The 64,767-nt window shown below is 60.2% G+C and overlaps 6 protein-coding genes across 14 annotated transcripts in view; 4 read left to right on the top strand and 2 right to left on the bottom strand.

The window, feature by feature from the left end:
* Positions 1-5,691, bottom strand: part of HMG20B (high mobility group 20B) — an 8,379-nt gene extending 2,688 nt beyond the window's left edge. For 2 of the 6 annotated variants that reach the window (XR_012584459.1, XM_074565558.1), the window contains exons 1-7: positions 5,215-5,352; positions 3,754-4,010; positions 3,130-3,193; positions 952-1,057; positions 475-678; positions 126-246; positions 1-28 (exon numbers count right to left, since the gene is read on the bottom strand). The exon at positions 1-28 is cut by the window's left edge and continues 25 nt beyond it. Coding sequence is in view for 5 of the 6 variants with exons in the window: in XM_074565558.1 (XP_074421659.1) it covers positions 1-28; positions 126-246; positions 475-678; positions 952-1,057; positions 3,130-3,167 (497 nt within the window). In the remaining variant the exon portion in view is untranslated. The other 4 variants (XM_074565561.1, XM_074565559.1, XM_074565560.1 and 1 more) reach the window with 4 other exon arrangements.
* Positions 5,308-17,521, top strand: MFSD12 (major facilitator superfamily domain containing 12). 2 transcript variants are annotated; one of them, XM_074565556.1, is made up of 10 exons: positions 5,418-5,742; positions 10,997-11,207; positions 12,174-12,297; positions 13,177-13,374; positions 13,611-13,703; positions 13,807-13,899; positions 15,233-15,403; positions 15,661-15,755; positions 16,117-16,247; positions 16,906-17,519. In XM_074565556.1, the coding sequence occupies exons 1-10, from the start codon at positions 5,445-5,447 to the stop codon at positions 16,998-17,000; spliced, it is 1,509 nt and encodes a 502-aa protein (XP_074421657.1). In that variant the 5' UTR covers positions 5,418-5,444; the 3' UTR covers positions 17,001-17,519. The 2 variants fall into 2 exon arrangements, with proteins under 2 accessions (XP_074421658.1, XP_074421657.1); XM_074565557.1 differs by lacking the exon at positions 13,807-13,899 and having other exon boundaries at positions 5,308-5,742; positions 16,906-17,521.
* A 1,759-nt stretch (positions 17,522-19,280) lies between these two features.
* Positions 19,281-24,021, top strand: LOC141734174 (GRAM domain-containing protein 2A-like). 2 transcript variants are annotated; one of them, XM_074565552.1, is made up of 10 exons: positions 19,281-20,949; positions 21,106-21,187; positions 21,398-21,571; positions 21,679-21,777; positions 21,913-21,984; positions 22,098-22,157; positions 22,532-22,595; positions 22,905-23,012; positions 23,121-23,178; positions 23,394-24,021. In XM_074565552.1, the coding sequence occupies exons 1-10, from the start codon at positions 20,837-20,839 to the stop codon at positions 23,503-23,505; spliced, it is 942 nt and encodes a 313-aa protein (XP_074421653.1). In that variant the 5' UTR covers positions 19,281-20,836; the 3' UTR covers positions 23,506-24,021. The 2 variants fall into 2 exon arrangements, with proteins under 2 accessions (XP_074421653.1, XP_074421651.1); XM_074565550.1 differs by having other exon boundaries at positions 21,106-21,295; positions 23,394-23,651.
* Positions 24,022-25,547: 1,526 nt separating this feature from the next.
* FZR1 (fizzy and cell division cycle 20 related 1) lies at positions 25,548-49,223 on the bottom strand. Its single transcript, XM_074565635.1, has 14 exons — positions 49,112-49,223; positions 40,050-40,195; positions 38,876-39,001; positions 38,568-38,631; positions 38,033-38,160; positions 37,492-37,574; positions 36,886-37,069; positions 36,611-36,676; positions 32,746-32,848; positions 31,910-32,094; positions 30,794-31,027; positions 30,608-30,712; positions 29,688-29,780; positions 25,548-28,869 (listed from the first exon to the last, which is right to left on the bottom strand). Exons 2-14 carry the CDS (start codon positions 40,116-40,118, stop codon positions 28,828-28,830), a joined length of 1,482 nt encoding a protein of 493 aa, XP_074421736.1. The 5' UTR covers positions 40,119-40,195; positions 49,112-49,223; the 3' UTR covers positions 25,548-28,827.
* A 138-nt stretch (positions 49,224-49,361) lies between these two features.
* LOC141734280 (uncharacterized) lies at positions 49,362-53,183 on the top strand. Of its 2 annotated transcripts, none has more exons than XM_074565827.1 (2): positions 49,362-49,466; positions 51,658-53,020. In XM_074565827.1, the coding sequence occupies exon 2, from the start codon at positions 51,793-51,795 to the stop codon at positions 52,774-52,776; it is 984 nt and encodes a 327-aa protein (XP_074421928.1). In that variant the 5' UTR covers positions 49,362-49,466; positions 51,658-51,792; the 3' UTR covers positions 52,777-53,020. The 2 variants fall into 2 exon arrangements, with proteins under 2 accessions (XP_074421928.1, XP_074421927.1); XM_074565826.1 differs by lacking the exon at positions 49,362-49,466 and adding an exon at positions 49,814-49,916 and having other exon boundaries at positions 51,658-53,183.
* Positions 53,184-54,107: 924 nt separating this feature from the next.
* DOHH (deoxyhypusine hydroxylase) lies at positions 54,108-57,185 on the top strand. Its single transcript, XM_074565831.1, has 5 exons — positions 54,108-54,234; positions 54,488-54,826; positions 55,198-55,274; positions 55,494-55,731; positions 56,705-57,185. The coding sequence occupies exons 2-5, from the start codon at positions 54,553-54,555 to the stop codon at positions 57,019-57,021; spliced, it is 906 nt and encodes a 301-aa protein (XP_074421932.1). The 5' UTR covers positions 54,108-54,234; positions 54,488-54,552; the 3' UTR covers positions 57,022-57,185.
* The last annotated feature ends 7,582 nt before the right edge of the window (positions 57,186-64,767 follow it).

The following is a 64,767-nucleotide window of genomic DNA, read 5'->3' as shown; positions in this document are numbered from 1 at the left end:
GTGTTCACTGCCGCAGAGCCCGCATCCTCTGGAAAGGAGGAAGGAGGTTACCCCCAGGAGCCAGCCCAGCATCCCCCCCAGAGGCTCTGGCAGCGACGCCGGCAGCCGCTGCTCCCACAACCCACCTTTTTTGATCTTTTTCTCCTGGATCTTCTCTGTGCACATCTTGTAGGCCTCTGACTGCTGGTATTCCCGCAGCTCCTTCATGTACTGCTGTTTCTCTCGCTCCGCTTCGTCCAGGTACCGCTACGGTCACAGAGGGTCCTCAGCCCGGCCCGGCCCCAGGCTCCCCGGGGGGGCTGCTGACCCCTCCCCACTATTCGAGGCCCAGCTCCTGCTCACCAGCCCACCACTAGTGGGATAAGCTCCCTCTGTGGAGCTGCAGCCAGGCAGCGAGCAAAGGGGTTTGGGGCGCAGGGTCCGGAGGGCGCTGCCCAGCCCTGATGGGGGTGGGTCTCTCCTGGGGGCCGGTACCTGCTTCTCCGAAAGCTGCAGCTTGCTCCACTCAGCCCCCAGCATCTTGGTGATCTCTGGGAAGGGCAGGTCAGGATGCTGCGTGCGGATCTGCTCGCGCCGCTCATTCAGAAAACGCACGTAGCCCGTCACAGGGGCTTTGGGGCCGTTGGGAAGGATCTTCTTCCTCTTCTTGCCCTTGGGCCAGCCCCTCTTCTTCACCGGCTGGCACCCAGCGAAGGGAAAGGGACAACCCGTCACGGATCAGAGCGCCTGACGCCATCGCGCTGGCAGGACACAGGAGCAGCCTGGACCCGCCTGGGCCTCCTGTCCCTCGAGGGAAGGTCTGGGCCTTTCCTCAGGTCACGGCCGCAGCCACGGGCTCTCCTGGCTGCGCCTGGGCTGCTGGAGGGTGAGTGGAGGGACAGCCCCAGGCTGGGCAACACAGACCCTGCTCCCGGGGACTGTGTGGGGAAGGATGCAGGCACCGGAGCTCACCTCCTCCTCGCCGTGCGGCTTCTCACCGCTTGTCCGTGCCGACTCTCCCTTCTCCTGCTTGATGGCCACCAGGAAGTTTCCATGCTGAGCTTTGCCCGTGGCATGTCTGCAGCCAGAGAGTACCCGTCAGAAAGGGCTGGGAAACCACTGGGATCAACGGCAACACATTCCCCAGCAGCACAACCTCACGCTCGCCAGATCCCCCAGCTCCCGCCCACCCAAACAGCCCCAAACTCGCTACCAGTCCCAGAGCTCCTGTTCCTCTGTGAGGGGAGGTCACAGGTGAGTGACGGGGCTCAAGCAGAGCCCAGCACCGGGTGAGCAGGGCAGTCCTGGGCACACAAAAGCTGCCCCAAGGTCCACTTACAACCCTGGGACCTTTCAGTGGCATTTGGAAGGGGGCTGGGAACCACTGGTGCTGCTCTTGGGGGCAGGTAACAGTGCCGGTCACACTCCTGTGTGCCACCAGGGCTTGCGTGCACACCTCGGTGAGGAGTCCCAAGCAGCACGAACCAGCTGATCCTCCTCTGCAAGGGAGGAGGAGCCGCGGCGGTTTGGATCCTGGCTCCAGGGGCACCGCCTGGAAGCATCACTCACACCCAGCACGAGTGCTGCCAGGGATAAGGAGAACCCTCAAGGCAGAGGATGAGGGCAGGGCGCCGGCGCCGGCTCGACCCGCTCCAGCCACAACCGCTCCATCAGGTTCCTGCTGCCACCAAGATGCACCGAGCCACCTCCGAGACGCACCGAGCGGCTCTAACGCAGGGCTGGCAGCCCCAGCTCCCCCTCTCCAACTCGGTGGGGATCAGCATCATTCAGCAGGGGACGCAGGTCCAGCACCCGGGTTGGCAGAGCCTCCTTGCCCCGGCTGAGCACACACAGCCCCACCGCAGGGACCCTCCCCAGCCCCTTCTCCAGCCAGCTCCATCCCATCGCCTGTCCCGCTCGCACCCTTTGGACCCTGACGCGGCTCCTGCTCCGTCGGAGCGTGTCCACTGGCAAAGCGTGGTCAGATCCCCTCTTGAGGGGAGCCACAAAGGGCTCGAGAGTTGCAGCAAATGGTGCCCACTTGGGTTCCATCCGAGTCACCGGACACCGTAACCAGCCCAGGGCCAAGCACAAGCCCCAACAAAGAAAATGCCGCTGTGCACCAAAAGCCAGACAGATCCCCACCCAGGATGCACCCCAGAGCTTCTCCCGCCCGTTTGTCACATCACATACCTGGTGCGAACCCAAATTCCGCTAGAGACCCCAACATACCACTACCAGGTTATCACCCGTACGAGCCACCTTTGTGATTAATTTGATGGGGGCCCTTTCTGTAAGCCCCCAGGGACGCCCTCTGTAACCACGCTGCTCCTTGAGGATGGAGCGGGTACCCAGCACAAGATCCATTGGGATCTGAGCCCAACCAGCTGCCCTGCACCCCCACGCTCACACGAGAGCCTACGGGACAGTGTGAGACCACTTCTTCTTCCATCTTCTGGGAGAAAAAACCACCCCCGAGGTTCCTCACAGGAGCAGCCAGCCTTAGGCTTTCTTTATCAGCTCTAACAGAAATATTCCCGGTGATGCCTGTACAGTATCACCGCGCTCAGCCGCCACGGCCGGGAACACACTAACGCCCTGCACCACCAGACACCAGAGCTCTGCCTCCCCCCCGCCGTCCAGATTCCTCGCGTGCCTAAGGATGCTTTAAAAAGTAAAGTTATTTCAGGCAAGATTCCTCCTCTTATCTGAACCTCCCTTGGCTGGTTGGCGCTGGCATGCGCCACCCTCCAGCCCGGAGTCGCCGCGGCCCCCGCACCGCGGCCCCCGCACTCTCGGCTCTGTGCCGGGAGGGCCGGCGGTCGACGCTGGTGTGGGACAGCACGCGGTTCGCCGTGTGCGGGTGTGGACGAAGACCTCGCTGGTCTGAATTTCACGAGATGCTTCTCCGACACCAGGGCTCCCTGCGCTAATCAGCACAGCCAGGTGGAAGCTAACGAAGCAGGTGATAAGGGGAGTGGGAGACGGGGGTCCCCAAAACACGCAGAAGACCCCCAAGGCCCGCACGGCAAGACCGGCCACCCTTTGGCAAGGGACGCAGGGCCGGGGCCTAGTATGGGACAGGGTGACATGGGGCGGCTGGTAGCCACAGGACAGGGGGGCCCGGAGCACGGTGCGGCGGGCACTTACAGCATGGCGGCAGGCGGCTGCTTGGCGCTGTGGGCCATGGGTCCGGGGGCTACTGGGTCAGCGCCTGCAGGACAGGGACGGAGCTGGCACCACACCCTCCGGGGGCTGCGGGGCTCCAAGGGGGGAGCCCGGGGGTGTCCGTCCCCCCCCGACCCCTGTTCCTCCCGCGGGGGTCCCTCCTGTTCCCCTGTCCTCCCCCCCCCCCCGCAAGACCCCCCAAAGCTCTGCCCCATGGGGACACCCCATCCCCCTCCCCAACCCTCTGCCTTTGGCCTCTCCACCCCCACAGGCCTCCCCCCCGCCCCGCGATCCCACCGCTGCCCCCCAACAGGCTCCCCCACGCACCCCGCTCTGTCCCCCCCCGGGGTCACCCTCCGCCCCCTAACCTGCCCCCCCCGCCCAACCCCTGGGAGCTCCGCCCCGTGAGGACACCCCAGCCCCCCCCCGCCCCCAAACGGCGCCTCCTCCCCAGCCAACCCCCGCCTTTGGCCTCCCCCCCGCCCAGGGGCTCGGGCCCCCCCCGACCCCCGTCCCGCGGGGTCCCACCGCTACCCCCCGGCGGGGTCCCCACACACCCCCGCGGGACCCCCCACCTCCCCGCTCCCCTCCGCCGCTCTTCCTTACCTGGCCACGCCCCTCTATTATTATGCAAAGTAGGAGCCCGCCTCGGCGCTCCCGATTGGCCGCTCGCGCCGAGCCGTGGAGGGAGCCGCCGAGCGCGGATTGGCCGGAAGGGTTCACGTCAGAGGTGAGCGGCGGAGGGAGGGGCGGGGCCGGCCGGCGCGGCGTTTGCGCGCACGTTGAGTTCGGCGCGCGCGGCGCGCCGCCCGCCAATCAGCGATCGGCGTGGGGACGGAGCAGTATTGTCGGGATGGCGGCGCCTTAAAGGGGCAACGACACGGATGGGGCCCACCGCAGCCGACCCACGGCGGGTGCCCCCAGCGCCCACCCCGGCGTCCAGGATGGCGAGCCCCGAGAGGGGCCTCGGGGGGGGCCCAGTGGCCCCAGTGTACCCTCGCCGCTCCCAGCGCCCCCAGTCCCACCGGTATCATCCCATTGCTCCCAGTAACCCCAGTGCCCACCTCGGGGCGGTCCCAGCGACCCCAGTTACCCTCCCCCACCGCTCCCAGCAACCCCAGTACGCCACGGGGTTGGGCTCCCAGTGGTCCCAACGCCCACCCTGGGGGTCCCAATGGCCCTGACACATCCCCCCCGCACTGCTCCCAGCGACCCCAGTGCTGCCCATACTGCTCCCAGTGACCCCAGTGCTGCCCATACTGGTCCCATCGCCCCAGTATGAGATGGTCAGGATGACCCCAGGATGGTCCCCCCATGATGCCAGTAGTCACCGCAGAGTCCCAGTGACCCCAGTACTCCCCTCTCCACTACTCCCAGCGACTCCATTACTGCCTGTATTGGTCCCAGTCACCCCGGTACCCCCTTACTGCTCCCTAGTACCTACCCAAGCAGGGGGGTCCCCACAACCCCAGTAGCCACCACAGAGTCCCAGTGACCCCCAGGACTCTCCCCGAACTGCTCCCAATGACCCCAGCATGTGCCCAAGTGGAGGGTCCCCATGACCCCAGTAGTCACCCCAGAATCCCAGTGACCCCAGTACACCCCTCAAGAGGGGTTCCAGTGACCCCTGTACTGCTCATGCTGGTTCCAGTCACCCAGTACCTACTCAAGAGGAGGTCCCGGTCACCCCAGTCCCTCCATACTGACCCCAGTTCGCCCCCCCTGCAGTCGGAGTGACCCCAGTACTGCTCCTACCTGTCCCAGTCACCCAATACCTACTGAAGAGGAGGTCCCAGTCACCCCAGTACCCCCATACTGGCCACTGGTGACTCCAGTATGCACCCAAATGGGAGGTCCCCATGGTGCCACACCTCAGCATCCCAGTGACCCCAGTACTCCCTCCACACTGCTCCCAGTATCCCCAGCATGCGTCCAAGCGGGGGCCCCCCGTGACCCCAGCAGTCACCCCAGCGTCCCTCCCAGCGGCCCCAGTACCCTCACACGCTGTTTCCAGCGCCCACCGCCAGGAGCACCGGCGCTCCCCCCCCCCCCGCCCCGCGCCCTCACCCCGTTACCCCGACGCTCCTCAGCACCCCCCGGCGCTCGGAGCATCCTCCCCCGGGGGCGGGAGGCGGGGCAGTGCCGGCCAAGGTGGGGGGAGCCCCGGCCGAGGCGGGGGAGCCCCGGAGCGGCGGGGCCGGGCCCCGGCGCAGCCCCGCCCCGTCCCGTCCCGTCCCGTCCCGTCCGGTGCCGGCGCTGTCGCTGTCGCTGTCGCTGCGGGCCGGCGGCGGCGCGGTATGGCGGAGCCGCTGGCGGGAGCGGGGGCGGCGGCGGCGGCGGCGGCGGGGCTGTCGCTGCCGGGGCGGCTGAGCTTCGCGGCCGGGCACTTTCTGAACGACCTGTGCGCTTCGCTGTGGTTCACCTATCTGCTGCTCTACCTGCACGCCGTGCTGGGCTACGGGCACCGCCTGGCCGGCGCCCTGCTGCTGGCCGGGCAGGCGGCCGACGGGCTCTGCACCCCGCTCCTGGGCTACGAGGCCGACCGCTCCGCCGGCTGCGGCCGCTACGGGCGGAGGAAGTCCTGGCACCTCGCCGGTGGGTGCTGGGGGGGACGCGGGAGGGGAGTGGGCCTGGGGCGAGGGGGGTGTGTGGTTTGTGGGGGTGCTCTGGGGTGGGGGGCAGCGCTGGGGTGTCCTGGGTGGAGATGGGTGGCCCCGGGGGAGGCTTTCTGGGGCGCCGGATCAGCCCGGGATTCCTTTCTGGGGTGCCCCGGGTGTAAAGGGGGAGTGAGGGGGGCTCAGCCCCGGGAGTGACTTTCTGGGATGTCCGGGGTGGAGAGGGATGGCCCCAGGGGAGTCTTTCTGGGGTGCAGGACCAGCCCGGGGTTCCTTTCTGGGGTATGGGCTCAGCTCTGGGCGTGCCTTTCTGGAGTGCTCTGAGTGACGGGGGTCAGCCCCGGCGGAAACTTTCTGGGGTGGCATTCCTTTCTGGGATGCCCTGGATGGGAGGGGGCAACCAGGGAGCCTTGCCGGGATGTCCCGAGTGGAGAGGGATGGCCCCAGGGGAGTCTTTCTGGGGTGCAGGATCAGCCCAGGGTTCCTTTCTGGGATATGGGCTCAGCTCTGGGGGTGCCTTTCTGGAGTGCTCTGAGTGATGGGGGTCAGCCCCGGGGGCAGCTTTCTGGGGTGGGGTTCAGCCCTGGGGATGCCCTGGATGGGAGGGGGGAACGGGGGACCCTTGCTGGGGTGCCCTGGGTGGAGATGGGTGGCCCCAGAGGAGCCTTTCTGGGATGCAGTATCGGCCCGGCGTTCCTTTTTGGGGTGTCCTGGGGGAGGAACGGGGCCAAGGGTGCCTTTTTGGGGTACCCTGAGTGAGGGGGGTCAGCCTTGTGGGCGACTTTCTGGGGTGGGGGGTGAGTCCTGGGGATGAGGGGGGAACCAGGGTGCCCTGCCTGGAGGGAAGCCTCCCTGAAGATGGGTGGCCCTGAGGGAGCTTTTCTGGGGTGGGGGTCACCCCAAGGAAGCCTTCCTGGAGCCCCCTGCCTGCGACAACCCCCATGGCAGTGAGGTGGGGACTGGCACCCCCCCCAGATGGAGAGGGACAGCCCCAGGGGTGAGCAGAATTGGGGCCCTGGGGTGGAAGGGAGCAGCCCCCCCTGTGGAAGGGGGGCTGCCCTGGGGGGGCTCTCTTGGGTGCCCTGTACGGAGGGTGAAGCCCTAGGTAGGATCAGGGCTGGGACGGTGGTGCCCTGGGCGGGGGGAGATGAGCTCAGGGTGCCCTGTGTGGAGGGGGGCAGACCAGGAGGGGCCTTTCTGGGGTGCCCCATATGGAGGGGCAGCATCCCCCATGGCGGTGAAGGGGTGCCCCATGTGTAGGGGACTGCGGGGTGCTCTGGGATCCCCCAGGCATGGATGGCTGAACCTGGATGGGGAACGGGCACCACGGTGTCTCCGTCCTGCCTCGGCACTGTCCCCCTCCCGGCGGCCTGTGCCGCAGCGGCGGGTGCTGCCTGGGCGCTCACAGCCCGGGGGTCCCCGCTGTCCCTCGGGCCATCCCCGTGCAGTGGCGGGGGGGTTGTAGGGTGTCCCTGCATCCCCCTGCGTGGGGGTGGCATTGAGTTGGGGTGACAACCGTGTGCTCGGCTGCTCTATGCCTACAGCAAAAACGAGACCGACAAAAAAATCTGGGCTTTCCCGAGAGCCCGGGGGTTTACCCGGGACTTGCCTGTGGCTGGGCAGCTCTCGGTTGTTCCCATGGGTGGCCACGGGGCCCTTGCCCGCCCCGTGTGCTGCGTTTGCAGGCAGCGCTGCCCAGACGCGGCAGGGGAAGGCAGCGGCGCCTGGTGAGTGAGGAACCCGTGGGGATGCAGAGGAGGCACCATCCCGGCATGACTTATTGCCAGGCGCTCATCTTGCGTCGTGCCCTGGGGTCAAAAAATGCGAGGAAGTGCAGGGGCTGGTGGGGACTCCTGTGTCGAGGTCCCTGTCTGAGGGGACAGCGTGACCTGGAGAAGGGTCCTCAGTGCCACAACCGGTGCAGGAGCTTGTCCTGTCCCTGCTGACCTGGCGAGGGGGAATGGAGCAGTTAGCGTGAAGAAACGTCAACCAACAGCCAGAGATAAAGACCCTCCATGCTTCCTCCCAGTAACGCCCGAGTGGCAGCTCTCCTGGAGTGGACCTGGGCGGAGGGAGGACGGTTGTAGCGTGGGTGCTCTTATCTTGATCCTGAATTTATCTCAGCCAACCACTTCATGCAACCGATGGCCTGATATGGCGGCTGCTCTCCCTGCTGTTTTGTTTGGCACGCCAGGGAGCTGTTGGGGGTGCAAGGGGCAGCTTCACCCCCAGCTGCACTGTCAGCTAGATCTGCGCCCTAGATTTAGGGAAGTGGCCGTGTGCTTCCCCCCCCCTCCCCGGGCAGGTCTGCTCCAGCTGCATGCACTGAAGGGGAAGTCCTGAATCACGGCTTGCACAGGGGCTGCACTGCTCCAGGCAGCTCCGCTCCCTGCGGCGGGGAGCAAAGCTCCCTGCCTGGTGGCGGCTGGAGGCACGGAAGAAGGCTGCGTTTTCCCGGCTGGAGTGTGGGTTCTTCCTGTGTTGACCATGGTGCGACCAAGCGGGGCCAGCAAACCCGTTGGAACCGGCTGTGCCGGTACCGCTCTGGGCTCACTCGGTCACGCTGCGGTGAGATGCTTCGTGTGGGAACGGGGTGGCTCGTCTGGTGGCAACTCGTGCTCAGATCAGAGGAAACGTTGTGAAACCGCAGTCTCAGGGCGGTGGGGGAGAGATACCACGAGTTGCTATCGGTGGCATCTCCCCACCGCGGCGCTGGGCTGCCAGTGCCGGCGGTCCTGGGTGGCTCACCTCTCAGGCCAGCCTGCTGCTCACCGGCTTTTACTGGGGGGGCATTCCTGCCGCAGTGGGGTGGGCAGAGTGAGCAGCTCTTTGCTGCCGGTCTGAGCCAGTCTGGCAGCACCGTCCCAAATTCCCTGCCCGGGGCGTGTGTCCCGGCAGCCTGACGTTCCCTTGATCCTGCCCCGCAGGGCTGGGAGATGAAAGCCTGGACCTCTGCTGCCTGCCCAGGGGTGCTGCGGGGATGGGCAGGGTGGTCTTGGGGGGCACCCGCTTGGGAGAGCAAGGGGTCCCCAGGACCCCTCTGACTCACAGTGAAGCCGCATTTGCTTGGGCAGACCCGGGGACACGGCGGGTGTCAGGATGCAGCTCGCAGCCCCGGTCCAGAGGAGCACGGGTCCATGGGGGTGGCCCTGGTGGGGGGCACTGCCTGTCCCTGGGGGCCATAAGGAGGAGGAGGGAGAGACAGGAGTCTACTGGGTGTGTGATGGTGGCAATGGCTCGTGGGTGGGTGTGTGGGCGGATGTGGGGGCTGCAGCAGCCTGAGGCCCAGAGCTCCTGCCTCAGCTCCCCTGGGGACCCGGGCCAGTCCCTCGCAGCCCTTAGGGGGCTGCCGAGCCCGACACTGGGGAGGGGGCAGAGCCTCCCTGATCCTCCAGACAGGGCTCGGTTAAAACCAACAGCCCTGTAACAGGGAACAAAGGAGGTCTGGTCTGGTTTGAACTTTCCTGGACCCTTCCCCTCCAGGTGGCTTGTCTGGGCCAGAGACACCACGATGTGCCCAAGTCACAGAATCATAAACTGGATTAGGTTGTAAGGGACCTTAAAGCCCACCCAGTGGCACCCCCTGCCCTGGGCAGGGACACCTCCCACCAGCCCAGGTTGCTCCAAGCCCCGTCCAACCTGGCCTTGAACCCCTCCAGGGATGGGGCAGCCACAGCTTCTCTGGGCAACCTGGGCCAGGGGCTCACCCCCCTCACAGCAAACAATTTCTGCCTCACATCTCATCTCAATCCCCCCTCTTCCAGTTTCAAACCCTTCCCCCTCGTCCCATGGCTCCCCTCCCTGCTCCAGAGTCCCTCCCCAGCTTTCCTGGAGCCCCTTTAGGGACTGGCAGGGGCTGGAAGGTCTCCCCGGAGCCTTCTCTTCTCCAGGCTGAACCCCCCCAGCTCTCTCAGCCTGTCCTCCCAGCAGAGGGGCTCCAGCCCTCCCAGCATCTCCGGGGCCTCCTCTGGCCCCGCTCCAACAGTCCCCTGTCCTTGGAGAGCTCCCGGGGCACCAGAGCTGGCTGCGAGCCGGTGCAGGGCAGCACCCAGCACCCTGCCGAGGTCCTTGCTCGGGATGGATCTGAGCCGGGCTGGGATTGTCGCTACCTGCCCTTGGCCCAGGGAGAACTGCTTTGCCCAGGCCCCCCAGCAGCTGGGGTGTCTGTGCCCTGTGGAAGAGACAGGGAGGAGGAATTGCCATCCACAAGTGACAGGAGGAGAAATCGCTCATGAGAAGGAGGATCTTGCAAAGTCCCATGGAGAGAGGTCCTTGGGGACCTGGCAAAGTGTCTGCGGGTTCCCCTCAGTTGTAGGAACAGATTCCTGTGGCTCTTTGGCAGCGCCCGGTGGAGCTGGGGACGCGCAGGCCAGGGCACCGGCTGTCTCGTGTTGGCGCCTGGGCCTCGGGAGCATCTCAGATTTGCTCCGTAACCTTGTGAGAGGGGAGGGAGAAGTCCGCCTGTCCCTGCCTGCTCCATGCCGGCGTCCCCACGCCAGCGTCCCCGCTGTCACGCTGCGACAGAGGGAGGAGCCTGGCTCTGCTGTCCCTGACTCAGCCGGGACCTTCCCATGGCTCAGAGCCTGGCGTGGGGGGCAGATCTGCTCCTGTCCCCCCGCATCGCACTGGGGGTGTCCCTGGCCATCAGTCTGCAGGTGACTTCTGCAAGCGTGGAGGGAGCGTGGGTCCCTCTGCCAGCCCCACGGGAGATGGGACAAGGGGGCAGATGGGCTGTCCCTGTGCCTGTGGGACAGCCCGGAGCCCTCCTGGCCCTTGGGGTGCCTTATCGCCCTCGGCAGGCGGCAGAGTGGCGTGTGTCCTTGGGGCTGGTTATCTGCAGGCTGGAGATGGGAGAGAAGCCCTTGGTGGCTGTGTGTTGTGGCTGCATTAAGGCCTGTCCTGTGGCGTTTTGAGGAGGACGGAGCAGGTGTGAGATGGACTTTGAGGGGTGAACTTGACTGGGCAAAAGTCTGCTGACAAGTGTCTGTCTCGCTGCTGGGTGCAAGAGTGAAGGGCATCACCCTGTGCAGGACGAGGTGAGGGGGGGGTCTGGAGCTCCATGTGTCTCACCTGGCTGAGGGAAGGGGTCCACCTCCTTCCCCAGCCCTGTGGGGTGGGACCTGTCCTAGCAGAGGGCTGACTGTGTCTGTTCGTCCCTGTCTGAGCTGGCTGGGACCGTTGGGGTCGCAGGGAAACAGGCCGTGCAGCCCCTCACCACTCCGCTCTCTTCCCAGGCACCACCTGTGTCCTTGTGTCCTTCCCCTTCATCTTCAACCCCTGCCTGGGTTGCAAGGAGAACACGCCGCAGTGGGCAGCCTTCATCTACTACCTCCCCTTCATCATCATCTTCCAATTCGGCTGGGCAGCCACACAGATCTCCCACCTGTCCCTCATCCCCGAGCTGGTGACCAGTGACCATGAGAAGGTTGAGCTCACAGCTTTCAGGTGAGCACGGCTGGACCTGGGTGTCCCCTGAACCCAGGGGAGCAGCCCTGCCTGTGCCGGGTCCCATCGCTTGTGTGACGAGAGGTCCCTGGGTGCCACAGGTCTTATGTCCCCTGCATGCCATGGCACACGTGAGCCCTCAGTACGGCAGGACCAGGACTGGGCCGTGTGGGTGTCCTGCAGGATGTGTTTAAGTGACACTGGTCTTCTGGGTTGGTGGCCCAAACCCTTTGGTACCAGGAGGGAATGTTCTGATGCCAGGGATGTTGGTGACACAGCCTGTGGGGCACTTCCCTGAGCTGGGGGCGCTTCTCCTTTCAGGGCTGGAAGGCGATGCTCACAGGGGAGGAATGGAATCCTCTCCCTGGATGTCCCCGGGAGAGCTGGGCATGGCCCTGTGCGGGCTGTCCCATTGGTAGGGATGGCCCCAAGGCCAGGCTGGGCAGCACGTGCAGCTCCATGCGCAGAGCCCGGCTCAGCGCCGCGTATCTGGCAGGATCAGGCTGTGGGAAGGAGTGTCCGTCAGGTGGAGCAGGGCTTGGTTATCTGCCCTGGTGGGAGGAAATTCCCCTTCCAGCAGGCGAGCAGGGACCATAGCATGGCCGGGCAGGGAGGGTGTGGGGCAGTGCTGGGGCCAAGGGGTCTGGCTCTGGGAGCACCGGGCCGGGCAGCTCGGGGCATCCTTGGGGTGATGTGACTATGGACAGGCTGACATGGAGGGATCTTAGTTTCCTCCCAGTTGTGCCCCAAGGCTTGGATAGGGCATGCTGGGAGGTGTACCAGTAAGGCTAATGCCTGGCCAGATGCTGCGTGCTCTCGGAGGTGTCACCTGAGCAATGACACAGGGGTGCAAAGCTGGCTGTAGCACGTCTGGCTTGGAGGGCAGCCTTGAGTCAAGGTGTCCTCGCCCACGCCTGGAGCTGTGCTCGTCCCTCTGCACCACCCTGAGGTGCTCTCTCCCCTCAGGTATGCCTTTACCGTCATGGCCAATATCACCGTGTACGGCCTGGCCTGGCTCCTGCTGAACTTCCAGGTGGACCAGCCTGACCGCACAGAGCACCTAGGCATCCAGGATGTCCCTATATTTCGGGTAAGTGGCAGGGCTCAATCCCTGAGGTTCTCTCTTCCCTACGTGGCATATGAGCCAGCAGTGTGCCCAGGTGGCCAAGGAGGCCAACAGCATCCTGGCCTGTATCAGGAACAGTGTGGCCAGCAGGACTGGGGCAGTGACCATCCCCCTGTACTCGGCACTGGTGAGGCCCCACCTCGAGGGCTGTGTCCAGTTTTGGGCCCCTCACTACAGGAGGGACATCGAGGTGCTGGAGCGTGTCCAGAGATGGGCACCGGAGCTGGTGCGGGGTCTGGAGCACAAGTGCTGTGAGGAGCGGCTGAGGGAGCTGGGGGGGTTCAGCCTGGAGAAGAGGAGGCTGAGGGGAGACCTTCTCGCTCTCTGCAGCTCTCTGAAAGGAGGGGGCAGCCGGGGGGGGGTCGGTCTCTTCTCCCAAGGAACAGGCGATGGGACAAGAGGAAACGGCCTCCAGTTGCCCCAGGGGAGGTTTAGGATGGATATTAAGAAAAACTTCTTCACCAAAAGTGTTATCAAGCGCTGGACCAGGCTGCCCAGGGCAGTGGTGGAGTCGCCATCCCTGGAGGGATTGAAAAGCCGGGCAGACGTGGGGCTGAGGGACATGGGTCAGTGGTGGGTTTGGCGGTGTTGGGTTGATGGTTGCACTCGATGGTCTGAAAGGTCCCTTCCAACCCAGATGATTCTGTGACTCTATGGCTCAAGTGGGGAGGCACTAGGGAGTGAAATAGCAGTGCCCTGAAATCTCACCTACCACACTGGGCAGGAGCCACATTCTCCACGGGTTTTTGGGAACCCCTCTTTATCCACTAGACTGCTGGGGGGGTGGATGATGGGCAGGCAAAGGGCAACCCCTGCTATGCTCATCCCCTCTGCCTCACCCAGAACCTGTCCCTCATTGTGGTGGGGCTGGGGGCCGTGTTCTCCCTCATCTTCCACCTGGGCACCAAAGAGAAGCCGTACCCACTGGGCTCACTGCCCCAGCTGGAGGAGAGCACGCCCCTGCTGCAGAAGGAGACGAAGAGCCCCGCAAGCCCGCTGCTGATCTGGAAAGACTGGCTGCTGGAGCCTGCCTTCTACCAGGTACGGCTGCGGGCAGAGCTCGTGGCGCCTGTGCTGGGCTGCTGCCCTGCCTGGGTGCTGTGGGCACCCTCTGGCAGTGGGATGTGCCCCGGTGCAGGTGCGGATGGAGGGATGGGCTGTACTGGGCACCCACCTACCACCGGTGGGCATCTGTGCCATGACAGTGTTGAGCATGGAAGGTGCCAGCCTTTCCCTACCACCCTGAGCGGTGCTGCCCTGTCTCTGTCCCCTCACAGGTCGCGGTGCTCTACATGTCCACCAGGCTCATCGTCAACCTGTCCCAGACCTACATCGCCATGTACCTGACCAACTCGCTGCTGCTACCCAAGGTGGGTGCAGGGCAGGTCCCTGCCTGCGCGTCAAGGTCGTGTGGGCAGGGGCCATGTGCCCATGGTCCGGAGCTCATCTTCTCCCTGTCCTCGTCTCTTGCAGAAATACATCGCCACCATCCCCCTGGTGATGTACATCAGTGGCTTCTTGTCCTCCTTCCTCATGAAGCCTGTGAATAAGTGGATAGGTCGAAATGTGAGTCCTGGGGGCCTGGTGAGGTTTGAGTTAGACCCAAGGAGAGGCCCAAGAGCCAAATCCTGACCGCCCAAGTGAGCAGAGCACTCGGCACATCTGAGCCTGGCTGGAGAGCAGGGACTGTTGGAGCAGGTTGAGAGGAGGGCCATGAAGATGATCAGAGGGTTAGAGCACCTCTCCTATGAGGACAGGTTGAGAGAGTTGGGGTTGTTCAGCCTGGAGAAGAGAAGACGAGACTCTGGGGAGACCTTATAGCAGCTTTCCAGTATCTGAAGGGGGCCTACAGGAAAGCTGGAAAGGGACTTTTTGCAAGGGCATGTAGTGATAGGACGAGGGATAATGGCTTCCAACTGGAAGAGGGGAGATTTAGGTGAGATCTGAGGCAGAAATTCTTGGCTGTGAGGGTGGTGAGCCCCTGGCCCAGGTTGCCCAGAGAAGCTGTGGCTGCCCCATCCCTGGAGGGGTTCAAGGCCAGGTTGGCCGGGGCTTGGAGCAACCTGGGCTGGTGGGAGGTGTCCCTGCCCAGGGCAGGGGGTGCCACTGGGTGGGCTTTAATGTTCTTTCCCACCCAAACCAGTCTGTGATTCAAGACCAGGCTGGATGAGGCTTTGAGCAGCCTGGTCTAGCGGGAGGTGTCCCTGCCCAGAGCAGGGTTGGGGGGGAACTGGGTTATCTTTAAGGTCCCTTCCAACCCAAACCATTCTATGATTCTATGACTCCTCATACATCCTCTGCAGATGGCCCCCTGCTGCAGCATCCACTGCTGGGACAGTGCGGGTGGTGGGCAGAGTGAGGGGACGTGCGCCAATCCTGCACACCTCTGAGCCTGGGGAAAGCGATGCTGGTCCAGAGTCAGCCTGTCCTTTGCGGCCCTGCCCGGGCTGGCAGAGCCCCATGGCGCCCATGAGAGGCAGAGGGAGGGTTTGGCTGAGCCACCCTGGGCAGACATGGGGGTCTGCAGTGCCAGCAGGAGGGGGCTGCCTCTCCAGTGCATCCCCCTCCACACTGCACCAAGCACCGTTCCCCAGTAAGCCCCCACCTCTCCTCCCAGTTGGGTGTCCCCGCGCCCTGCGCAGGCACCCCGCCTGCAGCTCTGCAGGGGGCTCAGCTCTTAGGCTGTGGCCAACGCTGTAAAACGGCCTGGACCACTGCGAGGTGTTTGGGGGCTCCTTGTTTAAAACCAGGGAGAGAGCCAGGGCTGTCCCCCGCGGGTCCTAGGCAGCAACTGGCCCCCGTGCCCTCCCCACTCGCCCCTGCCTTGCTGGGTGTCAGCCAAGCCGGGGTCTGAGCTCTCCCTTCTCCTTCTGCCTGTCCCCATGCTGGCCTGGAGCAGCTGACCTACTTCGTGGGCATCCTGGTGATCTTGGCCTTTGCCTCCTGGGTGACACTGGCCAGGCAGATGGGAGCGGAGATCTACGGGGCGGCCGTGCTGCTTGGCGCTGGCTCCGCCACTATCCTGGTCACCTCCCTCTCCATGACCGCAGACCTCATCGGCACCAACACGGTACGTCTGCTCCTCCTGGCCAAGACCGGGCTGTCACCGCAGGGCTCAGAGCCCGCGGGCTGGGGCGATCACTAGCATGGGATCAGGGGGACGGGGGCCCCTGCGAGGGGGCTGCGCTGTGGGGTGCAGGCAGCCCCGTCCCCTGTGCCCGGGCTCTGCTGTAATATGGGCTCTGCCCATGAGAGGGCACAAGGCTCTCGCTGCTGGCGCCCGCTGGCCTCGGCGAGGCGGCCATGAGGTTTCTTCTCCCTTCGCAGCACAGCGGCGCGTTCGTCTATGGCGCCATGAGCTTCACGGACAAGATGGCCAATGGCCTGGCTGTGATGTTGATCCAGAACCTGCACCCGTGCCCGTAAGCATCCCTGCGGGGTGGGAATCCTCCTGGTGGCAGCTCCAGCCACATCGCCAGGAGGCTAGGCAGCAAATATCCCTAGTTTGGAGTGAGGAACATGGGTGGAAACCAGCTCTGATGTGTCTTAAATCGTCCTCGAGCCCTCTTCTGGCCCCGGACAAGGGCTGAGTCTCTGTGACACACGAAAGGGCTGGGGATCTCAATGTCCAGGGTGCTGCCCTCTCTCCTTGCCCTGGACCTTTCCCTTGTGTCCCAGTGTGAACCAGTCCTGACACCAGTCAGCAGCCCTAGGGCACTTGGGCAGCACTGGGCCATGCTCTGTCCCTGGCCACCAAGCCACGTCCCTGCCCTCTCCCTGCAGGACCGAGCTCTGCTGCCCTGCCTGCGTCAGCTTCTACCACTGGGTGATGGTGTTGGTCACCGGAGGCGTTGCCGTTGCTGCCATCGCCTCTCTGTGCTGCATCATGGTCTGGCCCATCCGTATCCGCTACCGTGAGTGGGGCTGGGGGCACCAGGGGGGCAAGCAAGTGGTTGGGGGTGCTCGGAGCCCTGTGTCCCATGCCAGCCTGGGCTAAAGCAAAAGTGTCTTTCCAGATGTCCCTGGCTGTGGGGAGGTGGTGGGAGCCCTGTTCTGGCAGGGGGTTCCGTGGCAGGGCTGGCTGCGGGGATGCTGATGGCCCTGCCCATGGGGAGACCCTCATGGCACAGGGCCACCATCCCGCTTCTGCCGGTCCTGGCCCCAGAGGTGGGGGCTGCACCTGCCTGCTGTGCCCTGCAGGAGAACCCGATCCACCCCTGCCATGGCCATGCTGTCTCTGGCACCCTTTTGGTCACCGAGGGATGGGGGGGGGGGGGGCTGCTCTGTGTGCTGGTAGCCCAATGTGGGGGACAGGGTGCCCCTTGCCAGGTGGGGGACAGATGCACCAGTGCTCAGTGCCCGCTCAGCAGCTGCCTCTGCCCTGCTGGGTGGCTGTGTCTTGCTGTGGGGTGGGGGGAGAGGAGAGACCCCACACACACCACTGCCTTGGGGATGCGCTAGGGCCGCTGGTGCCAGTGGCAGGAGAGTCCAGAAAGTCCAGACCAGTGCGTGGTGGGCCACCCCGGCAGCTGTGATGGCTCCTGACCCGTCCCTCCCTTCCTGTCCCTGCAGGTGCCCTCTGCGTGGAGGGGCTGAGCGGAGCACAGAGCTCCTACGGCGGGACAGACGGCATGGAGGGAAGGAGCCGCAGCGGCACCATCAACTGAGCAGGGCCCGTGTCCTGGGCCAGCCGGGTGTCTGCACCTGGAGGGACCCCCACGGCAGGGGACGGCGCGGGGAGGAGGCGCCTGGGCCCCGTCTCCCCGTCACCTCGCACTGGACTCGTTGTCCCCCCCATGCTCTGGCTGGGGACACATGAAGGATGTCACCCTGTGCTCGCACAAGTGTAACACTAGAAGGCCCTGGGCCGGCTGGGGGTGGGGGGGAGTGGGTGTCACTCCCAGCATGGGGGGGACACAGAGGCCGGGCCCTTGGTTTTAACCTGCTTTTGTAAGGTCAGTATGTACAAATGGCACTTTTTAAAGGAGGAGAAAAAGGAGAGAAAAAAAGAAAAAAAAACAAAAAAACAACAAAGCACCTCTAACCTCGGATAAACGCCCTTGGTGTCTTCCATGCCCGGGAGGGACCCCCAGCGCCTTGGGGACCCCCATGGCTGAGGGGGGCAGGAGCAGGGTAGGGGGAGTGGGGGGGCGCACAAGGGCTCTCTCGGGGTTTAAGCCGACGTTATTCCCCCTTTCAGCGTTATTCCCCTTTTCTCTATTATTCCCCTTTTTCTCCGTTATTCCCCAGCACTGGGCGGTGGGGGGGTGGGTTATCCTGAGGAAGGAGAGCCGCCTTCAAGATGGCCGCCCTCAACAAGGATGGCGGCTGCGCCCACAAACAAAATGGCTGGCGCGCAGCAGCGCTGGAGCCTTGTGATTGGTTCCTGTGCGGTTGTTCCCGCCTCCTCAGGTCAGGGCAGCCAATGGGAGCTCTTCTTGCTGTAGCGGGGGGCCGCAGGGGGGCACCGGGACCCCCATCTCCGGCACCGGGCTGGGGAGAGATGGGCCGGGGCTGAGGGAGGGGGGAGGTTATGGGGGTGTCGGGGGCGTAGGGGGACACACGGCACAGGGCTGGGGGTGGGGGGTGGGTCCCTGGGGGGACGAAGATGGGGGGGGGCGGGCGGGACATGACACAGAGCTGGGTCCCGAGGGGACAGAGATGGACCCTGGAGGGACAGAGCTGGGGGAATGAAGCTGGGGAGGGGAGGGGGGGGGACAGAAGTGGGTGCTAGGGGGACAGAGATGGACCCTGGAGGGACAGAGCTGGGGGAATGAAGCTGGGGAGGGGAGGGGGGGGGACAGAAGTGGGTGCTAGGGGGACAGAAGTGGGTCCTGGGGGGACGGAGCTGGGTCCTGGGGGCACTGGGGGGGGGGGGGGGGCGGGGCAGAGCTGAGTCGGGGGGGGACAGGGATGAGTCCTGGGATGGAGCTGGTGGGGGGGAACGGACAGAAATGGGTCCAAAAGGGGCAGAGCTGGGGGGTGGGGGGGGACACAGAGCTGAGTCCTGGCTGGACAAAGATGAGTCCTGGGGGGGCACGGAGCTGGGTCCCAAGGGGACAGAAATGTGTCCTGGGGGGATGGAGGTGGACCCTGGAGGGACAGAGGTGGGGGAATGAAGGGGGGGGGGACAGAAATGGGTCCTGGGAGGACAGAAGTGGGTCCTGGGGGGACGGAGCTGGGTCCCGGCGGCACAGAGCTGGGGGTGGGGGACAGAGCTGAGTCGGGGGGGGACATGGATGAGTCTTGAGGGGGACAGAGCTGGTGGGAGATGGACAGAAATGGGTCCTGGGGGGACACAGCTGGGGGAATGAAGCCTGGGGGCGGGGGGGGGCATAGAAAAGGGTCCTGGGGGGATGGAGCTGTGTCCTGGGGGCACAGAGCTGGGGTTGGTTGGGGGGACAGAGCTGAGTCCTGGGGGCACAGAGCTGGGGGGGGCGAATGGATAGAAATGGGTCCAAGGGGGACAGAGGTGGGTCCTGGGGGCTGCAGCCCCCCTCCGCTGCGCTGTCGGCCCGCGCTGGGCCGTAGCCGGGTTTATGGCGGTTCCCCGCAGGCAGCGGGGGCTGTGGGAAAGGCTTTATCAGCCCCGGTCCAGAGAGCACGGGCTGGGCCGGGTGGTGGCCCGCTGGCCTTGGCACGTGCTCCCACGCCCCATGGGGAGGGCCAGGGCCTCTCCCCGGCCGGCTACCCGAACCCTCGGCTCTGCTCGGACCACCCCCCCAGCACCGTCTCGCCCCCTCCCCACTGTTCTCAGTGCCCTGCCCAGGGCTCGGCCTCAGGGGGCCGCATTCTGCCCCGCGGCAGAGACCCCCGCGGGGGGGCTGGGGGCCAAACCCACCTCGCAGGGCTCCCTGGAGGGGGCTGGGGGTGGGGAGCGGGCACCGGGGTGCTGGGGGGGGTCCCGTAGGATTGGGGGGTGTCAGCTCTGCTTGGGTGGTGGGGGGGTTGCATCTGCAGCTTGTTTTGGGGGTGGCTGACAGCCCCCCCCCCCGAGGGGGTCACAGCGGTGCCTGCAGAGCACACCATCACCCCCTGGGTGCCCGCTCGGGTGTCCCCAGCGCAGGCAGGGGACACTGTGCAGGCAGCTCTGCCCACGGCAGCCGCACCTGGGGGTAGTTTGTACACCCCCCCACCCCCCCGCCCGCGTGGGGTCCTGCACCACCCTGCGCCAGGGGATGGAGGGGGCCGCAGCCATGGACCCCCCCCGGGGGTGGGCGGCTGCGGGGTGAGGATGCTCCGTGCCCCCTTCCCTCCACGGGGGTCCAGCTGCTGGGGGGCACTTGGGCCGGTGTCACCCGGCTGGCACTTGGCACACCCAAGGGACTCCCCGCCTCCCCGCGCAATAGCCCCCCCCCAGCCCGCGGGCCCAGTGGGCATGGTGGCGGGGCGGCTTCCTGCAGCCCACCGGGAGCCGGGGTGCGCGGTGTCCCCCGGCAGCGCCGGTGGTGCCCTGTCGCCCCTTTGCAGCCCCCCCAGGTGCCCTGGGCTCGGTGGCACAGACCCGGGCCGGTGTTTGCCCCGACGCCTCCCTGCAAACCTGCTGTGGCCGGTGCCCGCCCCGCCTGCGCACCCTTCCTCACGGCGGGAGGAGGAGGAGGAGGCATCTGCGGGACGGGGACGGCTCTGGAAGGAGCGTGAGTGGGAGCGGGACAGGAGTTGGGGGCTGCGGTGTGGTGCAGGCCGACGGGACGGGAGGGCTCGGCTGGGCCCACCACCAGGTATGGCGTCGAGGGGCAAGAGCTGCCCGGCGAGGGGACCCCGCTGCCCGCACGCGGGGCCAGCCACAGAGCCGTCTCCCTCCGGAGCCAGCCCGGCCGTGCACCTTGCTCCCAGCACCGGGAGGGACCCAGGGGCTGGCACCCCATGGCACCCACCTGCGAGTGGGGAGCGGAGCTGGGGCCTGGCACACGCCGTCCCTCCCGCAGTGCTGTGGGATGGGGAGCGGGTGGCTCCGGGTGCCGGTTTGGGGCCCGTGTGGCGGGGAGGCCGCGGGGACGGGGTGCGGCCGTTCCCGGAGCTGCTTGGCGTGATGGGAATCGCGCTGCTCCCTGCAGGGCAGCGGGCAGGGACTCAGCGCGGCTCCGCTGCCCGCACCCGCCGCCTGCGGGGCTCTCCCCGCTGCTGGGGAAACTGAGGCACGGCGGCAGGCGGGGGTCCAGTGCCTCCGGTCCTCTGCCTCTCCCTGCGGAGCTGCTGCCATGGGGGGCTGTGCACCCCACGGGAGCCCCGAGAGCCGGGGGGGCTGCGGGGGGGCTGCTGAGCAGCCAGACGAGGGGACCCCCGTTGCCGCCATGGGGTGGGATAAGCGCTTGTGCGACCAGGTGGGCTGTCAGGGACGGAGCCCTGTCCCCATGTCCCGCCCCGGGGAGGGACTGGCTGGGGACACCGCGGCGGGAGCTGCTGTGCTGCGGGGCCGGGCAGCGTGGGGACCTTCCCCCTCCATCCCCAGCCCCCCCGCAACCTGTCCCCTCTCCCCCAGCAGCGCAGGGACGCGTCCGTCATGGCGGGGAAGCTGAGGCGGAGGGGAAGGGGGGTGCTGGAGGAGAAGCGGTGGCAGAGCCTGGAGGAGAGGGGCACCGGGGGCACCCAGATGGGCCACCCCGTACTCGCCAGGTGGGTGCTGCACCTCACCAGGGACACGTCCCCTCCCCTCCCGCCAGCCCGGCCCCACCGTGCCCCCCCGGCCCGGGTGAGAGGGCACGATGGCCACGCGTGTGGCAGCCCCTCGCCTCACCCTGCCCCCCCCCCCCGCCTGCTGCTTCCCACCAGATCCAAAACCTGTGACCCCTCCTTCTGCAAGGGGACCGAGCAGGCGGCGGCCGCGGCGGGGCAGGGACACCCGTCCCCTTCGGTGAGTCTGGGGGCACCGGGACGCAGGAGGGGGGACCCCAGCCCCGTGGCCCTGGTGGGACGCTCTCCATGGGGCGGGTGCCAAGGCGAGGGCCCGTCCGTGGCAGAGGTGAGGATGGAGTGGGGGGCTGCGGGGTGCCCGTGGGGATGGGATTCTGTCCCCAAGCACCACCCCACGTCAGCCCCACGCCCCGGCACCCCCCTCCCCCAGCTGAGCAAGCGTGCCGCCGGCTACCGCAAAGCCTTCGGGGAGCTCGCCGAGCGGGAAGCACTGCTGGCCTGCTTCTCCTGCGCCTGGCAGAGAGACGTGCCCTACCACGGCCGCCTCTACATCTCCTCCCGCCACGTCTGCTTCCACTCCAGCCTCCTCCTCAGGGACATCAAGGTGGGCTGGGGACGGGCGTGGGGACGGTGGCTGCGGCGGGGACGGGGGGCACGGGCAGCAACCAGGGACACGGTGACGCTGCCTGGCCCCCCCCCTCCTCGGCACAGGCAGTGGTCCCCGTCTCCTCCATCTCGGCCCTCAAGAAGACCAACACGGCGCTTCTGGTGCCCAACGCGCTCAGCATCCACACGGCCAAGGGGGAGAAGGTGAGAAAGGCAGGGGGGAACGACGGTGCTGGGGGCGCAGCTCAGCCCAGGGCTCTTTGGGGTTGTCCCGGTCCCCGTGGCCGGGGCCTCTGGGATGTGACCGAGGGCACAAACCCTTTTCCCGCTCCCCGGCAGTTCCTCTTCGTGTCGCTGCGCCGGCGGGAGGCCATGTTCCAGCTCCTGAAGTCGGTCTGCAAACACCTGCAGGTACGTGCTGTGCCAGACAGGGAACCAGGCACGTGGGGGCTTTGTCCCCACCATTGCCGACCGTGGGGGTGGCCGGCACCCCCCAGCACCCTCCTTCATCTCCCCTTGTCCAGGACAACAGCTGGAGGCCCCTGGACTCTCCGAGCACCGAGGAAATCCTTAGGAAGCCTCTGGTAAGGCTGGGAAATGGTGGGCAGGAGGATTTCCCCATGTCCCTGCCCAGGGCAGGGGGTTGGAACTGGATGGTCTTTAAGGTCCCTTCCAACCTAAACCATTCCATGATTTTGGCAGAGGGAGACACGGCCCCGGGCCCCTGGGCTGGGCTGGGCTCGGATGCAGTGGCAGCAGCCCACGCTGCGTGGGTGCCAGCCCCCGGGAAGGCTTTTTGGGGAAAAGTAGAGTTGAAAAGCCCCAGCCTGGGGCGGTGGAGGCCCCAGGACCTTCAGCGGCTGGCACGAGTCCCACGGCGTCCCACTGGTGTGTCCCCACAGCTGTGGGACGGGTGCCTTGGGGCTGTGCACCGTGACTGGGGCTTGTCCTCTTTCAGACCGCGGGCCAGTCGGACCTGGAGCAGAGCACCCCGGAGCCCGACAGCCTCCAGGAGCTGCCAGGCGAGTGTGGCCGCCCCGCAGCCCGCGTCCCCCTCCCACGCTCAGAGCCCTGCCTGCGCGGGCGTACGTCCCCTCACCCGCGTCTCTGCCCGCTGACGGTGCTCGGCTGCTCCCCAGCCCCGGCCACGCGGGGTCCAGGAGGGACCATGCAGCCCTCGGCCACCTAAACGGCGTCTCCCGCAGTGCCGGGCAGCGCAGCATCGGCTCCTTGTGGCCCAGTGTGCCCTGCTGGGACCCCAGGACCCCCCCCCCGCCGCCGTCCCTCCCTGGTCCTGGGGCACTCCTCGACTGTCTCCCGGTTGCGTGCAGATGGGCTGAGCCCGACGCCAAGGCAAGCGGAGGAGGAGGATGAAGAGGCGGCGGCGGCTCTGAGCAACGATGAGCGGGTGCCCTTGGCAAAGCCGCGCAGCCTCCGGGGTGGGTGAGGGGGGGCCTGGGGAGGGGGACGCTGCTGGGGCAGCAGCACCACCAACCGCGGGGGGGGGTCTCAGCAGCCCCAGCACTGACACAGCCTCATCCCGGCAGGGGGACCCCACACCGCACTGAGGCCCCTCAATACCATCATCCTCATCTACCTGCTGCTGTGAGTGCCCAGGACCCGCTCACGCGCCCCCCGGGTCCCCGTCCCCGCTGCGGGCTCTCGTGTGGCACCGCCAGCCCGGGGGTCCCTCGCTGTCCCCCCAGGCACCCGCACTGGTCCTGCTGCTGCCGCCGCGTCCCCAGGGCGAGCGCGCGAGAGCCTGCCCCGTCCCCTGTCCCTGCTGCGACCCCCGTGCCTGACACTGGGCTGTCCCCCAGGATGGTGGCCCTGCTGCTGTCCTCGGGCTACATCGGTCTGCGCATCGTGGAGCTGGAGCAGCAGCTGGCGTCCGCAGGGGCTCAGCCAGGCCTCAACCTGTCGCACCAGTGAGTGGCGGGGGCTCCTCTGTCCCCAGTGCAGTGGTGGGGACCCCCCCCAGGTACAAGAAGGGGGGTCCCGTCCCCCCCCCCCCGCCCAGGTACAAGAAGACGTGAGGCCAGCCAGGACACAGCCATCACCGGGACACCAGGCTCAGCCCCAGCCAGGGGGACAGGCTCGGGGACGCACCGTCCAGCCCCCCAAGTATGCCTGGGGACACCACACAGGCTGTGGGGCTCCATCTTGCTCCCCCCACCCCGAGCAGCAGCAGCAGGATCCCGGGCAGCTCCCGGGGGGGGCAAAGAGACGCGCTGGGGGGAGTGGGCTGGGTGGCATCAGGTACCCACCACCCACCCGTCCCCAGCCCTCGCCACCAAGGGGGGTGGCAGGCAGAGGGGGGGGGCTGGCCCCAGGCGAGGCAGGGACAAAGGGACAGAATATTTCGTTAATAAAGGTGTGACTCCCCCCCCCGCCCCAGCCCTTGCCGGGGGCACTCTGGGCTGGGGGGGGGGCTGCAGTTGTCCCTTCCCTGAGGACACGTGGCTGCCTTGTTCGTTGGGACACATGGAGGGAGGCGTGAGCTCCCCGACCCCAGGCAGGATTTGGGGGGCTGGGAGGGGCGGGGGGGCAGGCCAGATGCCACAGGACCAGCACCAACACCCACCCCCCACCCTGCTCCCCAGGAAGGGGCCAGGGCACCAGCAGGACCAGTGGCTGTTACTGGTGGTGGCTCCGGGCGCTGACGTCATGGTGGGGGGTGTGTGACAGGAGGAGGGCGCAGGGACATACCCTGAGCCTGGGGGCTCTGGCTGCGGGTGACAACTGGGAAGCGGAGGGGAAGGGGGGCAGCTGGGGGCCTCAGGGCCCTGCAGCCAGCCAGGCCCCCCAGCTCTGACCAACCCCCCCCCCCGCCAGGACGGGGGTCTCCTGCCAGAGGAAGGGTCCCCAGCAGGTGCAGGGGCCAGGTAGGCAGCAGGGACGATGGGGTCCCACCAGGCCACGAGATGCTGGGCACAAAGTGTGTGTGGGGGGAAGCAGCACAGGGGGACCTGTACCCCCACAGCAGCCCTTGAGCTCAACCCCGTCCTGGGCTGGTTGAGGGGCCCTGGGGCTTCCCCCCACCCCCGAGGAGGGGAAACTGAGGAACCGACAGCTCCTTGTCCCCCTGTTCTCTCCTCCCCGTTCCCTGGGCCCTCCCTCCCCAGAGCCCCCAGCTCAGGCCCGTACCTGGGGGCCAGGGATGCCGCTCCCACCAGACCGTGAGGGCCAACTACCCGCAGCGGTGGGCAAGAGGGGAGGGGGGACCAGGGTCCCTCGGGGCCAGCTTTGCTCCCCCAGCCCATGGGGGTGGTCTGCTTCAGCCAGGGGGCCTGGCCCGGCCGCCCCAGTTACCCAGTGGTGGCTGCGGGTGGGAGGGAGGTGTCAGGGCTCCACCACCCCCCAGGCAGCGCCCCAGGGCTGGGGAGGGCAGGGGACGCGCTCGGGGCTGGGGGATGTCCTTAAAGGCAGCGGGGTCTGATGGGGCTTGTAGGGGGGGTTGGGGACCCCCCAGCTGGTGGGATCAAAGCAGCACAAAGGGCTGACACATCCCCCCACCCCCCCCCCGCCCCAGGGAAAGCCAGGTGGGAGAGGCTGGGGGAAGGGGGACCCCCTCTTGAGGGTGCTCTGGGGCACCCAGGGGCTCTGCTCCCCCAGCCCCGCTGCTGCCCACGGCCCTCGCTGCAGCCACGCCGGTAACTGCCCCACACCAAGGGGGGGCTGTGCCAGGGCAGGGGCACCTTTGATCCCTCCCTGCCCCACAGAGGGAAGAGGGGCAGGGCAGGGCAGGCTGATTCTGCACCTCCCTGCTCTTCCAGCACAGGAAAGCAAACAGGAGCGGGCAGGGGGGAGCAATAAACCCAGGCAAGGCCTGTGTGGGGAAAGCTGGTACCTAAGGAGCCAGGGGGGGGATGCTGCTGGGGGGTCTGAGCCCAGGGGGGCAGCTCCAGCGCCCCCAGGGACTCTGCGCCCCTCACCTCGACGTGGCAAAGCAAAGCTGAGTCACCAAGGCCAAGAGCCATAAACTCACAACTTGTTTAATGCCAGTTAGATTGTTTTACATGGAAAAGTTACAACGCTCTCTATATTTATTTATTTTTTTTCCCCCGCCATATGATGCCTTATATATAACAATGCCACACGGTCGCAGACTTTATCACACAAGCTCTGGGAGGATCTTTTGCTCAACCTGCCCGCACGGTTCAGCACTTACAGATCACACGCCGATGACACCAGCTTAGGTGAGCTTTGCTCTTTTCCCCACGGAAGACGCCGCAGCACACCCCGGGGCAGCCGCCAGCGCCACGCCACTTGCCTCCACGTGCCCAGACACACACACGCACCCACCAGCACCCGCTCTCGCAGGGGAAGAGCTGCGGAGAGCACTCCTGCGAGCTCCGCTCCTGCCCTGGCCGCTACGAGCCGGGTGGGGGAAGGAGTTTGTGCCACACTTTTAACAGCTAAGTCAATCAGAACAGCTCGGTCTCACTGCGCTCGTTAGCCAACGGGCTCAGCCACAGACCAGCCATGGCTTGGAAGTTGCTAGCCCTCCCTGCCAAGCATGAGGAGAGAAGTCACAATGACCCAAACTGCTCCCAAGGCAGCTCCGAAGGGAGAAAAAGTGAGAGATGTGGTTTGTGGAGGTCCCTGGCAAGAGAGGAGCAGGGTGTGGGGACAGAGCAGCGAGGGGCTGTCCCCCCTCCGCAGCACCCTGCTGGGAGCACTGGAGCTCCCGACGCCCCAGGACTCCTCTGGGGAACGCACCTGAGAGGCAAACCCCCCTCTGCCATTCCTGCCGGAGTCCCGGGGCAGTGTGGAGCCCCGGCAGTGCCACACTTACCCCGTGCCACCCCATGCTCCAGCTGCGCTGCCCAGCTCCCTCCTCCTGCTCCAGAATGGGCACAAACCTCCGTGAAACCACCCACGGCTGAGACCGCGCACGTGCCCCCATCCCAACCATCTGTTTCTTCCTGGAGGAGAAAGCAGCGTCTCCCGGGGGTCTGCGCGTCAGGATTTAGGCAGGAGATGATCCACAACAGACAAGCAAATCCACAGCAGCAGCTACCAACGACCTCCGCCCCTGGTGTAAACACCCCCATCCCTGGGCCCTGCTGCCCCACGGGGCGGTATCACACAGGACAGACACCCGTGACAGACCACGACACGCTGCAGGTGGCCTTTCACTTCAAACCTGCTCACCAACTTAACGATCCGACTTAAATCTTAACAACTCCTCAGTGCTTTGTGCTCATCCTTCCACACGATGAAGTTTAACAGTGCCACTGAAGGTAACAACGAGCAACAGGAGAGGGGCTGGGAAGCCATCAGATGGTTTTTAAGCCACAGCCCCACACTCCTGCGGCAAGAACCAAAAGTAAAGTGGTTGTGTTGAAACCCCACTTCATAAGTTACATTGAAATTACGTTTTGGAGGCAAGTGAGGCTGTAAGACGACAATGCGGCTGCCGATTTGGGCTTTGGGGACTCAGCGCTGCCAGCCAGCTAAGGAGCAGCGAGCTCCTGGCACACGAGCTCCTCACGAGTGTCCCCGAGAACCTGCAACACGCAGAGGGAGCGCCAAGAGCCCAACGCAGGCACTGGTGTAACGGCACACGTGGTCAAGGCTGTAGTGAACAGATTGGCACCTCGCTGCCCTTCTCCATACCAGCCTTCCTACACCTCAGAAGCTCACCCTAAGGATACCGGTGGCACCGGGGGGACACACTCCTATTCCTACCACCACCCCTACAGTCTGGTTTCAGGGAAAGGAGGAGGAAGAAACACAAATAATAATTAAAAAAAAAAAAAGCGAGAGAAAAGTATTGCCTATGCACGCTACAGAGAACAGGTCAAGGTCTATATACACAGCCAGGAAAATGCAAAGGAGAAGAGGAAGGAGCACTCACGCCCCAGAGCACTCGAGAGGGCACGAGGCAGGAGCCAGGTGTGCGGCAGGGAGAGCATTGGCACACGTACAAAGTAAGACAGGAACAGGCTGCTGCAAGCGTAACAGCTTCTCTTTAAATTAAAAGCAACACATACACACAAGCGCTTCACATCGCATCCCACGGCACTCGTCACACAGGCTCCAAACACACAAGCAGGCACTCTCTTCCCATACAACTTAAAAAAAAAAAAAAACCAAAAAACAAAAAACCAAAACAAAAACCTCTAACAACAGGTCCCTGGCTTTGACTTGGAGATAAAAAAAAGCAACACTTCTTCCTTGCATTAGAAAAAGAAACCCCCCACTCGCCCAGACATGGTGTTTCCCCCCTTCCAGCCAGAAGAGGCCATGCTCTCTCCAAGAAAACCAGATCCACAGGAGTTGTTTTGTTTCTCCAACACATCTCAACTGCTTTTGTCCTCAGGAAGACTCCAGAGCAACCAGCCTGCCACAAATGGCACTGTGGGAAGCTCCACACGCGTGGTGGTTGTGGTTGGGTTTTTTTTTTTGTTTTTTTGTTAAAGCCATTGTTTTTCCTCTCTGTTAACTAAAAGGATCAGCCCAGAACATGCAATAGCAATTTCAGAACTTTCTGCATGTGCTCCCTCTGAGGTGGAGCCTCTTCAAGTCTCCTCCAAAGTTCAGAGCCCCAAAATATATTCATTTGAAGGCAGCTGTCAAGCATGCCAAAAAAATCAAGCTGTCTTACGGGAATGATTGTATGAAGTACTACAGTACCCATTTGGAGGAAAAAAAAAAAAAAAAAGAGGAAAATAAGCAGTTCTCCAGTTTCTTCACGTAACAGGGATGTCAGGTATAAACAATGCCCTTAGCTAATCAGAGAGGCTAACGCCCAGCCTGGAGCCTGGCCTCCTTGCACCGGCTGTATTGAACAAGTCTGTCTGGCTCCTACCTCCACAGATGTCCATCCGAGGACAGAGGGACCCACTCCCACAGAGGCAAGGACACTCTCACCTCTCCCAAGAGGGGACAACACAGCAGCTGGGATGGCCTTGGTCCGGTCTCAGTGGTCCACGTCGTACAGTTTTCTCCAGTAAACACCACCAGGGTTGGAGGATGCTGGTTTAACGCTTCTCTTGTACCCGTTTCCCTTTATGAAGGATGAATCCGTAAACCTTTGGCAGTTCCCTCCCCTCCCCAACCCCAGCCCAAATACTGCCCAGCGTGGTTCACAAGCACGTATTTAATTAGCATCTCTTGGGTCCATCCTCCAGTCCCACTGGCTCTCCTTCCCCTTCTGGCTGATCGTTTGGGGTTCCATGCACACCCAGGGAGCAGTTTTATCCCGGTCTCTCAGGCTGTAGTCTCCTGGGCCGCAGTAGATGGGGTTTATCGTATCCTGGTGAAGAGGTTGAGAACGGATACAGACTCCTGAGAAGAAAAGACAAAGCAGCGCTAAGTACTCCACAGCTGTGCTGCAGCACCACTCCGTGTGCTTTTGTTTTGTTGTTTTTTTCTTTTTACTAAAACAACTGCTAATCTGGTGAGGTATCTCTAGCTCGGGCACGATTCGAGCTCACCATTCAAAGTCCAATACCATAAATATTCCCATGTTCTTTTTCCAAGTGATAACAAGGAGCATGGCAGGCGGGTGTGCCATTCCCCCAGCTTTGCAGGAAGCTGTACCCCAGAGCTGTCAGAAACCAGGGGGGCACCCAGTAGCAAGCAGTGCCAGCTCCCCGCAGCTCATGCCTTAAGATCTCCCTGCCATTCTCCCCTGCCTCTGCCAGACAGCCAGAAAAGCTCTCACGGCATCTGGCACAACCCTCTTTTGGTGACGGCGAGTTGTCGATGGCAGCATCTACGATCCCATTTCCACCCAAACCACCACGTTAAGCAGTTTCGTAAGGAGCCAGGCGATGAATCATCTCTGAGGACCAGGTCAGTTCACCGCAGCGTGCTACAGGGAAGATGGTGGGCGCAGGGTGAGCTCCCTGAAATGCTGCCCTGGAACAGCCAGGAGAAGGAAGTTGTGTCACACTGCCCGGGGCACACAGAGGCAACCTTTTATTTCATCTGATGACTGCAAATCCCTTAATACTCAATGTTTAACCCTTCACTGCATCCAGCCCTCCATCTGCAGGACATGATGATGCAGCAGAACAGAGCAAACGTGGACTGAATTCACGTCCCAAAGGCTGAGCCTCCTGCAGGACACAGCTGCGGCCATCCACACAGCACATCCTTACCTTTGTCGAGCGAGTTTTACTGAAGACGTTCCAGAAGCGCAAGGTTTCATCTCCAGCTCCTGTAACTATGGCCTCCCCATCAGGGGACATTGCCTAAGGCCAAGAGAGAGGAACCTTTAGCGTCTGTTACATCTTTGAGGTTGCAAACAGATCTTCATTGGAATGCATGAGACACATTTAACTCTCCTTCCTACTTGGCTGGCAGTGAGAAACCAAACAACTACCTCTGCTTTCATGTGCCTTCTTCAGTCTCAGTAGGTGCCAATTCGAGCACTCGCATCTTACTTAAGCGGCCATGGAACACATGGGTGGAATTATCATAAAAAGGATTCCCATGTTAAGAAATCTAAGCCATTTGTAATTGAGGCTATTCCTCCCCAGACCATAAATACGTGTTAAGGTAGTAAGTGTGATATGACTGGCATTTGCCAGCTCTATTAGTCACTTACATTGGAATCTACCTCACAAACATCAGCGTGTTTATAATCTGTTATGAATCTGCTGAAAGCCCTACGTAACAGTAACAAAGCAGGTATGAGATCAACATGGATTAACTGCAGCAAGCATTTTAATGGCAAATTAGGACTGAAAGCATTAAATTCTTCCCCTGTGGCAGTCACCAGCGAAAAGTCTTAAGGGAACAAGAAGAGATGCTTTTGCTTCCTCAGAAGAGTTTTGGCAGGCTTTTCTATTCATTAATAAAGCCTCGAATTTCCATAACAGCAAATCAAAGTATCCCTTGCAGGCAAGAAAACCTGATATAGAGCATTTTTCATTGCTTGCAGCACAGCATTCATATCTCCACCTAGCCCACAGGCAGCTTACGGTGCTACCGGCACTGCGGCTTTGGGTCTCATCTCAGCACATGCGCAGCCAGAGAAGCAGCTACAAAAGTTTTCAGAGACGTGGCCATCACCTACCAGATATAAGACTCTGTACGAGTGCCCTGTGAGCTTTGCTACTTGAGTTAATGAGGGGTATTTCCAGACGAGGATCTGGTTCTGCGAGTATCCATGGGTACTCACCTGAAAGGGTAGAGGTAAATATGCATTATGCCTCCCAACACAAGGGAGCTCAGCAGGAGGACGGCACAGGGAGGAACTTACTAGCTCGTTGGCGTGTTTCGACCACGCCAGGTTGCACACTTGTGACCCAGTGTCGATGCACTGCAAAGGCTGCCCGGTGAGCGTGTTCCAGAAGCGTATACAGCGGTCAGCTGTCCCACCGCCGGAGGCGAGGAGTCCATGTTGGTGTGGAGACCAGGCAATAGCTTTTACTGCTGCAAGATGCTCTGTGTATTGTTGGACAGGACTCAGGCTGGAGTGATTCCAGACAAGGAGCTGGCAGAGAGGAGAGACATGATCAAACTTGCGCTGCAGTCATGCGTCCGCAACACCCACAAACCACGATGTTGCACTGGGACTGATGAGGGCGGTTGGGCAACAAGATGATTTCCCACAGCTCTGCCCAAGCACGTGCATCTCTGCTCTGCACTTGCAGCCCTGAAGCCAGTCCCACCCTGTCACCACACTCAACTGGGCCACAAGGAAGGTAACAGTCCTTAAGTTAAGCCTATGAAGCCAGAGACATAGCATCACTGAACGTGAACTCAAAGCCTTCTTTTGTCTTTACAGCTGTATTATTCCAGAACACATTTAGAAATATGCTCAAGTTCGTTAGAAGTTATTCTGAGCAGGAGGAACTCGGTACAACCATGCTGTCACACAGACATCGGGCAAATTCACTACTTAGCAACCCGCTCCAAAGGGCTCTGAACACTGCTTCTCCACAACAGATGCTTCTTCCATATGGTGCTCAGTGAACTATAAGCCTGCGTTATAGGTATCAGAACTTACAAAGCTCTAAACTCGGTTTCCTTTTGCACATATAAACATTATTGCAACAAACTTGACTATACTGTCTACCTAAACAAAGTCAGGAAATACAGCTCAGCAGTAGCTTTGTTAAACTCAAACCCCTGAGTCAAGCTATAGATTTAATTAGCCAAATACAGAAGCAAAATTAAATTTGCCTTTTTAATTTTATTAGAGAGAGGAGACAGAGTAGAAGCTTATCATGATTTGTGTTTGGACACAGTCCAACACGTGAAACGGATAGCCCCTTTCAGAGAGGCTGAGTATCCTTAAAGAAAGGGGGTCTGACATTTCTTGGTGAAGATCTAGAGACATTGAGCCTCCCGTGACTCCTTGGAAGTACTATACCTTATTATCATTCCCTCCAGAGGCCAGGAGCTGGTGGTCCGTAGACCATTTGAGCCCACAGACCTCCTGCCTGTGGCCCTGGAGCCGCCGCTCAGACTGTAGGGGTGGGGTGCGGATGTCCCTCTGAAGGATCATCCTGTCGCGACTCCCAGAAGACAGCTGGTCCGCGTTCCACGCCAAGGCACCTGTAACGCAGGCAGAGCACAAGAGTATGTTGTGGGAGTCCTGCTGGAGCGGCTGGGCAGAACTCAGCCACCACAGTTGCCAAGGTTTAAAAAAAAAATAAATAAAATAAAATAAATCAGTGCTTACAGACCTCCAGACTATCCACTGTCTGGTCCTAGACTAACATATAAAGAAAGGTACTGAAGGTATCACTAATCACCTTTCACAGTGCAGTTAAGCACAGAAATAGAACTCAGAAGGTGCCTTGACTTCCTAAATCTCACTCCAGCGTTCAGATTCACATCTCCGAGCAAAAAAATACAGTCCCCGCAGAATAAGGGAACTGGAAATCTCAGCGTAAAGCAGCCTGCCTGCAGGGCTGAAACCGGAAGCCAGTGGCAGTGAAAAAAGATGTTGTAACCAAACCTAAAATGCCTCAGACACAGAGGAAACACCTGCTACAATACTCAAACACCACCACACCCAACATCAGAACACCACAATTACTAGATGGCAGCATTTTGAAAGACTGCTCCAGACATAGTAGGGAATAAATATCAATTCTGCTACTTTTTGAGCTCTGATATTTCAAGCAGACCCCTCGCTTCCAAGGAAAAAGTTGAATCACGAAAAAACGAAACATGTGAAACCTCTGCCTCCCACGTCCTTACCGACTCTGGCTGTGTGCCCCTCTAGCATAGAGAGCTTTTTTCCTGCAGCTGCATCCCAGATCTGTACAAAGCCTTTGTGAGTGCCAACGGCTACCAAGTTCCCCTAGACAAACAGAAAACCACGATCAGTAAAGCCAGTAAGTAAAGACAGGCTTAAAACAAAAGCTAGAAGCTGAGGAAAAGACTTGAGATAAACCTCACAAGATGGAAAGCATCCAGAGTTCTTCCATCTCACATCTTTTCCCCACCAAGAGGGCCAAACAGCCTGGCTGGAATATATTTATTGGAACAAGAGCTGGAGAAGCGATTGGCTCCTTCTCCCTCCCACACCTCTTAGCAAATGCCTCAAGAATCTCAAGACAGAAGAGGTTGCTCTCTCTCACCTTTCATTTCGCAGAGAAAAAACAGCGCAGACAGGAAACAGGGCCAAAGATAGGGCAAATCGAGTTTGGCAAATCAACACATGGCTACTGGACTGGTGCCACATTTTGGCTACTTCGACCGCGGGACTCGCTTTGAGAAACCTGGTCTACTGGGGCCTGATGGGGCCCGCTTGTCAGCGAAGGGGAAGGTGAAGAGCATCTTTGGTCAGAGGCTTGCCAAGCTGGTGAAGAGGGCTTTAAACTAGAGTCGCCAGGGGACGGGAACCTCAATCCGTCCTGCTTCTATCAGTACGATGCCAATACCAGTGACAGATACTCAGAGCCTGGAGAAGGGTTGCAGGTCAACAGGAGGGCAGCACAAAGGCATTCCAGCCACCCCAGCCAGTAAGTCGTCTTCATCGGGGGCCCAACTTCAATGTCTCTATGCAAACACACATAGCATGGGGAACAACAAAAGGAGCTGGAGACGTGCGCACGCCTGCAGGGCTATGATCTTATTGGCATCACAGAGACATGATGGGAAGGGTCCTTTGATTGGAGTGTTGGAATGGAAAGGTACAGGCTCTTCAGGAAGGACAGGCAGGGGAGACGAGGAGGGGGTGTCGCCCTCTACATCAATGACCAGCCAGAGTGTGTGGAGCTCCCCCTGGGGATGGATGAGGAGCCGACTGAGAGCTTTTGGGTCAGGATTAAAAGGAGGGCAGGGACAGGCGACATTACAGTGTGGGTCTGCTACAGGCCACCCGACCAGGAAGACAGAGCAGATGAGACCCTCTATAGACAGATAGGAGCGGCATCATGGTCACAAGCCCTGGTCCTCATGGGGGACTTCAACCACCCCGATATCTGTTGGAGGGGCAACCCCTCAGGGCATAAGCAACCCAGGAGGTTCCTGGAATTCGCTGATAATAAATACCCTCTCCAAGTGACAGATGATCTTTAAGGTCCCTTCTAACCCGAACCATTCTATGATTCGCTGATTCTATGATAAGAGCCAACAAGGAGAGGTGCCATGCTGGACCTTGCTCTCACCAAGGAGGGCTGGTGGGGAATATGATGCTCAAGGGCAGCCTTGCCTGCAGTGACCATGAGATGGTGGAGCTTCAAGATCCTTAGGGCAGTGAGGAGGGCGCACAATAAGCTCACCACCCTGGACTTCAGGAGACCAGACTTTGGCCTCTTCAGGGATCTGCTTGGCAGAGTACCACGGGATAAAGCACTGGAGGGGAGAGGGGCCCCAGAAAGCTGGTTAATCCTCAAGGATCACCTCGTCCAAGCTCAGGAGCGATGCATCCTGACAAAGAGGAAGTTGGGCAAAACCACCAGGAGGCCTGCATGGATGAACAAGGAGCTCCCCAGACAAACTCAAATAGGAAAAGGAAGTCTACAGAGGGTGGAAGCAAGGACAGGTAGCCTGAGAGGAATACAGAGCAGACAAGGGATCAGGTGTCCAAGACAATGTCCAAGCAGACAGGGATCAGGTTAGAAAAGCTAAAGCCCAGACAGAGTTAAATCTGGCCAGGGAAGTCAAGGGCAACATGAAAAGCTTCTATAGGTATGTCAGTGACAAAAGGAAGACTAGGGAAAATATGGGCCCTCTCCAGAAGGAAACAGGAGACCTGGTCACCCGCGATATGGGAGAGGCTGAGGTACTCAACAACTTTTTTGCCTCGGTCTTCACCAGCAAGTGCTCCAGCCACACTGCCCAACTCACAGAAGGCAAAGGCAGGGACTGGGAGAATGAGGAACTGCCCACTGCAGGAGACCAGGCTTGAGACCATCTAAGGAACCTGAAGGTGCACAAGTCCAAGGGACCCGATGAGATAAATGCGTGGGTCCTGAAGTAACTGGCGGATGAAGTTGCTAACCCACTGAACTTGTGGCAGTCCAGTGAAGTTCCCGCTGACTGGAAAAGGGGAAACATAACCCCCATTTTTAAAAAGCGAAAAAAGGAAGACCTGAGGAACTACAGGCCAGTCAGTCTCACCTCTGTGCCAGGCAAGATAATGGAGCAGATCTTCCTGGAAACTATGCTAAGGCACATCGAAAATAAGAAGGTGATGGGTGACAGCCAACATGGCTTCACTAAGGGCAAATTGTGCCTGACAAATCTGGTGGCCTTCTACAATGGGATTACAGCACTGGTAGGTAAGGCAAGAGCAACTGACATCATCTGCCTGCACTTGTGCAAAGCATTTGACACTATCCCACATGACACCCTTGCCTCTAAATTGGAAAGACATGGATTTGACGGATGGACCACTCAGTGGATAAGGAAACGCCTGGATGGTTGCACTCAGAGTTGCGATCAATGGCTTGATGTCCAAGTGGTGACCAGTGATGAGCTGTGTACCTCAGGGGTCAGTACTGGGATTGGTGCTGTTTAACATCCTTGTTGGCATCATGGGCAGTGGGACTGAGTGCACCCTCAGCGAGTTTGCTGACGACACCAAGCTGTGTGGTGCGGTCAACATGCTGGAGGGAAGGGATGCCAGCCAGAGGGACCTGGACAGGCTGCAGAGGTGGGGCCTGTGCAAACTTCATGAAGTTCAAGAAGGCCAAGCGCAAGTTCCTGCACCTGGGTCACGGCAACCCCCAGCACAAACCCGGGCTGGGGGATGAAGGGATGGAGAGCAGCCCTGAGGAGAAGGACTTGGGGGTGTCAGTGGGGGAGAAGCTCCACAGGCCCCGGCACCGTGTGCTGGCAGCCCAGAAACCCCCCGCAGCCTGGGCTGCATCCCCAGCAGCGTGGGCAGCAGGGCGAGGGGGGGATTCTGCCCCTCTGCTCCGCTCGGGGGAGACCCCCCTGCAGTGCTGCCTCCAGCACTGGGGCACTGACAGCAGAAGGACACGGAGCTGTTGGAGCGGGGCCAGAGGAGGCCCCGGAGATGCTGGGAGGGCTGGAGCCCCTCTGCTGGGAGGACAGGCTGAGAGAGCTGGGGGGGTTCAGTCTGGAGAAGACGAGGCTCCGGGGAGACCTTCCAGCCTCTTCCAGTCCCTAAAGGGGCTCCAGGAAAGCTGGGGAAGGACTCTGGAGCAGGGAGGGGAGCAAAGCAATAGGATGAGGGGGAAGGGTTTGAAACTGGAAGAGGGGAGATTGAGATGAGATGTGAGGCAGAAATTGTTTGCTGTGAGGGGGGTGAGCCCCTGGCCCGGGTTGCCCAGAGAAGCTGTGGCTGCCCCATCCCTGGAGGGGTTCAAGGCCAGGTTGGACGGGGCTTGGAGCAACCTGGGCTGGTGGGAGGTGTCCCTGCCCAGGGCAGGGGGGGGTCGAACTGGGTGATCTTTACGATTCCTTCCAACCTAAACCGGTCTGTGATTCTATGAAAACACATTTGAGTTGTGATACATATAGGGAGTTTGGGGACACACAGGAAAATAACTCAAGAAGTTAAAACCTGTGAGGAAGAGCTACAGAGCTACAACGATAGTGTCTAAATGACAAGTGTTTCAGCTGTCACTGTTGACAATGTTATACTGACCCGTTCTGACCAGCCCACAGATGTTACAGAATCTCCTTCCACAGAGAGATCACACAGTCGGGTTACCTTAAAAGTAGGACAGAATGGAATAAGAAACACTTGTTATTGTCATATTACACTATTAGCTGTCTCACAGACTACTACCTAGCTGGGGACAGAGCATTACAAGTGCTTAGTCCTTCACACAGCACGTTCCACAGCTCTGAGAAACGCTACGGCTGGAAAAAACCTACAGCAACAGGCACTTCACTCTCCAGACATCGAGGATCCTTTACCTGGCTAGTACAAGCGCTCCATAGGTAAACACAAGTCCCAAGGCCAACGCTGAGGACGTTAAGAGAGGACCAGTCCACCAGGTTCAGGTAGAAGTCATCCTGCAGCTCTGGGGCATCCAGCACTTTGAAAGGAATCTTTGAGATTTTCCGAGTTGGTTTTCGAGGTGATCTTAGCAGCTTCTGACTGTTTACAAAAACAGATATAAAGAGAACTACAGGATCTTACACGTCACAGCAGATGGTAGACGCAGATGTAGCTGCTGTTTAAAGCATACCTGCATTTCTATAGAAATGCACAGACGAAGAGGATGCAAAATTCTTTCCAGCAGGTAAGACTGGAAGGAATTACGTCCCGCTTCTATAATGGAGCCAGGGAGCAAAAAGGTAAACTAACTACTGAAAGTTGGCCAAGATATATTAAGTATAGGCAGCCTGGGCACCTGCAGGAATTCTTAGAACTTGACTATCACTACTTATTATCTCCCCAGATTTCCAAAACCAATTCAGATAGCAATTTTGGGTGCCTTAGAAAGAGGTCCTGGAGAACCTCACTGAATCCTCTGTCCCAACCCTTTCCTTCTCACAGTCTGTGGAGAATCAGTATACCTTTTGTTGCTGACAGGAGACAGGGAATATGGCGACACCTCATTGCCATCATCTGGACTGGAGCGTTTTGTGCTGAGTGAATACTGCATAAAGAAAACACATCTAGTAAGAATTCAGCGTGCCCAAGACCTAGGGGATCATTCGCAACATTCACTAGTGCCTGATGCCTAGCTAGCTCCAACACCCACAGTCAGATTTTCCAGCCTTTTCAGTTCCTCCCTTTTCCAGACGCTTCAGAACCATACAAAAAACCTCATCTCCACTGAAGTCCAAAAGCGTGATTTGTTCATTTACCCCACACTGTCCACAAAAGCTTGGTTCCAACTCAGCTTCCTTGCCAGTATGGAAATTGGAAGTAAGGCACTTGCTGCAGATATTTATGCTCTCTTTACAGGCCACCAAATTTTATTATCAACATCTTATCTTAGTAAAGCCACAACACTAACTCACTTGCACTAGCAGCTTGGCAGAACCATGTGCTTTGTTCCTGTGATGCACACGTGCAACCTCCACTGGTTTTAACGCAAAGTAACTGACTTACAGTGAAGAGAGACTTCTTCTCTGGGGTGGACGGCTGCAGCCTCCTGTCTTCCGTCTGTGGGTCTTGCACCTTCTCAATCCCTGCTCCTAAGAGTTCGTTCTTCAGCAAGGCAGAGTAAGCAAGACCATCTGTGAACCCAAACGAGCGCTTAGGCAGAGAACTCTGAAGCAGCAGACAGCTCTGCAGGGAATGGCAGGATAACCTCTGCCTGACTTATACATTCACAGGGCCTCTTAATAAGCCTAGGGCCCCAGTTTGGAATAAAGATTAGCAGCAAGCTTCCCCTCCTTCCACTCCATCAGAAGGTGCTTCCCTGGCACAATAAATGACGAGCTACAAATAGCCTCTCACTTCCCATACGCTTGTCAGAAGCCTACTGAGGTGACCTGGTATTCACTCTCGTGATGTGGGCTTTTCTTAAAACACCAGCACGAGTTTTCGCATAAGGACAAGAGTGCCAATGTTCCCTTTATTTCCAAACTCACCAACAGTTTGAAATAAAAGTGTGGCACAAGTGGTAGAAAGGTGGGCTCACCTTTGCCATTGTCTGATGTAGCATCCTTTGCTTTTCTGTTTTGACTTGGTGATTTTTCGTTTTCCTGAAAGGGAGAGAGACATGCTGTAACCATACAGAAACCTCACGATATGCAGTAAAATAACAAACAAAGCAGTCTCCTGGACCACAGGGGAAGCCTGTTTGAAGACATGCATTCAAAGGAACTCTTTTGGGGAAGGAAAAGACCATGGTGCAGAAGGCAAGCAGGGCAATTATGCCAGCCAAAACAAAATGCACCATTTCCTTCGTTCCAAGACTGAGCTGTAGAAGAGGGGGACAAAACTCACATTTATTCTGTGGAAGTTGATGCTCCAATTGGCCCCAGCTCTTGAGGGAATGAATCTGTCACCATGCTTACTAGGAGAAGACATCGGAGAATTGGAAGGCGTCAGGGTTCTTCTCATCTCTGCTACCTGAATTAAGGAATAAAAGACACACACAAGAACAAGTGTTGATCACAGTAGGGGTCTGAAAAACATCTGAGGTCTTGTCAAAGTTGAGCATGCCTAAGTAGAAGAGCCAAGCATTCGTTTATCCCTTTAACTAGTGAGCACGTCAGGGTCCAACTGTCATGGGAACTTCTGTCAAAAGAAGCAATTAAACAGCCTCTTTCTCACTGCTCCTTCTCAAGCTGCCATTGTCAAGGTAAACACGTGGAAGAATGGAGCAGGGAAGACTGCTTGCAGGGCAAGCAGCAGATTCCTCAATGTGGTCACATTCTTTTTCATAGAATTATTTCTGTTGGAAAGGGCCCCAGCTGAGAATAGGGCTAGTTTCAAAGTTATGTTGAAGGTCACAGCCTCATCCAGTTGAGTTTTCAGCATCTCCAAGGACACTGACCCCACAAGCTCCCTCTTGCGCTGTCTGGATGCCTTCACTGTGAGTATTTTTTCCTAGCATCTAACTGGAATTCCCCCTGTTGCAGCTTGTGTCCACTGCCTTCAGTCCTTCCACTGTGTACCTCTGAAAAGAGTCTGACTCCATTTTCTCCATAGCCACCCACCAGGTAGATGAAAGCAACAGTTTAATCCCTCCCAAGCCTCATCTTCTGCAGGCTGAACGCAGGTCTCAGCATCTTCCTGCTCCAGCCTCCCAAGCACCTTGGTGGCCTCCACTGACTTGCTCTATGTTGCCAAGCCCTACAGTTGGTTTCTATGTTTGTTAGCACCCAACTTTTTACGTTCCTGAGATTATTTAGTAAGAAGGCATTACTGAGCTACATAAAAATATCTTATTTTTCCAACCTGAACTGAGTTTATATATTCAAAAGCTTTGTTGAAATCAAGTTTTTTGGTTATTCCTAGAACAGCTCAGGAACACACACCTGCTCACAGCCCAACAAAAGACTACGGTTTGCTTCAAAGAGGTCCCATATCTTTGAAGTGAAAACTGTCACAGGCAAGACAGACAACAACTTAACAGTCAGACTAAGGCCATTTAGCACAGCCCATTTGTACTTACGCAAGGAATTGTGTTTTCATTCTGTATGTTGATTTGGCGTAGGAGACGTCTTTCGTAATCCTGGTCCATGGTGGAAAGCAGAGGGGCTGGGGAGTTCAGCAGGCTCAGGAATTTATGTTCATGAAGTCAAATCAGTAATTCGTCTTCTGCAACAGAGAGGGGAAGAAAACCACCAAAATATTACCCCTTCATAAACAAGCAGCCTCTTCAGAATCTCCTAAGCCTGTTCTTTCAACTTGAGACCACTTTTCCTATCCAGAGCATTGGTATCAAACCTGTGTGAAACAGCACAGCACAGGGCTGCTAATGAAAAGCATTTTTCTGTATTACTGCCCTTGGTTGCCGATTCACACAAGCAGGCAACCAGCATTTTGTGCGTGACAGGACCTCAGCAGGCAGCCACCACAACTGGAGTAGAGACTGCAATACTCAAAACCAGCCTGTTGATGTGAACTGCTGCAGCAGAGTTTAGGGAGCCTTCAGTGCTCAGGCATGAAAAAACCAGACACCTACAGCCTATCCCACCACAGCCAGACCCATACCTCAGGCCAGAGGTACGACAGCAGCGCATACCACTACACTGAAGCTAGTTGGGATACTTTTAGCCGTGTTAGAAGCATTCCAGGCTTTTAGTACCACGCATTGTGGGAACACAGGCAGCTCTGGACTAGGTAGCCCCCTGGGTTAACATTCAAGGTCTGATGCCCACGCTCTCCCAAATATTGCTCTCGGCTAGCATAAAGCTAGCTCACTTATGGCTATACGGTCTATAAGCAATGTTAAGCATCTTTCAAGCACATGTTTTAGGATAGGGCTGCCTCATAGCCTAGATGTGGCTGGCTAAATTACAATAGGCATCAATAAAGAAATATTAACTAACACTTCTGCAAGGATATGTAGTCACAGCCCTTCTCCAAGCTCTGAAGCACAGACCAACATCGTTAGTGTCCAGCCTCCCCGACTCCCACACACCTCATGCTTTGTCCACAGCTCACATTGACACAAAAATGCCAACAGCAGAAGAGAGATGCCAAGTTGGTCTTTCAACAATAAACATCTCCAAAGGGAAAGGTGGAATCCAACACACACACCACACAAAAAAATCCCCACAATAGACAGGCACCTGGAAGCTGTTCAGAACTTACAGGGATTTTCATTTGCTGTTATTGTATAAACACTTACAGCATCTGGCCGGAGTCCCAGCTACACAAATGGAGTTGCCTCGAGATACAAACTTGTGACAAAGTCCAAGAGGCAACTGCACACAACCGACTGTGCTGGGAGACAAGCTACACACTGCCACACTGAGGGCCTGCCACGAACTGCCTGCAGCTTCCTCTGCCAGCGGGTAAGGTTTGTTGGGAAAAGGTTTACCTCCAAGAACACAAAACCTACCCAAAGCTTACCATTAAAAATTGGAGACAAGTTACCAAGCTAAGAGGGGTACAGCAGCAATCCAGCGAGATGTGACTAAGTATTACAATATCCTATGAAATTAGCTTGAAAGCAAGATAAAGCACACAAACTCTAGACTACAGGCATCTGTTAGATAGCAGAACTACTTTCCTTTTACCTAAGCCGCTTGTTAGTACTGAAACTTGGACTTCTTACAAATGCTGAAATGCAGAGGCCTTTTCTTCCTTGCCATTAAGCATACCAACACTCGTACAGGAGCAGCCCTGAAACAGATAGTGCCAAGCTGTTTCTGAGTACACCTGCTTACCTCTGCCACCTCCGCCCCCAAGCTTTTTTCTTTTTAAATTTAATACATTTATCCCATATGTTCTTTCAGAGGCAAAACTGGAGAAAGCTACCAAATTTAACAGTAATCAGCTTCCACCAAATGAAGCGAAGACTCAGAGATGGTTGAGTGTTATTGTGAGTGAAAAGTTGTGATGTTATTAATGAAGGAGGTTAAAAAAAAACAAAACACAAAACAAAAAACTTAGTGCATCCCATGCCAAACACTCTCCCTCATTTTTTAGTTGCCTTACCTACCTATGGTCTTCCAAACCTACCTTAGAGGTTAACAGGACCTTTCAAACCAAGCATTTCAACAAAATGCTTCTCCCCCAACGCCCCCCCCCCTTTTTTTTTTTTTTTAAACACCATCAAAAAGAGAGATCAGCTTGCAGAACCCACAGCAGGAGCGTGATCAGCTGGGGAACACCACACATTTGAAGCATCCTCCCAAAATGGCTCAGCACATTATTCGTGAGATCTAGATCCAGTTACACAGCAACGTGACATTTTAAATTCTGGATATGAAACACATTTGCTTTTAGAGCTTTTCATTTGAGATTCCGTCTGTACAAATTTTGACTACAACTTCTAATCAGAAATACAGCATACACAGAGTGAACAACCAAAAAGACTGCATAGGCAGAACATGGCAATAATACCAATAAGCCCCAAATAACCTTTTTCAGGCTTCAGATGCTTCAAAATAAAGCATCAACATAACATTAATTGTATTTGAATTACCAAGATACCTTCTACTCCCTTCGGCCTGGTCTAAATTTGGAGATATATTCAGGTTTTACATTTAAAAGTTCTCCTGCCTTTGGTATCCCTAGAGTCTCTCACTTTCACCAGCACCTCTCGTGTTGAACACTTATCCACCCAACTACCTTCCAGTTTTAAAAAGGGCACAAACAATTTCTGGAATAACAAAGGGTCAGGGATTGTCCAGCTCTCGCTCTGCTCAGGTAGGCCATGTCTTGAATTGACAGAGCCAGAACAGCCTACGTTTGTTACCTCCACTTCAACACTTGCTAAAAATTCCAAATAGGTACGGGCTGCCTCCCAAACGACGGAGAAACAATTTTACAAAATAACTGCATTCATTTCCCTGCCAGCCCTGGCATTCTGCATGCTGGCTTATTAAAAACAAATCCATACCTAGAAAAAACATTTAAGTATTTGAACACATTAAGGTTGGGTCAATAAAAAGAACAAAACGCACTTGTTCAGCACCATAACTTCGCCTAGAAGTATTGTTCTGAAAGTAATTTGAATTGCGATAAAATCCAGCCAATTCAAAGACAGGACACAAGGTGCATAAAGAAAAAGTCAGTCAGAGTACAAATTCTTCCCCAGGAATCAGAAAAATCCACCAAACCCCACCTTTCTTCTCCAAGTGTGAATTCAGTAACAATATATCCAATAAAGTATCCAAACTTTATATAACAAATATAACAAAGCATCCAAAAAGAATACATAGTACACATAGCTCCTTGAGATCTTTTACTTCTTCAACTGAAAGAGAACTTTGGAGTCCCCATACTCCCAGTCCTTATGGCAAAGCCTTTCTCACTTGTTCAGGGGAAATGGAAAACCCACCTGCTTCCCACAGACAAATTTAGAGTCAGCAAGAGCCTACCCCAGACCAGAGCTACTACCTTCTCTTCGGGCTTGTATTTAACCGCACAGGATTTGAAGTAAAAATGTGTCATTATTGATGTGCTGAATATTTACAAGGTCTCAGGAAGAACCCTGTAATTTACCAAGGGGAAATGGACGGAGTAAACAAGTACTTAGTCCTCTTAGTCATGAGCAGCAGGATTTGAAACAAAACCCAGACGTCCTGCTTCCCCAAAGCCAAAGTTTTCATCTTCCAATGATTTATCTAAAACTTATTACTAGGCAACACTTGCAAATCAACAAGTTGAAGATCTCGGCTGGCAACAGAAAAGGTAACCCATCTATCCATGCCAGCTGAAGAGCCCTGCACCTCCTTCGTGCCAGCTTCGGCCCTGGCCCGACCACGCCACGCGCCCATTCAGCTCACCCAGATGACAAAAAAAACACCCCTAACTCAGCCCCAAAGGGCAGACGTTTTCTGCTGGTTTAGTAAGCAGCACCTCCACTTCTTCCTGAAGTACTGTAAGAGTATTTCTAGTTATGGACTCTTCTATTTCCCAGACTTCCAAACAAGCAGAAAGGAAAAAAGAAAAGGTAAACCATAGCATTTTTGCTATATAATAATCAAGCCTGTTACAAATGCATCCAGAATGCTAGAGCCAGCTTCACAGCACTAAAGCAGACATCAACAAGGAGCAAGACACTCTATGCTTGGACAACCTGAAGTAGAGCTCGTGCACTTAACCCAGCGGAGGAGAGTTTACGCATTATGCCAAGCAATCAATCCTTTTAAGTAACTAACCTGCTTTCAAAAGCACTAGTAGTACAAAAAGCTAGAGCCTTGTGTAAGTTTTACCAATATTTATCTTTTTAAAGCTATAAGTACGCAAATTCTTATCCAGCGATTTATTAAGGTATTAGCGTGAAAAGCATTTATAGAATTACCCATTTACAAAAGTAACCCCTAACAACGGAAACAGGTAAAGCGTAATTTCAACACAAAATACAAACTTTCTTGCCTCGCACTTGTGAAAGAAGATTGTTCACAACTAGGTATTGCAGAGACCACGCCAACAGCAATGACAGCATTACTTCAGCGTTAAGGAGACAGACAAGATCTCCGCCCTTAAGCCTCACTCTTGAAGGCGGCACAGAGAATCAATACTCCACCAATAAATCAAGATGCTGCATTACTGCAAGAAGCATCACATTGCATCAGTGTATTTCAGAGCATAACACGTAGGCGACTATTCTTTGCTGAAGATCTTGCAAAAATCCATGTTATTTCTGTCTTTCCAAAGCACCCTACAAACAAGCACCTCCTGCCTAGGGAGCTCGCAAACCCCTTTATACACTCGCTACCATCAGCTCCAGAATGTTTAAAAAATGTCAACTTTTAGGTGACCGGCCACAGGCGTAACTGAATTCAAGGTTGATTTGAAAGGCCGAGTGGCTCAAAGACATAGCCAAGACATTGTTTTCACCTCCTGCCTGCACTCAGTCTCCCAGTTTGTAACAGTAGTAACAGGAGCTCGGGATGCTGCAATTCCATACTAAGCTTAGGAGACAAGCGGCATGCACAGCTATCTGTGCCTCCTTTCGCCTCCGGCGTCACAAAATATCACCCCTTCCTCACAGGTAAGGGCCCAACCCGTAATTCAGAAGGGAGGTGACAAATGTCTGATTTTCTGCAACTCACTGCACCTCCACCTGCACTCACAGACAAGGTACAAGACTTCCCACTGCCCTCCAAGTCAGCTTCTGAAGCTAATTTAAGGCTTTGTGTCTACCTTTCCAAACCAATGTACAGTCCTACCAAGATGAGAGAGGAACTCTGGCCAGCAAACCGCAGGGCAACAGTGCTAATTTAGGACACTCAGGTCACAGAGTGCTGCGGGAAGCCCGCGTGAGCCAAGGATGAAGGAGTCATGACAAAGAGCTCCGGACATGGCATGGGCTTTAGCGCACCAGCAGAAACTCAGGGTTGCAACACCTTCAGGCAACAGCAAAATCTCTGTCTTTGGAAGATCCTTTGCTAAAAATAAACATCCCCCTCCACTAATACATCTTCTGAGTACACCATCACAAGCTCAAAAGTTTTTCACCAGATTTTCATACACAAAATAGTTGTTCTTAGATGCAAGCACTCATCTGAGGGGAAAACACCAGGAAGTCTACCAAGAACATTGTCATTGCTGCCTCTTTTACGTGGATGATGCTCAGATATTACCAACATTTTCAACACAGATGTTCTTCCTAAATCCACCTTTTTTCCACAACTGGAAGAAGAAGAAGGGGAGACAACACAGTCAAGTCTGACACACTGTACTCAAAAGACAAGGACATTTTCAACTCAGGACTCAAATAATACAAGTGTGATGGTTGATTACAGAGATGAGGTGTCAGAGTCAGCAGCCCCCTTCACTGTCATACCCACGCAGCAGCCAGGCTCTGAGCTGAGTGGTTTCCAAGTTCACTTCAGCCTGCTTTTAATAAGTTAGGATAATTGTAGGTTTGTTACTTTGCCTTCATAGATGACGTTTTCATTCAACACACATCTCACTGCGGTGTACAGTAGTCTGTTAGGAACGCAGGGTTTATCTAAGCAGACATGACAATCATGTACTCAGCAGGGGATTGCTCAGAAAATCACCACCATTAAAACCATTTTTATTGCCTCCAGGTAGTGATTATTTTATCTTTTCACCATGCTGCTCCACAAATAAGAGGGCCACGCCTGCTCCCAGGGAATGTGAAATAAAGTACAAAGTCTCCAGCAGTGCAGGAGGCCATACCTGGGAAATACACAGAGCGTGAAAACGTAACGCATGCTCAATGAGGGGTGACCTCTATGTCATCTCTTGCCTGTGGGTCAAAAGGCATTCTCTGCATCTACTTAACAGAAAATCTCATAAGAGGTTCATCTATTATGAAAGCAAAACACATAAGAAGCAGCAGAAAAAAAACACTCTGGTTTTAGAGATGCAACAATTAGCAGAAGGTACCCGGGTTAAACAGTGTTTGAGCACCTCTTCCTTTCTGGCAGTTACAAAGGCTCGATTAAAGCTCTGAAGGCTGAGTTAAAGATCAGGTTCAGCTCTGGCAGACCACGCTTGAGAAACACCGAGTGCTGAACAAGTTCTGCTACTCCCATTTGCTCTGCTGTTCCTGCACATGCAATGAAACAGGTTCCTGAGCCTTTGTGCTCTGGCAGAGCAAAACACTACCCTTTTCTGCAGGTGCTGGAAGATCATACATACACCGGGGAAGGAGCTGGCTACAATTCCCTCAAGTTACTACTTGACAAAAAGGGGATCCGCATTAATCTTGCCACGTTCAGCTTTGAGATTTCCCCTCAGTCCGTGATGTAACCTGTGCCAATCCGATATGGCTGGATGCTGCTACCCTTCCCGACTCACAAGCCATAGGGAGCACCCATAAACCACACAGCTTGCTTAGTTCTACCTCACCACCGAGCCCCATCTCAGGCATGAGAACTGAGCTACTGGAGCCCCTGGTCAAGGAAGCAGAGGGCAAGTTGCAGCAACAGCACTTCTGTTTCCATTGTCACCTGATGGCAGTTTTCCCCACATAAACACACATTTCAGACAAGTCACCAGACAGACAGGCGAAATGGAGGTTCTGTTTTCAGCTGTTCGTCAACCAGCATATGATGGCACTCATTTTGGTGATTATATTTACTCATTTCTTTATTCTGCAGACCGCGAACCATTTAAGAAGGAAGTGGGGATGAATGGATGAAGCACTTGGACCTTAGGGACATGGGGCCTTTGTAAGGGTGGAGTTTTTCCACGTTAAGCATTCTAAACTCAAAGACAACTTAATTAGGAGTAGAGGGAAGCACAAGAGAAAGGCTAGTGTATGCATTTTGTACCATTTTACAGAACCTTCAGGGCTTTTGTTTGTTTAGTAGTTTATATGCTCTGTCTAGGCATGGTAATTTTTATACACCTACTAACTTTAATAACATTCAGTTTCCCTTCAAAAAAAGTACAAAAATTCACAGAGTATGGTTGTCTGATTATGTTACATCACAAAACAGAGTACAATCAGCTAAGAGCACCAGCTGTAAATAAAAGGTCTGCTTTATCGGAAGCTTTATCAGAAGTCATTGCACTAAAAGCTAAGATTAAAAATTCACCAGCATCTTTGTCCACAGAGCTTTGGTGAAAAGGCCAGGCGATTCATAAGTCTGCTTCGTCACAGAATCACAAAAGAGTCTGGGCTGGAAGGGACCTTAAAGGCCACCCAGTGGCACCCCCTGCCCTGGGCAGGGACACCTCCCACCAGCCCAGGTTGCTCCAAGCCCCGTCCAACCTGGCCTTGAACCCCTCCAGGGATGGGGCAGCCACAGCTTCTCTGGGCAAGCTGGGCCAGGGGCTCACCACCCTCACAGCAAACAATTTCTTCCTAATATATAATCTCAATCACAACATTTAAGCTACTGAAGGTGCAATAGTGCCCCTTGACAAGCCACAAAAGAAAGTCACAGAATTCAGAAAACGGAGCAGCTTCAGTCAACAGCCCCAGAAAATTCTGCTCCTGTATTAACAATAATAATAAAATTTAAAGAGTCAGTCTTTAATAAGAGATGTTGTTGCCAGCAGGGGAATTGCTTTGTGAACAACCCACAGCACAAAATACCAGGCTAGCGTCACTGAACACAGTAACTCAGTAAGAATCAGCACTTCACAAGAAAATGAACACAACGCCTTCAAGAGAGCTACAAATCAAGGAAAAAAAGTCATCCACACAATAAAGCCTGGGGCACCTTCGACAGAGGACTCCAACATGACCTAACAGACTTCACTGTGCTTTAACGACTCCTCTAGCAGAACGCCTGCCCTATCACCACGCGCGGAGGATGCTCAGTTTGGACTTTTAAGACCTCAAGCTCGTAACTTGCTGAACGTGTGTACTACTTCCATTTACAAAACGTCAACAACACATTAAAAAAAAACGTAATGAAAGTCACAGTGGTATTTAGCTCCCTCAGGCCCCCAAAGGCCATCGGATGGACAATGGCACATCACCAAGTTGTGCTGCACGTTAACAAGTGATTTTGGATAAAAGTTTCTGCTGCTGCTTGGTAGTTCTCTTTAGTAGTAGAGGCCATGCCACAAAAATCTCCGCTGTCCTTCACATCATCAGTTTGATCAAGAAACCAAGAACTGGCGAAGCTGAAGTAGCCTCTGGCTCTCATCACACCTTCCCAAAGTGGGCCATGGCGCACTGACCGAATAAGGGCTCTACGGCAAGAGCTCTGCCTAGGCCAGACAGCCCCCGGGGTCCCGAGCCATAGTGGCCATTAACACCCTCATCCGATGCCGGAGCGTCACAGCAGATGGACTCCGAGGGCAGCGGTGGCCGTGCCGCCGAGGGGTGGCCTGACGGCAAGCCCGGCTCAGGGACCCCCAGTGACCCCTCAAGGATGAGGTCCCATCCTCCCACAAAAAAGGCCCTGACGAGGAAGCGCGGCCATTCCGGTCCGGAACCGCTCGCCAACCGCCCGCGGCTCCAGGCGCGGGGCAGGCCCACAGGCCGCCGCCCCTCAGGGCCTGAGCTCGGTCCAGGGCCTGAGCTCAGGCCAGGGGCCCCCCCTACCAGTACCCCCCCCAGCCCAGCTCCGAGCCGAGCCGCCCCGCTGTGACAGCGGCCCCGCCGCCCGCCGGCCCTACCTGCCCGGCCGGCGCGGCCCGGCCCCGCTCCGCCTCCTCCTGTCAGTCTCCGCCGGCCCCAGCGCTCCCCAATATGGCGGCCGCCCCCGCCGCGCTGCCCCCTCGCCCGCCCGGCCACGCCCCTGCCCCGCGCGGGGCACGACGGGAGCGCGCCCCGCCCTCCCGGTTCGAATCAATACAGGCGGGCGGCGGCGCGCGGCGCCATGGCAACGGCGGCGGCCATTTTGGAGCGCGGCTCCCGGCGGGGCCCGGCGCCGTCGCACAGCCCCGGGGGCCGCTCCCCGCCCCGCCCCGCCCCGGGGGGCTCGCCCCGCTCCCGCACGGGGCCTCGGACCTCCCTGCTCATTAAAATCATGTGTGTTGATTAAGACGGACGGAGCACCGGGCCCCGTCCCGGCGGGCGGGGCAGCTCGCGGGGCAGCCCCGCAGCCGTTCTCCGTGAGGCGCGGGCCGGGCCGCGGACAGCCCGGTGTGCCGGGGGGGAGTGGGGTGGGGTGGGGGTTCAGCGGAGCCGGCCGGGGCGGGCCCGGTAATGGCGGCGGTGCCGCCCCGTCCCGCCCCCCCCGGTCCCGCTGTGACCCCGCGGTCGATAGCTTCCAGGGCGGCCCCGGCTCCCGATTTGAAAATGCAGGAGCGGCTGCTGGTGCTGCTGTGCGCGCTGGCGCGGCGGCGGCGGGCGGGCGGGCGGCGGGCCATGCCCGGGGCCGGGGCCGCGGCCGCGGCCGGTGCTGGGGCCTGGGACGGGCCGCAGCGGCGCGCCTGGCTCCGGCACTACTACAGCCAGCGGCAGAAACGGCTCATGACGGTGACCGGGGCGGGGGGGTGGGGAGGGAGGGGTGATGGCGGGGACGGGGAGGGCGCGGAGGACGCGACACGACACGACAGGCGGGGACGGGGCGGAGGGGCGGGGGGGACATGGGGCGACAGGCAGGACACGGGGACACAAAGGATGGGGACATGGGGGCCACGCGGGACGCGAAGGAAAGGATGGGGATGTGGGGGACGTGAAGGACGTGGAGGGCACCCGGGTCATGGGGACACAAAGGGTGGGGACATACGGGACACGAAGGACACGGGGGAGCACACGGGACATGGGGGACAAGAAGGACATGGGGGGGCACACGGGTCATGGGGACACAAAAATGGGGAACAGGGGGGATGTGCAGGACACAAGATGCAGGGACCTGTGGGACAAGAAGGACATGGGGGGCACATGGGTCATTGGGGACACAAAAAATGGGGAACAGGGTGGGGTGCAGGGATGGGAAGGAGCGGGGGCTCGGGAGGGGGCACAGGTCACATGGAGGACCTAAATTACAGGGACACAAAGGATGGGGACACTAGGGACACGAAGGACATGGGGGACATATGGAACATGCAGTACATGGGGGGGATGTGCCAGACACAAGGTGCAGGGATGGGAAGGATGGGGTCATGGGGGAACGCAGAGGTCCCATGGGGAGCCCGGGTGACGGGGACGCAAAGGATGGGGACATGTGGGACACGAAGGACGTGAGGAGACACATGGGGCATGGGGACACAAAAAATGGGGAACGGGGTGTTTGTGCAGGGATGGGAAGGATGGGGGTACGAGGGGACACAAGGTGGCGGACATGGGAGACACTTGGGACATGAAACACAGGGACAAGAAGGATTTGGGACACAAAGGACATGTGGGGGGGGACACAGAGGTCACAACAGATAGGGAATGTAGGGGATATGTGGGACACAAAGGACGGGGGGCACATGAAGGACAGGGGACTTGGACACAGGATGTGAACCCAGGCATAAAGGAGAGGGGATGCAGAGGACGCGGGGACGTGAAGGAGGGGGTGACATCACCCCCTCTTTTCAGCTTAACGCCTCTTTTCAGCTGAAAGATGTTTTTTAGAATTTAATAACAGAAAATCAATTCACGGGGACATGAAGGAGGGGGGGACATCAAAGGTGGGGGACACAAGGGATGAGGGATACAAAGGGCCTGGGGACATGTGGCAGCGAGGACAAGCTGGGGGGGGGGGGGCGAACACGGGGAACCCACTTCCCTGGGCAGTTGCCAAGAAAGGTGAAAAAAGCTCTTTTCAGCTTAAAGATGTTTTTTGGAATATAAAACAGTAAATCAATTCCCGTGCAGGGGCTGGGAGCGCAGGTGCTCGCACCCCCTTCCGAACCATGACTGAGCCCCCCGTTCACTTGGTTGGTTGCAGGAAAGCAAGTAATAATTGTTAAAAAAAATCAAACCGCAGAGTAAGCGGCCACCCCAAAAAGGGACTTTTCCAGAAGGCTCCTTGTCTGTGGCACCTGGGCGTCTCCCCCAGGGTGACAGCTATTGCCTGGCGGATTTGCCTGGGCGGGCTTTCCCAGGAACAGGAAAATTTGTTAGGCCGGTCGGGACCACCGTCCATGTGGTACCAGGCGTCCTCCCTGCCCTGAGCAGGTCACTGGCAATGGATGGTCTCCAGAGGCGGGGATGTCCCAGGGAATCGCTTTGTGGGGGCCGGGGAAGCGCTGTCTCACATCCCTCTCGTCTCCCCACCATGCTGCAGCTCCTGATCGCTCGCCGGAGGAGAACCAGCTGCTACTTCTACCCCCGCGCCTGGCCCAGCGTCAGGGGCCCGGACTGGTGGGAGCGAGTGGTCCTGAAAGAGTTCGGGCCCCAGGACTGGCTGGAGAAGTTTCGGATGTCCAAGGAGACCTTTTTCTATGTCTGCAACCAGCTGCGGCCAGGGCTGGCTCCGCACAGTGCCCACTTCCACCCCACCCTGCCCCTGGAGAAGAGGGTGGCCGTGGCCCTGTGGCACTTGGCCACCAACGTGGAGTACCAGACTCTCAGCCCGCTCTTCGGCGTGGGGCCCTCCACAGTGCAAACGTGTGTCCGGGAGGTGAGCTACGCCGTCGTCTTGCTGCTGAAGCCCCTCTACCTCCGCCTGCCCAACGAGAAGGAGCTGGAGAACATGGTGCGCATCTTCCGCACCCGCTGGGGCTTCCCGCACTGCATCGGGGCCCTGGACAGCCTTCACATCCCCATCCACCCGCCCCTGCGCCTCAGCGCCGACTACTGCAACGGCCAGGGCTGGCACTCCATCCTGACCCAGGCCACCGTGGATGGGCTGGGCCAGTTCTGGGATGTCTCCACCGCCTTCCCAGGCAGCATGGAGAACAGCGCGGTCCTGGAGAGCTCCAGCCTGTGGGTGCTGGCCAAGGAGGGCCGGCTGTGCCCCAACCCTCCCAAGCACTTCATGGGGAAGGCGCAGAAGTACGTGCTGCTGGGCGACGCCACCTACCCCTTGCAAGACTGGATCCTCAAGCCCTACCAGGAGGACAAGAACCTCACCCAGCGGCAGCTGCGGTTCAACTACCGCCTGAAGCGGGCGCACAGCGTGATCGAGAACGCCTTCCTGCGCCTGAAGGCGCGCTGGCAGATCCTCCTGAAGTGCGACGACTGCAGCCTGGAGCTGCTGCCCACCCTCGTCCTCGCCTGCTGCATCCTGCACAACATCTGTGAAGCCCACGACAACCCCTTCAATGAGGAGTGGCTGGAGGGCACCGAGCCGACCGAGCTGCCCAAGCCCTGCCAGCCCGCACCCGCCGCCATGGAGGACGGCCGGGCCGAGCAAGTGCGCGAGCTGATGTGCCAGTACTTCGAGAGCTGCGGGGAGGGCTGACGGGGCCAGCGGGGTGCAGCAGCCCTGCGCATCCTCGCTCACAGACTTCCCACGGACTCCAGCAAACATTGGCCCAGCAGTTCTTGGCTGTTCGGAAAAGGACTGGACCCTCTCGCCTCTGCCAACAGCTGCCAGCTGCACCGGCTGGGAGGGGAGGGGGGGGTGGCTGCGTCGCGCTCATGCTGGTTTTGCCGAGGTGGTTTTGGGCAGTGGAATGCATTTTGTGCCCTTGCTCTCTTCCAGGATTTGAGCTGTCTGGTGGTGTGTTGCATGCTGCGCAAGTAAAGCGGGGATAGGGGCTGGGTGAGGGAGAGGGCTGCCTGGGGCTCCCTTTCCTAGGAGCACGGCTCTGGCCTGAGGCCCCTCCGTCAGGAGGCTTGAAATAAGAAAGCAAAACCCCTTTGAAGGTATGAAACTTGCTGCGTAAACACAGTTGGGAGGGGAAGGGAAGGGAAGGAAGAGGCAGAGCAGTGACTTGCCAGGGGTTGGCACCAGCCCAGAATGAAATTGCATCCACAAACTCCCGCTCTGCTGCTGCTCAGGCAGCACGTGCTGCCCTCGGGGGAGCGGGCTGATCCTCCGCCACAGCCTGGCATCCCTCCTCGCTCCTCTTCAGAGGGGTTTGCTATGAGGGTCCATGTCTCGGACCGCATGGTCCCTCCTCGTCCCACCGGCCGGTTCTTTCCGCCAGTGCCTCCAATCTCTGCTCCCGGCCCAGCTGCAGCGTGAGCAGAAACATGCAGCTCTGCCCCCGTATCGTCTGGGAAATCAAGCAGCTGCCATTTATTCCCCCGCTGCCCGCCCGCTGCAGGCTGGAGCCCGGTGGCACGCCGCCCGGGCGCAGAGACACCTCCACCAGCGCTCCGTTGTAAAGGAGCCAGGTGGGAGGGACGGCACAGGCATGTCCCGCCATGTCACCCTTCCCACGGGCTGGGGTGTCCCGGCTGGAGCACTGGGGGTGGTTGGAGGAGCCCCAGCAGGGATGATGGACGTGGCACCCCGGCTGCGTGTGTGCGGTACAGGTGTCGTGTGGGTGCGGTGTCCCCTGGCGTCCCCAAAGGCTCCTGGTGCTGTGGGGCCGTCCCTAGCGGGGCCACGCTCCCCGACCGCGAAGCTCCCACGGGAAGGGGCTCCCCGTGGCTTTGCGGGGCCTCAACCCGCGGGTCCCCGCCCCACTCCCGCCCGTGCCGGCCGTGGGGTGCGGGGCCCAGGAGCGCCCATGGGACACAGCCCCCCGGCCCGGCCCGGGCCTGCGCGCCACCGCGCGTGCGCCGCCGCTGCCCCCGCTCCCCCGGCCGCTCCCACTCGGCGGGAGCGGAGGGGGGGAAAGACAACAAGACTGCCCCCCCCCACCCCCCGGCGTGGGCGGGCTCGGGGCGGCCCCGCCCTCCCCTACCCGGAAGTGCGGTGGTAGGAGCCGCCGGCGCGGTCACGTGAGCAGCAGCATGGCGGCGCTCGGTGAGTGCGGGGCTGGGTCCGGCAGCTCCGGCCGAGCGGGGCTGAGCGGCCGCGGCGGGGGGACCGGCTCGGTCCGGGGCCTGGGTCAAGCACTTCCCGTGGCTCGGTTCTGCTCGGCCGGGGCGCCCCCTTCTCCCCCACGGCAGCTCCGGGCGGGGCCGCGGCCCTCTCCGCCCGCCCTGCCCCAGGGTGCGGGACCCGCTGGTGGCTGAGGCTGCGCCGGGGGCCCCCCTGACCCCTTCCTCGTCCGCAGGAGTGTGACCGGAGGGAGTCCCGCCAGAGACCTGCTTGTGCCCGGGCCCTGCCTGCCTCGGCGCCATGGTGACAGCAGAGGAGGTGGCGGCCATCGGCCGGACGCTGGTGGACGCGGCCCAGCCCCTGCCCGCCCGGTTCCGGGCCCTCTTCACCCTGCGCAACCTGGGCGGCCGGGCGGCCGTGGAGTGGATCGGCCGGGCCTTCGGGGACGGCTCTGCCTTGCTGAAGCATGAGCTGGCTTACTGTCTGGGGCAGATGCAGGATGAAGCGGCCATCCCCGTGCTCGTCCAGGTGCTGGAGGACGCCAGCCAGGAGCCCATGGTCAGGCACGAGGCGGGTACGATGGCAGCTCCTGCGGCTGTGGGTGCAGGGGAGGGGTCCATTCCGCAAGTGGGACTTGCGGGAGCTTCCCCCCATACCGAACAGTTCACGATGGCCTTGATCTGGTTTGGGTGTTGTGGCTTGGAAAAAGCTGAGGCGTGTTACCGCCTCACCATGTCCCCTTGCCAGACTGGTTGGCTGAGCCTTCCCCTTCCTGCTGACCTGGCCCTTGCCGTGTTTAGTTGCCTGGCTGTGCCACTTAGGATCAGTCAGAGTCAGGCCTATAACCCCACTTCAGAGCGGGGGGGGGCTTTGCCGGAGGACACAGCAGGGTCCTCCTCACGTAGGCACTTTAGTAACCTCCTGACATGTCCTTCCTTCTTTCAGGTGAAGCCCTGGGTGCTATCGGGAATCCCAGTGTGCTGGATATCCTGAAACGCTATTCAGAGGATCCCGTCGTTGAGGTGAGGGTCCTGGCGGGGGGGGGTGTCATTTTCCCTGGGATGTAGCGCTGCTGGTCCGGGAGGGGCAAGCATGTGTCTCCTGGGCAGCCCCTGCCTGTGGACACCATGAGTGGCATCCTGCTGTGTGCTGGTGCCCAGCCGCTGTGGGGAAGCCTTGGGTGCCCTCCCAGCGCTGTATGATGCTGTCCCACAGCCAGGGCTGTGTTCCTGTCCCTGCAGGTGGCAGAGACGTGTCAGCTGGCAGTGAGGAGGCTGGAGTGGTTGCAGGAGAACAAGCAAGAGCCGGGTGCCAGCCCCTACCTCTCTGTGGATCCTGCTCCCCCTGCCGAGGAGACGGACATCAGCAAACTCCGCGAAACCCTCCTGGATGAGTCACGCTCACTGTTCGACCGCTACCGGGCCATGTTTGCCCTGCGAAACCTGGGTGGCCAGGCTGCCGTGCTGGCGCTGGCAGACGGTAAGGGCCAGCGTGAGGCTTCCTGCAGTCTGTACAGGTTAATCTGGGATTAGTCCTTCCCAAATCCAGGGCTGCCAGAGCTGCGGGGCTCCTTTTAGGCTCTTCATCCATTTGTTTCTAGAGCTGCTCTCCCCCTGCTCGTTTGCAGGAGCCTCGTCACAAAGCGCTTGGTGCTCTTTGGTGTTTCACAGCCCCCTCGCCATCCTCCAGGCCCCCTTTCTCCGTGGGTCCGGGTGGGAGAGGGCACAGTCTGTAATGTTGGCTTGGGACCAGCCAGTGGGACCTGGTGGGCTCTGGTCCTGCGGTCAGAGGCTGTGACAGCCTCATCCTGGGGTTTGGGAATAGCTCTGGAGAGGGGAGAGAATGTCTCCCGAGTGGGGAAGGGGTAGACCACAGCTCAGGAACTGTTTGGACCCACCCCCTCACCCAAGGGACCCGGACGAGGCTGTCCAACCATCTGTGAGGAGCTGGGGGCACGTCTGCGCTGTGAGACGAGGTGTGCAGGGATCTGTGAGCTCCTGCTGCAGCTGTTTGAAGCCTCCGACAGCATGGGGGGGCTCAAGGCTGTGTCTGTGCTGCCAGTCTGCCGCAGGCATGTCGCACTGCTGGGGCAGGGCCCGTGGGCAGTGCAGGCTCCCTGGGGCAGGGGAGGGTGCCGGCAGCCCTGCCAGGAGGATGGGTGCCGCCGTCACGAGAGGGCGTCCCTACGCTGCTGGGGCACGGCTGCGGGCATGCGGTGCTGGGGCCGCCCTGGCTGTGCGGGGTCAGGGAGCAGGGTGGGACAAGCCCTTCCCGTAGGTATTTTGTCCTCTTCCCCAAAAGCACCCACAGGTCTGGAGTGGCGACCACCAGCTGTAACCCCCAGGCCAGCCTGCCCCATGGCTTTCCCCCGGCTTCTGGGTGGGGGGCTCCGGCCAAGCGTCCCAGAGCACTTTTGGGGCAGCAATGGCTCACTCTCGCCTCCTCCCTGCAGGACTGTGCTCTGGCAGTGCCCTCTTCCGCCACGAGATCGGCTACGTGCTGGGCCAGATGCAGGATGAGGCCTGTGTCCCGCAGCTGACGGCCACGCTGCGCAACCGCACCGAGAGCCCCATGGTGCGCCATGAGTGTGCCGAGGCCCTGGGCTCCATCGCCCGCCCCTCCTGCCTGGAGACCCTGCGCGCCTTCGCCCGCGACGAGGAGCGGGTGGTGCGGGAGAGCTGCGAGGTGGCGCTGGACATGTACGAGTATGAGAACGGCACCCAGTTCCAGTACGCCGACGGGCTCTGCAAGCTGCAGGCCTCCGCCTGAGCCCTGGCTGGGGGGGTACAGGCTGGGCGTGCTGCCTCCCACCCCCGCCGGCTGCGCTTTCATGGCCGCCTCCATCAACATGGATCCGTGCCTTGCCGCGGCAGAGGTGGAGGAGGAACTGGATTTGCTCTCTGGCACAATTACAGCTGCCTTCTCCCTCCAAATCCAGGCTGAGCTGCTACTTGCCCCCCCCACCCCCCGCCACCTCCTGTTTCCTGGATCTGCCCCTTTTTCCCTGCCAGGATCAGCACCGTCTGCCCGCAGCCTGGCTTGGGGCTCGGACCAGGTGGGCTCCGCACTGCAGGTCGGAGCCTGTCGCAGCTGCACGGGGCCCGGGGCTGCTCTGGGCTTGTGCTGCCATGGCGGCTCGGTGTGAAACAGCTCCGTTTTCCCTGCCTGGGCTTTGCTGGGGGCCAGGGCTGGCTTTGGGCACTCGCTCTCGTAGGCTGTAGTGGTACGATGCCTCAAAAATAGCCCTTGGTGCTGGTGCTGAGCCGGGTCCCTCCTTGCCTCTGCGGTGGAGAAGCTGCTGTGGGTTTGGCCTCTCCTGTCGGGGCAGGCCAGGGCCGTGCTTGCGGCAGCCTTTGCCCTGGGATGGGGGTTGTTTCATGGCAAAGTTTTGGAAGATTTGGCTGCGCTTTTTCTTTCTGCAGGGAACGGTGCTGCCATTAGGGCTTACGGGGTGAGGCAGAGCCTGCCCAGACTTTCCCCAGCGTTTAACCAGACCTGGGAGGGCTGAGGCTGGTGTCTGCTGCCGTCACCCAGCACCCAAACCCCCCTGGTAGCTCAGTGTGGGCACTGGAGGCAGGGGGGGGGGGGGGGCGCTGGCAGGGAATAAAGTGCTGCTGGGGGAGCTCCTGCGTGAGTCGAGCTGTGATTGAGCCCTCGCCTGGATGCGGGGTGCCCCCGGTGCCGCTGGGTCAGGTGGGGAGACCTGGGGCTGCTGTAATAGAATCATGGAACGGGATCATTTAGGTTGGAAAAGATTCTTTTTAAGATGATCAAGTCCAACCGTAACAGGAGGAGAGAGCACGGGGTGGGGTCCCTGCTGGAAATGGGGTAAAAACCCTCCTCGCAGCCCTGGAAGCCCCGGGGAGGGGGGCAGCAGCCATTGCCCGGGGGGTGCCCCAGGAGCCCCCACGGTGCTGCCCAGCGGAGGGGCCGGTGGGGTCCCGCTGCACCATGGGGACTGGCATCCTGCTGACGGGGCTTTTTCCCCTGCACCGAAGCCTCCCTGTGAGTCACTCCCGGGCTCAATCCTCTTAGTCCCTAAAGCTGCTGCTGCGGCCGACTCGGGTCCCGGGGGCTCTGGCGTTTGGGGACGCGGCTGGGACAGGGAGCCCAGCCTGGCCCGGTTCAGGACTGCGGGGAAGGGGTTTCTATGGGAGACATGACAAATTTGGGTCGCCTGTACGTGCTTGCTGGAAGTCAGGTGGGCACACTCAAGCGCTGTCGATGGGGTTGCTGGTGTGTGACGTGGAGGATGAGGGCCACAGAACCTCAGTTCCTCGGCATTGGGGACAAAGACCCGATGTTTTCATGCTGTTGTGGAGTCGGCAGCTGTCATGGGGCTCCTTTCCCCTCTTCCCTCGCCCTCCGAAGCCCCTGGGTGATGGGCAGGACCCAGCTGGCCATCCCCGAGCTCTGGGGTGTCCGCGCCCCTCTCTGCCCCCGCGGGCGATGTGGCAGGGCAGCAGGACGTGCCATTTCCCCCTGACACCAATAACGTGCCAAGGTGGTTGCCAGCTCCACACCGGGACCTTATCGGCGCACGGGCTTCAGCATGCTGCCGGCGTGTTTCCCCGGTGTGCTTCTCCCCGTTTTATCACCCCGGCTGCTCCGACCCTTGCTCCCTGCTGTTCTCCGGCGTTTCCACAGGTGACTCACTTGCACCACGCAGGGTTGTTTCCAAATACCTCCGCGCCGGCGTTTGCCTCTGCTCTCCCAAATGCCTTTTAAGCCCAAATTGGAACGAAGTTGGCATTTTTGTGGCCGGGATCTGGCCAGGGATGACCTGGGTGCAGCAGAGCTGGGATGTGTGCCGGGGTGGAGGAGGGCTCGGGCACTGAGCCCTGACTTGGCACCGAACCCCCCGGGCACTTTCATCCCTCGCTGGCCAACACGCCCTGGGAAGGGTTTGGGTTGGGTTTTTTTCGAGGCTGTTGCTGGTCCGGGCCAAGCCCTGCACCCTCCTGGTGCAGAGGGTGCCGCTTTCAGGCGGTGCCCGGCCCCTGCCCTCCTCTGCAGGCTGCTCCTCATCGCAGGAGTGGCGCCAAGCACCGGGTGCCGTACGCAGTGGCCCAACACGAAGCTCCGGGGAGGTGACAGCCCCTCGCTGTGGGCTACTTGCCGCGGCTGGGCTCGGTGCGGCAAAAGGGGCCCTGTGGGAGCCCCCCCGGTGTGGGGCTGCGGCACCCATCCCCTCCGCCCATCGCCTCCCGGCGCAGAGGGCACCGTGTCCTCCGGGGCAGGGCGCTGCTGCCGGGATTTCGCACCATCTGCTCGGGGGATCCGGGGCCCGCGGAGGGATTTAACGGAGCTCAGAGGAGTGGGGGGAGGTCTCAGAGTGTCCCTCCCCATCCCTGCCTTTGGGGGTTCACCAGCTGCAGGTGGCTCCCCACTCCCAGGAGGATGGAGGTGCTGCCAGAGGGGTGGACTCTGGGGATGCTGAGCCATGTCGGAGCCCGCTGGTCGCCCCCCAGGCTGAGCCCACCGGGGCTGTGCCAGGATTAGCCGGCGCTAAGCTCCTTCCCATGGATGCTCTGTCCTTCGGCAGCAGCGGGCGAGCGGCTCCCCATTGCACGGAGGGCAAGTGGCACCGCCACCAGGCATGGGGACCCCGCTGTCCCCGTGAGCCCCCGGCGCCGAGGAGCCTGGTGGACCCTGATGCCACTTCTCCCCCGTGGCCCCCGGCGCGGCAGAGGCTTTGGTGGCTCTGGGCTGGGGCGCGGGGGGAGCTGGCAATGGCCCTGGCAGGGGGCACCCTGCTCCCTGGCACCGGGGGGACGTGGGGGCCGAGGCATTTGCTGCAATCTCCTTCCGAGGAGGACGGGGTGCTGTACGTGGACTACAAGCCCCCCGCCCTGGACAGCATCCGCCTGCCCCGCTACGTCCTTTACCTGATGATGGCGGCCACCCTGGTGCTGTTGGTGGCATACGCCATCGTGGGGCATCTCATCAAGGACCTGGTGCACGACTTCGCCGGTGAGTGCTGCCCAGGGCGGGGTTGAGCTTTGGGGCTCCGTGCGGGGCTGGGTGGGGGCAAGGGAGGGAGGGTGTCCCGTCCCCCCCCGCCCCAAACCCACGGCCTTTGCCGTGGCTGCTGACGGCTGCGTCTCTGCCCTCGCAGACTGGGCGTTCGGGCCCAAGCAGGAGGAGGAGAAGGCGGTGATGGCCGAGGGCGCCCTGCCGGAGGTGGAGTGGCTGGAGGAGGACGAGGTGCTGGCAGAGAGGAAGCCGGAGGGTGAAGGCACCGGCGCCTTGCCCGGCATGGACATCCCGCTGGGGCTGCTCACTGCCGCCCCGCGCAGCTCCATCAGCTTCGCCGACTCCCACAAGAAGAGGTTTTTCTAGGGCCAGGACACACACACCCCCTTGCCCCGCCACCGGCGGGATCCCCGGCAGCCACCCCTGGCCGTCGGATCCCGGCACGGCCGCCGGCCCCAGACTCGGGCGCAGGGGTGACGCTGCCCAGCGCTGGCACGTGGCTTCACCGTCCTTGGCGCAGCCCCACACGCTTATCTCGGGGCTGCTATCGCTGCCCCCCAATAAAGCAGCCTGCCCCAGCCCCGCTCGCTCGCCCCTTAGCCAGGCGTGGGCACGGGGAGGTGGCAGGGCTGGGACAACCCCGACCTTCGCCTGGGACAAGCAGCATCCCTCGGCAGAGCCCTCCAGCCCCCGGGCGCGTGGGGAGGGACACCCGTGTGGGCGCACGCGTGTGGACATCCCCGTGGGTGCGTGAAGGCGGGTGCTCGGGGGTTGCAAACTCCTGGCACGGGGGCTCACCCTGGGCGTGCGCACAGACACGCGTGGGCGCCGGGGACACGGACACGCATGCACGTGGCAAGACGGGTGCACGCACCTACGGGGAGTCTCACGCAGCGCAGCCACGCGCAGGCGCACCGGGAGGGACGGACAGACGGACGGCTGTTCACCGAGGCTGGATTTGCCCCACTGCCCCCCTCGCCGCCATGATGCTGGCAGGCCGTGCCCCCTCCCGATGGAGCAGAGTTCAGTGGCACCCACAGGTGCCCCCGAAGCCCGTCTTGGGGGGCGAAGCACCCACCAGCCCCACTTGGGCTCTGCGTGGGGGCACTGGGGATGGGGCTGCGTCGTACAGACCCCATCGCCTGCATCAAACCCAGGCGGGGGCTGATTTCCCCCCCCCCCCATTCCTCTGGTGGGGATCCTGTCCCCATGTCCCCAGGCTCCTTCTTCACCCCTGGGGAATTGCCATGGCCAGGCTGGCCCTGCCGAAGCCCATGGTCTGTCCCTGGGTGTCGCTGGCCACCCTGTGCCTCAGTTTCCCCTGTGCCCCACTGGGTGGGGGCTGCGCGGTGGAGCAGGTCTCTGATAACGCCATTAATAATTAGCTCTTCACGGTACCTGGGCGCTTCCCGGGCACGTGACAGGGTCCTGCTGGCACCAGCCATCACATCTGGGGCTCAGCTGTCCTGGGGCTGGGTGGGGGCTGGGGGGGTGGCCTGGCACTGTCCGCCCCCCAACCTCCCCCCGCCCCGTGCTGCCCCGTCCCCGCGATATGTCAGGGCGGGAGCCCTGTCTCTGGGGATGGGACACCGGCCCGGATCTGCCCCAGCCCTGCCAGTGGGGACAGGCGTGCGGTGCCCCATGGGCAGAGGGGAGAGACGGGGATGGGGCAGCAGGCAGGGTGGGCACATCCGTCCATCTGTCCACCCATCCACCCATCCGACCATCACTCCATTCATCCATCAATCCACCCATCCATCGCTCCATCCACCCATCCATCCGTCCATCACTCCACCCCTCCATCCACCCATCCATCCGTCCCTCCATCCACCTGTCCGTCCATCCATCCACCCATCCATCCGTCCCTCCATCCACCTGTCCGTCCATCCATCCACCCATCCATCCGTCCCTCCATCCATCCTTCCCTCCATCCCTCCATCCATCCCTCCATCCATCCATCTGTCCATCCACCCACCCGTCCATCCATCCACCTGTCCGTCCGTCCATCCACCCACCCACCCGTCTGTCCCTCCAAACACCTCCCACCCATCCATCCCTCCCTCCCTCCCTCCCTCCACCCACCCGCCCGTCCATCTGTCCCTCCATCCGCCTGTACCTCCTTCCATCCACTCACCCACCCGGCAGGTGGACCCCAGCCCTGGCCATGGGGCTGCCACCATCATCCCCGAGGTGGTGGCTGTTGGGTGCCGCAAGGTGCTGGTGGCTGAGCCGGGGGGAGAAGTGCCACCTCCCAAGGGTTACAGGAGCCGCGTTGCCATGGCACTTGGTGGCACTTGTCCTCTTGAGCCCAATAAAAGCCGCCCGTTGGCCCCGGGTGCAGAGAGCGGCACCAGCACTCGGCCCCGGCAGCAGCGTGGGAGAGGAGCCCACCTGGGGGTGCAGGACCCGGCCGTGCCCCAGCCCCCGCCCCAAAATGCCGAGGGCCCCGCAGCCCCTCTCGCTCCTGGTCCTGCTCGTCCTCGCTGCCACTGCCCAGGGACAAGCCGGTAGGTGCCCCTGTTGCCCCCCATACCCCTGTGCCCCGAGTACCCTGGGGGTGGCCATGCCCATCCCGAGGCATTGGATCAGCTCCCGGGAGACCCTCCCAGTAGGACCAGTGCGTCCCAGTGCCCCGGCAGCAACCATTTTGGGAGCAGAGCAGAAAGATCTGGGGGCACCTGCCTGCTATCCCCAGCGGCCCCCACCATGCCAGACGTCCGTGTGCTCTCCCGGGGAGGGGTTGGCTGTGTCAGGGGGGGCTTCCTCGGCACGCAGGGGACAGTGGGGAGGGGGTGGCAACGAGCACCTGCCAACGTCCCCCGGTGTCCCCAGCATCTCCTGCTGCTGGGCTCAGCACAATCGGGACCCTGTGCCATGGGATGGGGGCTCCCGTCCCCTGCAGGATGGGGTTCCCTGAAGCTGTCCCCATCCCCGTCCCCATCCCCCTGCCGTGCAGGCACCGGCCCCAAGGAGCTGCAGCCCTGGCTCCTCGGCCTCACGGCCGTCGTCGTCTTCCTCTTCATCGTCTTTGTGCTCCTGCTCGTCAACCGGCTCTGGCAGATCAGGATGCGCAGGTGGGACGGGGACGCATCCCGCACCCACCTGGGTGGGGGGGACCGACCCGAGGCCGGGGGGGGGGGGGGGGGGGGGGCACAGGCTCCGGCCGTGCCCGAGGCCGGGAGCAGGGTGCTGCAGGGGGGGGACCCCGGGCACCGCTCACCCCCTCTCTCCCCTCGCAGGAAGCGGGGCGACGTCCAGGACACCCCGGGGACTGACAGGTACCACTGCCCGGGCGCTGCAGGGCTGGAACCGGGCACCCCCTGGGGACGGCGACACGCTGGCGGTGCCATGCACGGCTTGGCGGTGCCGTGTGTGGTCTGGCGGTGCCGTGTGTGGTCCGGTGCGCCCTCGGCATGGCCAAAGGCAACGGTGACGCCCGAGGGGAGCGGGCCAGGGTGCACTGCCACAGCGGCCATGCCTGGCTGACGCCTCCCTACCAGCAGGCTGGAGCGCACCGGCCGTGCCAACCCGGCGGCCGAGAAGGACAGCGATGAGGAGAGCGGCGGCGAGGAGCGGAGCAAGGCCACGTCCTTCTGAGGCGGCGGCCGCCACCTGCCCGCCCGGCGCCCGGCCCCGGGGACGCCCCGTCGGGGAACCGCGCCCTCAGCCCCGTCCGCGGGACGCGGATCCGCGCCGGGTTTTGCGGGGCGGGAGGTGCCGCGGCGGCCCCGGCTGCCGCCAAGCCCCGGCGCGGATCGGCCGCCCAACGGAACGGATCGCGGAGGGCGGCGGCCGGCGACAGGAGCGGGGACCTCCCCACACCCCCCTGACGCGGGGGAGGTTCCCCCCCGGGGGGTGCGGGGGGGTCCCCGGCTGTGCCCCAGTAAAGGTCCCCAGCCTGTCCCGGTGTCCAGCGTCTGGTGTCACCGCGCCGGGGATGGGGCCGTTCTGGGGCCCCCGCGAGGCTCCACGCCCCCAGGATGGGGCCCGCGGCTGCCCCGCCGCCCCCGAGGGTGCCGGCTGCGGGGACACCCCTGGTGCCATCGGGCAGGGGACAGTGGCGGGTTCCTGGCATGTGCCAGCGGTGTCCGGCCGTGCCGCTGCCCCCCCCCTCCCCCGGCGTCCTGCCCCGCGTCCCGGAGCTCAGGGACCGGGGGGTGTCACGGGGGGCTGGGGACCGCGGGGGGGCGTCCGGCCTTGGGACCCCCGCCTGTCCTGAGCACCTCTTCGGGACGGGGACGATGGGGACTGTGGGGTGACGCACGGCTTCGGCCAATGATGTCATATGGGCGATGACGTCATGTGCACGAGGGGCACGAGGATCTGCAGGATGATACGCGCGATGACGTCACGCAGACACGGTCTTGATGCCGAGGGGGTGGCGGCAGCGCCGTGTCCCCACGAGCCCACGGCTGCACCCACCCGCGTCCCTGTCCCCCCGTGTGTCCCCCCGCCACCCTCCCCTCCCCGAGCTCGGCCCCCCCCCCCCATCCAGGCCCAGAGCACCCACGGGTGGGGGTCCCCCCCTCCAGGGCGACG

Source organism: Larus michahellis, chromosome 23, assembly GCF_964199755.1.
Source record: "Larus michahellis chromosome 23, bLarMic1.1, whole genome shotgun sequence".
NCBI classification, from domain to species: domain Eukaryota; kingdom Metazoa; phylum Chordata; class Aves; order Charadriiformes; family Laridae; genus Larus; species Larus michahellis.
Note: the sequence above shows the minus strand (reverse complement) of the source record. Positions and strands in the feature narration are given on the sequence as shown.

What these genes read in the sequence shown, in the direction of transcription:
- MFSD12 (XM_074565556.1), top strand. Translation starts at nt 5,445, where the DNA reads ATGGCGGAGCCGCTGGCGGGAGCGGGGGCGGCGGCGGCGGCGGCGGCG. An exon ending in ACCTCATCGGCACCAACACG is followed by an intron (nt 15,404 to 15,660) that starts GTACGTCTGCTC and finishes CTCCCTTCGCAG; the next exon opens with CACAGCGGCGCGTTCGTCTA. An exon ending in GCCCATCCGTATCCGCTACC is followed by an intron (nt 16,248 to 16,905) that starts GTGAGTGGGGCT and finishes CTGTCCCTGCAG; the next exon opens with GTGCCCTCTGCGTGGAGGGG.
- LOC141734174 (XM_074565550.1), top strand. Translation starts at nt 20,837, where the DNA reads ATGGCGGGGAAGCTGAGGCGGAGGGGAAGGGGGGTGCTGGAGGAGAAG. An exon ending in CGGTCTGCAAACACCTGCAG is followed by an intron (nt 21,985 to 22,097) that starts GTACGTGCTGTG and finishes CCCCTTGTCCAG; the next exon opens with GACAACAGCTGGAGGCCCCT. An exon ending in AAAGCCGCGCAGCCTCCGGG is followed by an intron (nt 23,013 to 23,120) that starts GTGGGTGAGGGG and finishes TCATCCCGGCAG; the next exon opens with GGGGACCCCACACCGCACTG.
- FZR1 (XM_074565635.1), bottom strand. Translation starts at nt 40,118, where the DNA reads ATGGACCAGGATTACGAAAGACGTCTCCTACGCCAAATCAACATACAG. An exon ending in TACATCAGACAATGGCAAAG is followed by an intron (nt 38,161 to 38,567) that starts GTGAGCCCACCT and finishes TTGGGTTCACAG; the next exon opens with ATGGTCTTGCTTACTCTGCC. An exon ending in TCTCCTGTCAGCAACAAAAG is followed by an intron (nt 37,070 to 37,491) that starts GTATACTGATTC and finishes TTTTGTAAACAG; the next exon opens with TCAGAAGCTGCTAAGATCAC.
- DOHH (XM_074565831.1), top strand. Translation starts at nt 54,553, where the DNA reads ATGGTGACAGCAGAGGAGGTGGCGGCCATCGGCCGGACGCTGGTGGAC. An exon ending in CAGAGGATCCCGTCGTTGAG is followed by an intron (nt 55,275 to 55,493) that starts GTGAGGGTCCTG and finishes CTGTCCCTGCAG; the next exon opens with GTGGCAGAGACGTGTCAGCT. An exon ending in CGTGCTGGCGCTGGCAGACG is followed by an intron (nt 55,732 to 56,704) that starts GTAAGGGCCAGC and finishes TCCTCCCTGCAG; the next exon opens with GACTGTGCTCTGGCAGTGCC.